At 41.1% G+C, this 72089-nt stretch overlaps 1 protein-coding gene across 1 annotated transcript; it reads left to right on the forward strand.

The window, feature by feature from the left end:
* The first annotated feature begins 2557 nt into the window (after window positions 1–2557).
* FZD6 (frizzled class receptor 6) lies at window positions 2558–46446 on the forward strand. Its single transcript, XM_043601521.1, has 7 exons — window positions 2558–2738; window positions 3775–4080; window positions 37392–37588; window positions 40300–41317; window positions 42255–42403; window positions 43552–43980; window positions 44978–46446. Exons 2-7 carry the CDS (start codon window positions 3904–3906, stop codon window positions 45144–45146), a joined length of 2139 nt encoding a protein of 712 aa, XP_043457456.1. The 5' UTR covers window positions 2558–2738; window positions 3775–3903; the 3' UTR covers window positions 45147–46446.
* Window positions 46447–72089: the final 25643 nt, after the last annotated feature.

The following is a 72089-nucleotide window of genomic DNA, read 5'->3' on the forward strand; positions in this document are numbered from 1 at the left end:
ACCCTGCCCAGTGCTGGAAGCCTGGATAGAGTGTGTGTGTGTGTGTGTGTGTGTGTGTTGGAGGGTACAGTTATTTGTGATTCAGGGCCCACAGCCTTTCTCCTCTAGACATTCTGTTACCCTCCTGGTCCAGCTTTGTTCGTTATGAACAGAAATAGAGAGTCCAGAAATAGCAACTCATTTTTGACAAAGGAGCAAAGACAACACCTGGAGCAAAGATCATCTTTTATTTTTTTATGTTTTATTTATTTTGAGAGAGAGAGAAAGAGAGCATGAGCAGGGGAGGGGCAGAGAGAGATGGGGAGAGACAATCACAAGCAGGCTCCAAGCTGTCAGTGTGAAGCCTGGTGCAGGGCTCAATCTTATGAACTGTGAGATCATGACCTGAACCAAAACCAAAAGTTGGATGCTTAACCAGCTGAGCCACCCAGGTGCCCGCAAAGATCACCTTTTCTTTCTTCTTTTTTTTCAGTATATGAAGTTTATGGTCAGATTGGTTTCCATACAACACCCAGTGCTCATCCCAAAAGGTGCCCTCCTCAATACCCATCACCCACCCTCCCCTCCCTCCCACCCCCCATCAACCCCGGTTTGTTCTCCGTTTTTAAGAGTCAAAGATCACCTTTTCAATGAACAGTGTGGGGGCAACTGGACATCCACCTGGGAAACAATGAATCTGGTCACAAATCTTACACAAAATCTTCACAAAAATTAACACCAAGTGGATATAGACCTAAACGTAAAACACAAAGCTATAAAGCTCCTAGAAGATAACATAGGAGAAAATCTGGAAGCCCTTGGGTTTGGTGATGACTTTTTCTGTACACCAAAGGCACGATCCATGGAAGAAATAATTGATAAGCTGGACTTCATTAAAATCAAAACCTTCTGCTCTGCAAAAGGCGGTGTCTACAGAATTAGAAGATAAGCCACAGACTGGGAGAAAATATTTGCAGAAGATGTATCTGATGAAGGATTGTTATCCAAAATATACAAAGGACTCTTAAAAGCCAACCATAAGAAAACAGACAACTCAATTAAAAAAAAAAAACAGGACAAAGACCTGAACAGAAACCTCATCAAAGAAGATACACAGATGACAAACAAGTGCATGAAGAGATGTTCACATCATATGTCATCAGGGAAGTGCAGATCAAGACAACAATGAGATACCACTCTGATCCTATTAGAATGGCCAAGATCTGGAACACTGACAACACCAAATGCTGTGGAGGATATGGAGCAACAGGAACTGTCAAACTTCGCTAGGGGTGATGCAAGATGGAATAGACACTCCGGAAGACAGTTTGGCAGTTTCTTATAAAACTCAACATACTCTTACCTTATGATTCAGCAGTTGGGCTCCTTGGTATTTTCCCACAAGAGTTAAAAACTTAACATTGACACAAAAACCTGAATACAATTGGGGTTTATAGCATCTTTATTCACAATTGCCAAAACTCGGAATCCACCAAGACCTCCTTCCAGTAGGTGAATCGTGGTACGTCCAGACAATGGCAAATTTACTCAGCACTAGTAAGAAATGAGCTATCAAGCCGTGAGAAGAGTTGAAGAATCTTACTAAGTGAAAGAGGCCAATTTGAAAAGGCTACATATTATACAATTCCAACTACATGCCACTCTAGAAAAGGCACAACTATGGAGATGGTAAAAAAACAAAACAAAACAAAACAAAAAGACAAACAAACAAAAAACCAAAAACCCAGCTTGTTAGGTCTTCGGAAGAAAGGAGAGATGAAGAAGTGAAGCACATGAGAGTGTGGCATAGTTGGTACTAAAAACTAGGCTGACTTTTTTTTTTTAATTTTTAACATTTATTTATTTTTGAGACAGAGAGAGACAGAGCATGAACAGGGGAGGGGCAGAGAGAGAGGGAGACACAGAATCCGAAGCAGGCTCCAGGCTCTGAGCTGTCAGCACAGAGCCTGACGCGGGGCTTGAACTCACGGACCGTGAGATCATGACCTGAGCGAAGTCGGCCGCTCAACCGACTGAGCCACCCAGGTGCCCCTAGGCTGACTTTTAAAGTGGTTCAACTTTCTATTACCGTTTTGCGTCAATACAACGGTGGCACCTGCCAAGGCTGAAATCCCATTGCCACCTGTACCTCAGAATGAATAAAAGATTTTTTTTTTTTAAAGGACAGTTATCCAGGAAGTTACCCACTTTCCAGCTAAGGTCCCTTGGACAATTGACCTTACAGAGCACATCAGTATACTCTGGTTTCTCTTCAGATCGTATACATCTTTCGCCTTTTACAGAGCACATCAGCCCCCTTTGAGAAATCTTGTGTCCTGAAATCCTTAATGCAGTGGGTTCTCGTAAAGGAAGCTTTATTTAGGGGATCACCAAGAGCTTCAAAAAACCCTTCCAGGCTGAACCCCTCTGGACCCGAGGAATAGTCGTGTGCTGAGGGTACCGGAACAGGGGGCAAGGTGGAGGGGACTTGCCGGCCGCACAGCGGGACCCGCAGCCCGACACCGGTCACTGGGGCGCCTCCCGGGCCCGCAGGGCAGGCGGGGTCGGGCGGAGGGCCAGGTCCGCCGCAGCCGCCGCCGCCGCCGCCGCCGCCACCAGCACCACGAGCCCAGACCTGCCCGCCCGACCTGACCGCGCAGTCTCGCGGGATCGCTCAGCTCTCGCTCCCGGTGCCGCTCCGGAGGCAGCTGGAGTTCCGGACGCTTCCCGGAGCCGTCTCAGGTCGCGGTGCGCGGACGGTAGGCTGGACGAGGACTGGAGAGAGGGCTGCCTCCGACCGCCGGCCGAGCTGAGGCTCCTCGGGCCGGCCGGACGGGGGGCCGGGGCCGAGTGGGTCCCGGGGAGAGCGAGGCGGGCCTCGGGGGCGCGCGCGGCGGGCTGGGAGCCACAGGTGCGGGGCAGGCGGCGGCGGGACAGGCCGCTCGGGCCAGAGTTTCCGCACGAGTTGAGGCCAGTTCCTGAAGGGCGCCGCCGGGTCCCCGCGCTACCGAGCGGGGCCGGGACGCTGCTGCCCGACTCTAGGCCTGGGGCAGGTGCAGGGGTGTGGGGCGAGTTAGTCTGCCCGGCGCTGGAAGCCTGGGCACCCGGGGAGGGGGCGGACGGGGGCGTTGGGCTGGGCGTGCGGTTATTCGCGATTCAGGGCCCAGACACTCCGTGGCCCTCCCGGTCCGGCTTGGCTCCTTTTCCCTTTCGCTCGCCCCTGCCCGGGAGAACGAATTTCGCTCCTCCGGGAGGAATCCTAGACGTCTCCCCCTCGTTGGCCTTTTGAAAAACAGAAAAGCATATTCCCCCAGAGACCGCCACAAAAACTGGCTCTTTGGAGTCCTTAAAGAAGTTTAAGAATTCATCAGATCTTAAGAAATTACCCTGGGACAGAATTTTCCTGTGCGTAGTAAGATATCCAACAGGGGCCTTAGATTTCACGATTTTATTAATACGTTGAACTTATTCCCAACCCCAGCATGACTTTTTTTTTCCCTCCATCTCACTCATCCTCTGCCCCCCCCCCCCCTTTCCCGGGTGTTCTAGACAGCGTAAATGTTCTATCATCAGTTCCCTAGAGATGAGACTTGCTCAACAAATTACATATTCTGTGCCAAAGCAGGTGGAAGGTGTCTCCAAAGGACCGAATTTTCCATCATTTTTCCAGTGTTAGTTATCCAGGGTCAAAATCTTAACTCTGCACTTTAATGTCCCTCTTTGAGTTTATGACAAATGTTGCAGATACACTCCCTCGGTTGTTTTTACAGTAATTGACCCAGAACTCATTTTCAGGAAAAGAACTTCCTTCAAAATGGTAAAATAACGAAAGAGGAATTTGAACATTTTATTTTCGGATGGAAATCAGAGAATGAAAAGAAAGATTAATCCGAGCCATGTGGTAAAACCAGGAATTTGAAGAAAATGGAAATGTTTCCATTTTTGTGGACGTGTATTTTTCTACCCTTCATACGAGGACACAGTCTTTTCACCTGTGAACCAATTACTGTTCCCAGATGTATGAAAATGGCCTACAACATGACATTTTTCCCTAATTTAATGGGTCATTATGACCAGAGTACAGCTGCTGTGAAAATGGAGGTGAGTATTTCTTCGTATGTTTATAGAGAAATAGTTTATGCTCTGCTCTGGAATAAACTATAAATGTTGACTTTTTTTTTTTTTTTTTTAAACACCGTAAGGGATTTCTTCAAATTGTGCACAAGTCATATTTTGAATACATCCTTTTGAAAGTTAATTCCTCCTACTAACTTAAATTTTGTGTAGATTTGTGGCCTTTGATAGTGGATTTGCTTAAGATAGGGTTTCTTTTACATGAAATGTAGTTATGATTTTGAAGTACCTTGCACCTGGCAAATATTTTGCTTTCCTGAGTCAATTATGGTAGTTCCTCTAGAAATGTGAATTCTGAATTTTTCCTAATTAATTGAACATATAATCTATATTGCCTGGACTAAAAGTGCCTGAACTACATACATACCTTGTCGTAAGTAGTTGTTAATGTTCACTTGGCACAGTTTTTCTGTGGTAAATCAGTTGCTGGAAGATTTGGGGGCTGTAGATAGTGTTTTGCTGAAAAGTGACCTTTTTTTTTTTTTTTTTTTTTTTCCCAGCAGAACACTTAAGTATTCTTTGTAAGATACCAGTTAAAAGAAACCACAAGTCTGGGGAGAGGCAAGTGACACTTAAGATTGCCTTAGGTGCCTTAGTTACCTGCCCCTGGTTTAGAGATATGCAGATTGCTAGGGAAGTGTGGGAAGAGAGTTACCTGTAGAGACAGGAACCTGCCCTCCCATACAGATCTGTTAGGTTGATAAGTCTCCTGAAAGAACATCCCTTTAGAGTGTTGCTAAGAAATGAAACCCTTACAGTTTTAATATAGACACTATAAAATCGATTAGTTTTGTTTTTGCACATTCAAGTCTTCCATTGTTGTTTCGTTGAATAGGGTTTCGACTACCTCATTGTAGATTCAGATCTAAAATAACAGAGCTTTTAAAGCTAAGTAGATGTACTTTAAAAGGATTTACAAATTACCTTATGGTAATCTTTCAGTGGTTTTTCAAACCAACGCAGAATATCCTTTTGAACACTGAACAGATGATGCAGTGATCGTTTCATTGATTAATCAGAACCATTTTGATAGTTTAATCTGATTAAAATAAAGTATGTTGTAGGAGTACGTTCAAAGAGTAATTATATAATTCATTCATGTTTTCTCTGATATGTTTTATAGCTCATGCCTTACCAAGTTCTTAAATATTTTTAAAATATTTATTTATTTTTGAGAGAGAGCATAAGCGGGGGAGGGGCAGAGAGAGAGACAGACAGACAGACACACACACACAGAATCCCAATCAGGCTCCAGGCTCTGAGCTGTTAGCTCAGAGCCCAATGCTGGGCTCCAGCTCAGGAACCACAAGATCATGACCTGAGCCAAAGTCGTTGGCTGCTCAACTGACTAAGCCACCTAGGTGCCCCCACAAAAAATTAAGAAATATATGTAAATAAAATGAGTAACATTACAAAAGAAACCAATTATGGTTAAGAACCCCTGAACCCTGCATCATATAGGTTGAAGAAACTGAAGCTCAGAGAAGTTAGGATTTGTCCAAAGTCTAAGCCTGTAATCTGACAGTCTTCTCTGTCAACATGGACCATAATGTCATCTTTTTTTTTTTAATGTTTATTTCATTTTGAGAGATTGACAGAGTGTGAGCCGGGGAAGGGCAGAGAGAGAGGGAGACACAGAATCTGAAGCAGTCTCCAGGCTCGGAGCTGTCAGCACAGAGCCCAATGTGGGGCTCGAACCCACCAACTCTGAGATCATAACCTGAGCTGAAGTTGGATGCTCAACAGACTGAGCCACCCAGCCGCTCCCGTAATGTCATCTTTAATGTTTATTTATTTTTGACAGAAAGAGAGAGAGCGCGAGCGAGCATGAGTGGGGGAGGGACAGAGAGAGAGGGAGACCCAGAATTGGAAGCAGTCTCCAGGCTCTGAGCCATAATGTTATCTTTAGATGTTTTTTTAGCCTTTGACCTTATTGGATAAAAAAAGACAATATGCCCTAACATTCAGAATGTGATGTATTAATATTAGTCTTTGCTGCTGCTTCGCAAACTTAATTTCTATAAAAATTAAACTGGGAATTTTGGTGTTTTTCTTAAACTGCTATTCAGACCAGACCTACCTCCCTTTCTCCTCCCTATCTGTGCCATGAATACAGAGTCTCAGTTTTCACCAGTCTCTCCCCCTGGTGTCGTCAAAGTGATTTTATTATAAAACACATATCCAGGTGGCTCAGTCAAGTTGAACGTTGGACTTTGGCTCTGGTCGTGATCTCACAGTTTGTGAGTTTGAGCCCTGCCTGGGGCTCTGTGCTGACAGTATGGAGCCTGTTTGGGATTCTGTCTCCTTCTCTCTCTGCCTCTGTCCGGCTCACTCTCTGTCTCTCAAAATAAATAAATACACTTAAACATAAAATAAAACGTATATCCATAGTCCACTTTGGGGTTAAAATTCTTCACCATTTCCTTAAAGCTGGAAGAATAAAGACCTGACTGTAGCGTAGTATGCAAGGCTCTTCATATGTGACCCTGCTCTCCTGTCCAGCTTCTTGTCTTGTCTCTTCTCATATTACATGATCTCCATCAGCCAAACTGACCTGTTTGTAGAACTCACATCCACATTACTCCCTCTCACTTCTCTGCCTTTGCACACATTGTATTGGTTGCTTCCCAGGCTCTCTACCTATCCTTCACCTGCTCAGTTTCTGCAGGTCTCAGTTAAAGCAGTAACTCTGTGCTCAGTGAAGCCTTCTTTCATCTTTCTCCCAAGCATATGTAATCTGCTTACTTTCTACACTCTGATAGTACTTAATATACAGTGGTTCTTAAATACTTAACTATGCTGTATTGTAGTTATATGTGTGGTTCTCACTGGATTGCAAGTGTTGAGAGTAGGGATGGTATTTATTCATTTTTTTCCCCTAATGCCTAGTACAGTGCCTCAGAGCATGATAGATACACAGTAAAAGCTGAGTAAGTAAAAAGGTGGTGTTTCCTGCTCTAAAAAATCAACAAAGAGAATTTTACCTACAAATTTTTACCTTCCACCTCTGTCGTCTGCAGTGTCCAGGTGAAAGAAATTCTGAAATTTTTAGGTGGTTTCATATCACCCACTTTGGTTCTACCTGAGCCTAGTTCTGATAAAATGTATCAGTTGACATCCTCTGTTTCCTCTAATATTTCCCATTTTAGCATGACACATGTTTCTTAGGATTCATTTAAAGAATTTTATTGTTAACCATTTATATTTATTTGTATGGAGTGCAAGAATTCATCTTTTGATTGGCCCACTGTATTATAAATCATGTAACAAATTTTTTGCAAACATTGTACTGTAAACAAAACAAAAACACTGTATTACAATTCAGTCAAATACTAAATTATAACTGCATATAGCTCAGCTTTTACTAAAAAAAAGGCATTTTACAGCTTCTTTAAAGAACAGATTGGGTTTTATACCTCCAACACAACTGTCCTCGATTATTGCTCGTCCCTGTTGAATTTCCTGTGTTCCATATGAATTAATGTTAGGATGAGGGGCTGAAGAATTATCAGCTGATTATGGCAACCAGTTGTGTCTTCTTAGCCACCAAGAATTCCTTATGTCAAATGATCTATCGTCTCTTAGTTTTCATTTTGTATGAGGGCTGTCCTGTTTTATAGAATTCGTAGCATCTGCTATCAGTGCTCATCTGTGATTGTATGAGATGGGTTTAGAGCAGTGGTTCTCAAAGTTCACTTCATAGACCAGCAACTTGTGAGCTTGTTAGAAATGCAGTTCATGGACCCCATCTCACCCAGTGAACCATGATCTGTGAAGATGGAGCCCAGGAAACTGTGTTTCTTATGCATGTTAAAATTTGAGACCCATTGGTTTAGAGCAAGGAGTGCAAACTTGTAAAATAGTAAATATTTTTGGCTTTGCAAACCATACAGACTCTGTCACAGCTATTCAACTCTGCAATTGCAGGAAAAAAAAAAAGCAGCCATAAACAATATGTAAACAAATGAATGTGGATGTGCTTCAGTGAAACTATTTACAAAAACAGGCAGTGGACTGGTTTTGGCCCACAGCCTGTAGTTTGCTGAACCTAGTTTAAGGTATTTGAAAGTGTTCTTAAGGATTATAAACACAGAGCATGTACTAAGTAAACATTATTATGCATTCTTGTTAATATGTTACCTGAGCTATATGTAATTTACTTTCCGCATAAATTTTTCTTAGGCCAAATTTATCACAGACCACTGACTGGGATATTCTGGTTCTTTGCTTTTGTTTCAGAGATTGCTTGAAATAAGGGACTTAAGTTTTTTTTCCTTATTTTGTTATCTGAAGCTGAAGTCATTTGTATTGCAAAGAGTTAATTTACAATTCTGAATAGTAACTTGGCTTGGTAATGAAAAGGATGTTGTACAGCCTAACTCTCCCCAGTAGAAAAACAAGTGGCTGCTGATTTTCCATTGTGTTCCTTTTTGTTTCATATCTAGAGCATTGTTTCCCAAATTGTGAGGTTGATGTCCCTTGAGAGACTGATTTCATCCAGAAAGAGCTGAGGCTGATCTAGGGAAAATGGAAACAGGAATATTGTATTTTTCTTTTTGAATTGCCTTCATTGAGCTCTAAGCAAAAGCAAAGTCATGTATTGTGTTTGGAACAGCATGTGGTCGTTCCACTTTTGAAAGGTCTAAAGGGAAGTGAGCCAAAAAAACCTCTTTCCTTTTCCACTTGTTAATATGCACTCCTAAAATGTCTCTATTCAATTAAAAATAAAGGGATGAAGAAAACCTGTATAAACAGACTTCTAAGGAAAAAAAAAAACTATTTCTGTTGGGCAGTGGTTTTTAAACATTTTCACTTTCCTGCTTTTAGAGTCTAGTGGACCCCTTCGTTTCCTCTTTATTCTCTACTCTTCTATCCCCACACACAAGGAAAGAAAATGTTTAGTGTAACTAACTTTTGTTTTCAGGGAAGACTTTCTGAAAATAGCTGTGACGATTCTGAAAGTGAGTTGTTGAGTCATTCAAAATGAAATAGATATTGAAAAGTGTTGCAAGTCAGGTGTGTGTATAGTGGCTACTATTGTGTTTTAAATGTAGAAGTCGCAAGCTTAACCAAGCTTAACTTCCTTTGTGATGTTGTGTTGCAGTAGTAGAAAGTGTTATGACTGTTTTCCAAGTCTGCAGAATCAGGATTAGACCTGTAGGTAACCAGAGAACAGTAGTTCTCCCGGGAGGCTCTGCTGATAGGCACCAGGTTCCTGCAGGGCTGTTCCTTGCTATCCCACAGTCTAGGATATTACTGGTTACGCCTTCGGGAGAGCCTATCCATACAGGAACATGGTTCTTTCAGACTCTGGGAAGACTGTTATGTTGTGGTTATTTCCTTTCCTTGAGAATGTGGCATGTAGATAATGAAGCTTTATTACTCTAGTTTGTGTATTTGTCATGTAGTCATTCATTAATATTTGTTGAATGTGTACCTGAATGCGTAGTTTCCCTGGAATTAGAATTTTTCCAAGTTACAAGTTTTAAATTAAAAAATTGACTCTTTATTGGACAGATTCTTTTGTAGTGCCAATCAGTTACTATGTATATTTGTCTAATTTCCAAAACAAACACTCTTTTGGAGAAATAATTTAAAATTTATACTGCTGCCTGCTAAGAACTGCCATGAAAGTAACAAGTATTCCCATTATGGAAATAATGCAAATTCCTGCTTTTAATTCTTGTATTCCAGGCTCCACTTTGTATTTTTTAAAGAAGCTCACTTTCCTGGCATTGGTCACATTCATGAAAATAATTGAAAAAGTTTGCATCACTTTATTATATAGTAGTCTGTTGACATTCTCAAAGAATTTACTTGAGATCTCTGTAACCACTTTAACAGTACTCTCTGAAATGTAAACTTAATTTAAGGACCTCTGTAGATCTTTAGTGACTCTGTTGTCTAGCCAAGGCCTATCACTTTCTTTAGTTGTTTTTTAGATTTCTTCACTTTCCCTCAATTTTCATTACCATTATTAGAAGTTGGCTTTATTTTGATGCCTTTTCAAGTAAGGAATAAAGGAATAAATAATATTTTAAAATGAATAAATATACTCATAAAATAAAAATAAATAAATAGGGAATAAATAAGACATTTATCACTCCTTGAGAATTACTTGTGTAAGTCACTGTGGGTAGAAAGCACAGATCCTGAGCTGAGAATCAGATGCCTTGTGGTGCCTGGTCTCATTTAGTAGTAAAGTGGCTTGCTTGCTTGCTTCCATGTGGGATTCATGTTCCAGCAAAGAGACAAATGTTTATGTATCTCTGTCTTTAGTACTAAGGGAGTCAAGGCATAGCTAAGATACTGCCACAGGAGCAGTCTGCTTATATATATATGTATATACATATATATATATTTTTTTAATTTTTTTAATGCTGCTTTCTGAGACAGAGAGAGACAGAGAGTGAGTGGGGGAGGGGCAGAGAGAGAGAGGGAGACAGAATCGGAAGCGGCTCCGGGCTCTGAGCTGTCAGCACAGAGCCCGACGTGGGGCTCGAACTCACAAATCACGAGACCATGACCTGAGCCGAAGTCGGTCACTTAACTGACTGAGCCACCCAGGCGCCCCTGCTTATATATTTTTTTAAAAATAAAAATGTTTTTCTTCTTTTGATCCCTCTCTAGTAGAATGCTAACCCAAACTTTCTCTTTGGGTTAGAATGCCACCAACTCCAGGCTTGTGATTCCTTCCATTGCCATGTCATAGCATGGGGAGCTAGCTGGTGTGTTTCAAGGAAAAGATGGTAGCATGGCAGAAGCAGGCATTGTGAGAGTGTAAGCAGTAAGTTCATGCTGCTTTCCCATGTCTTTAATATCTGCTCTGCCCAGGCCACTTGAAGATGGAATGCTGTTGGGTATACCTGATGTCATGAGTAGGTGAGTTAGATAGTACCCAATGTATAAGAGGTAACTAGGCATGTTATCTCTAGATGTCCCATAGTCATGTCCAGTTTCTATCAGGAACTATTAGCAAAACCAAGGTGGAAGGTCCTTTTATTTATTTAGGGCTAATATTGGAATCCTCATTGGATGTATATCTATGGCCTTATCAGCTTTTATGTCCTAAATATAATGGGCCAGTGTGATGTCCTAGGAAATAGCAATATGGTTAGAGTCTCTGACAGTGAAATTGAGGCACAGAACTGAAGAGCTGATGTTATTCTAAGGTGGTGCTTCTAAAACTTTGGTGTGCATGAGAATCATCTGAAGGGCTTGGTAAAACACAGATTGCTGCTCCCACCCTCTTCCTGAAACTGTAGGTCCTTGGTGGGATGGAGAATGTGCATTTCTTTTTTTTTTTTTTTTAATTTTTTTTTTGACATTTATTTAACCTTGAGAGACAGAGACAGAGCATGAGCAGGGGAAGGGCAGAGAAAGGGAGACACAAAATCCAAAGCAAGCTCCAGGCTCTGAGCTGTCAGTGCAGAGCCTGATGCAGGGCTCGAACCCATGAACTGTGAGATCATGACCTGAGCCATAGTCAGCCGCTTAACCCACTGAGCCACCCAGGTGCCCCGAGAATTTGCATTTCTAACAAATGCCTTTGGGATGCTGCTGCTGTTTTTTCAGGGACCACTCTTCGAGCACCACTGCTCTAAGGCAAGTTGGTAAAGATGTGTTGTCATCCTTCCTAGATAAAAGTAAATGGCTTTTGGAGGAAAAAAGCATTGGCCAGGTTAGCATTGGCCTGCATACGAAGTGCCAAGGTGGTACTGATTTGCTGCAGTAAAGAGACCACATCTGGAAAAGCATCTGAGCCCTTTGATTAAGGTTTAAGACAATCTGTTAATAATATATTCAGTTGTACTGGAAAGTTACAATGGACAGGTGCTAAGAATTACATCCCTAAATATGTTTTTGATGATGTTACTAGTCTCTGGAAACCCTCTCTGGCTTGCATTACTGCTTTCGATTTTCTCTCATGGTAGAGGGAGACCTCTCATTTGACCTCTTCTGCCGTAATAATGTTTATCCAAGAAGCCAGTTTTGTGATTGTGCTATTGATAAATACAGCAATTTGAAGTATACATGCGTGGACTTGGGAAATTACAATGGGTTGAGTTTGGGCTCCCACTAAGCTTCTGTCATAAGCCCATTTGTCATCTGACCTTCAGAAGCCTAGTTTATGAAACTAGCACATTGAATCTAGAATGAATACAGCCATATCAGTGTGTCTTAGCACTGTCTGAAATTATGTTCTTTCCTCCTTAATCCAGCACACTCAGAAACCAATGTAAGTGAACAATGTCTTACAAGTAATGTATGCTCCTGTTTTCCAGATTTGCTTTTGACTTGACCCTCCCAGGGCATGCTAGGGTAGAACTCTGCTTATGGGTTGAGACATTGAAGAACAGTAGGGATGGGTATGAAGCTATTTATTTTCCTCTTACAAAGTAAATCTTTCAGGTGAGGAGCATCTGCCTCGACAGACCGGGGATGAGGGTCTGCTTTGAGGTCTTCAGGTTTAGAGCATCGTGTGAATCTCTGAACCTTGTCTTGTATCCCCACTTCAGATCGGGGGCTCCCACGGCTTTCAGATCACAATAACTCTTGATTTCTTGTGTGAAAGGGTAGCAAATTTAACTAATGTAATTTGGCAACATGCAGGATCAAACTGTGCATTTGGTTTTCAACGTCTTAAACCTTAAGTCTTTTTAATCCTTGTATTTCACTCCACACCTCCAGCCAAGAATTTAGGGATGTCAGTTTGTCACTCTTTTCTTTTCCTAAGCTAAACACTGCCATTAGAGGCACTAGAGGCACTCACCTCAGCCCACCATCCTTGAATACTTCGTGCTTTTCATACTATTTTCTGCCTCTCTGGCAGTAGCCACTCAGCCTTAACCTTTACTGGGCATATCATTCTAAGACATTCTGGGAATCCAAGTGATTACAAGGATAATGCAACTAGCTGGTTTTCTGCCATATACCCTGGGTTGCCAGACTTCCATTTCCAAATGCTGGTAGAATGGTTCACTGCTTTTGGCCCCAATTAAGTCAGAAAACCAGTTCTAGAATTCCTCCCATTTCCCTGAGGTCACTTACATCCCATTCCTTATGTAATTGCTGTACCAGTCAGTCTTTTTGGTTGCAAACAATAGAAACCAGCTTTGACTAACTTAAGCAGAAAATGGATGGATATTAGATAGCTTCTTCAATCACAGGGGAGACTGGAGAACCAGGTTCAGAATATAGAGAGGAGCAAAGGGAACCAGGACACAGCTAAGATCATGCCATATGATCTTAGTCTGTCACCAATGCCAATGCCATTGGACACTTCCTGAGCCATTGCCCCTGGATACTTATTTCGGCACTGTGGGCATTATTAAACCCACTGCAGTTGCCTCAGATGACCTATCAGTTCATTTGTACAGCACTCTCCCCACGAATCACAATACCTGGAATATCCAAATGGTCACGTTTAGATTATGTGCCTATGTGTTTATTAGAAGATTGCACCCGTGCATCCCTTCTTCAGTTTCTGTAGCATCTCACCTACTTTGGGACTCCCCAAAATAGGGCTGCTGCGCAGATGGAAATGATAAGCATTCACCCGAGAGCTCAGTGCAAGACAGTATTACTGATCAAGGAGAAAAGGTCATTGTAGTACCTACAGTTGTTTTGAAATTTATGTCCAGCTCTGCTACCCAAGACTTTGTTACCTTCTCCATAAACTTTTTGAGTCATGAAATGTCCTTAGAGATCATCCATCAGTTCATCACTCTCATCTTACTGATGGATGGTCTGAGACTGAACACGGAAAATGATCTGCTGAAGGTGGCACTAGTAGTTAATGGCAAAGCTGGAACCAGAATTAGGATGCTGGCATTATACCAGGCAAAGGATTATATAAACTACTTTGCATATTTTGGTTCTTATTGTCTATTTATCATAGTTAGATTGGTTATATTTCAGAATGGAGGCATCAGTTGCCTTCTTAATTGCCCTCTTCTTCCTCATCTCTGTTAGTACTAACAGTATCTACCACAGGATTTCTGCCAGGGACCATTTCCTTAAAGGAGCCTACCTTTTATTTCTCTGAATGTTAAAACTATAATCAACTGGACTATTTGAGTTACTATTCAATAGTTATTATTGAATTGATATTTTATGTTGTGGTTAGTCACTCGATGAGTTTCTGAGCCTTTGAAAATGAAATATGAAAAAGAGAAATTCATGAGTGAGACCATGAAGGCCCTGAGTTACCTACTGAGAGATTTGAAGGAGGTGTGTCACTAAGGGGGGAAGGAAGAGCAGACCGATCAGACTAGGAAATTTAAATCTTTGCTCAGTTCACATATTTAAATAGCACTTGTCCTGCTGTATATAAATACCAGTTTAATAATATGATGGAATTCTGATTATAAGATTATGGACATAAGAAATGTCATAGTCAAGGGGCATCTGGGTGGCTTGGTTAAGTGTCCAACTTTGGCTCAGGTCATGATCTCATGGTCTGTGATTTTGAGCCCCACGTCAGGCTCTGTGCTGAGAGTTCAGAGCCTGGAGCCTGTTTTGGATTCTGTGTGTGTCTCTCTCTCTGCTCTCTTGCTGCTTATGCTCATGCTCTGTCTCTCAAAAATAAATAAACATTAGAAAATTAAAAAAAAAAAAGAAATGTCATAGTCAAGTTAGTAGTTTTTCCATCTCTGGGGGTTTGGTTTCTGAGAAGCCCAGGACATTTTGTGGAAAACCATAAATGATTCCTATTGAGGTTTTTTTAGTTCAAAGGATCAGGGAAATACATTCGTTCCACTTATTCTGTTTTCAGTTGATTGGGATGAGTGCAATAATAGGCCGACTACCCATTATTTGAAGTGCTCTTATTTGTTCCATAATGATTTGTTTAAAAAAATTACCTGCATCAGGAGGTACTTGCACCATCTATAATGTGATAAATGTAGTTCGAGGTTTTGTACTCTTTGATTATTTGTCCTGGGAACATTTATTTTTTTCAAACTGAAGACTTTCGTTTCAGATAGAAGGTTACCTGTCCTCTTTTGGTATCTTTTGTTTACCCTTCGTCTTCATTGGTCTTCTTGCCCATCTTGTGAGGGGTAGTTTTCAGTTAGAGCTGGGTAGTAGTGGAGTGTCAGAGTTCGAAGAGGATGCACTCTCGCGTCTTACGGGCCCAGGCTCACATCCTGGTTGCTACTTAGGACACTTGATGAAAGTTGTTCTTAGAGGCTCTTTCATCATCTGCAAGGTAGAGATAAGAACATCTCTCTCATAGGATTGTTGTAAAAAGAATTGGGGTAGGAAAAGCACAGTGCCCAGTTAATGGCAAGTGCTGAATAAATCAAAATTCTAATTTACTATCAGTACCTATAGAATTGGTAAAAGTAGCATTAGATAAGAATATGGGCACTTAAATTCTAATTCAGGCTAGATTTGGGGATTTCAACAACAACTTCAATAAGCAGTTGGATTCTGTTTTCTCACTTATAATATGAGGGTCTGGATCAGGTTACTGGTTTTCAGACTGTGATCTCTGGAAGTGCTTTGAGGTCACTGGCAGGGAAGGGGAGCAGTGAGAGGTATCTCAGAGGGAGGGCTTCCTTTTCAGCCAGAGCAGCTGCGCTTTTATTTATTTAATATATTGGGCTTCTTTGTAATCTCTTATTTAAAGAAAATCTTACTTGGCAAAATACACACGCGCACACACACACTTTTTGAAAATAATAGACTTAAAAGTCCACTAAAGTCCCTTCCAAGTTTAAATTCTTTGTGTCTATTAGTTTGCAACAACTTGAAAGTGGTCCAAGCTGGATCCGACCCAAAGTGTCTTATTTTGTCCTGTATGGTATTTTAAATATTTATATTAAAGTGACAAAATTTTAAATTTGGAGATTTTAACATAAAAATCTAGATTCTGGCTCTCTTATGAAAAATTGATATATCTGACAATTCTGTGTCCCCATTTTCAAATAACAGTCTGTTAGAATTGAATGGCAGCTGCTACCAACTACTCCTGCTATCTTCTGCCCCTCCAAATTTACCTGCCTAGCCCCTGCAGGTATTTGAGTTTTCAGCGTCTGATTTATTCTCTGCACATTGCATGCACACAAACTAGTATTATTGGATTAATCAGTGTTGACATTCTAGAAGAATTAAACAAAGGATGCGACTTGTAAGGAAATGACTTGCCCTGTGAGGAAATTATTTTAATACAGCAGAAGTACATGTGTCACTTTTATTCTGCCTGCCCTTAAACTGGATGATAAATAGTTCTTACGTGCTGACCATCAATTTATCCTGGCTGTTGCAGCATGACTCCTGAGTTAGGAGAATTAAACATAGTATATTTTAATTCTTTCCAGTATAGGGTCTGATTAACAGACACTCAAAAATTTTAGGAACCAGGCAATTTGGGAATAAATAAGGAAGTAAGTGTTACCAGTTGCCCATGCTTCTTCTTCCAACTCTGTCCCAGAATGGATACTCAACACAGTCTGGGCATTCTCCCTCTTGGGATACAGAAACTTGAGAAAAGTCTTCTGCTGTTCTCTAACAACTTCCTCTTAGGCAGCAAAGGGTCAATCTCAGCATCATTCATACAAGGGAGATGTGGAACACCACCTGTGGTGGCCCTGTCTTTGCTCAGTCACTTTGCCCCATCAGGACAGGGTGGATTCTCCACTGGTCCAAAGTCCTTTAAAGCTCTTGTTCCCTAATTGTTGGGTGTGGGTTCTATATGTGCCCTTTAAATCAGACGTGTTAATTGTAGTGTTGTAATCACATCTCATATTTATTTATTAATTTTTTTGTATGTCCTTTCACTTACTGAGAAATATGCATTGAAATTTCTCATTAAGATCATGGAATTCTCCATTTATCCTTATAGTTTTGTTGCTTTTCACTTTACATATCTTGTGCTATTTTATTAGGTGTATACAGTGCTCAGCAATATATTGTAAAGTGTATTTGTTGCATTTTATCCAGAATCTGAATGTTTTGTGGCAGGAGATATTTAGTTGGTCACACTGCCAGAAAGTAGAAGTCCTCATTGTCCTAATTTTTTTTTCATTCCCTCAGTTGCTCAGTATCATGTCACATTTTATATATTATTTGGTTAATTTTAATTCCAGTGTAGTTATCATACAGTGCCATATTCCTGTGTACAATATAGCGATTCAGCAATTCAGTATATTACTCTGTGCTTATCAAAATAAGTATACTCCTGAATCCCCATCACCTGTTTCACCCATCCCCCCAACTGACCTCCCTCTAGTAACTATCTGCTGTTCTCTGTAGTTAAGAATGTGTTTTTTTGGTTTGTCTCTTCTTTTTTCCTTTGTTCCTTTGTTTTGTTTCCTAAATACCATATATGAGTGAAACCATATTTGTGGTTTATGACTGGCTTATTTCATTTAGCATTATACTCTCTAGAGCCATCCACAGTGTTGTAAGTGGCAAGATTTCATTTATTTTTATGGCTGAATAATATTCCACCACACATACATACATACATACATACATACATACATACCACATCTTTGTTATCCGTCCATCTACTGATGGACACTCAGGCTCCTTCCATAATTTGGCTATTGTAAATATTGCTGTAGTAAACAAAGGGGTACATATATCCTTTCAAATTAGTGTTTTTGTATTCCTTGGGTAAATACCTACTGGGGCATTTCTGGATCATAAGGTAGTTCTGTTATTTATTTTTTTTCCATACTGTCTTCCATAGTGGCTGTACCAGCTTGCATTCCCACCAACAGTGCAAAAGCGTTCCCCTTTCCCCACATCTTCACCAACAGTTGTTTTTCCTGGAATTTTTTTTTATTTTAGCTATTCTAACAGATATCATTATGGTTTTGATTTGTATTTCCCTGATGATGAATGATGTTGAACAACTTTTCATGTGTCTGTTGGCCATCTGTATGTCTTCTTTGGAGGAATGTCTGTTCATGTCTTCTGCCCATTTTTCACTTGGATTATTTGGTTTTTTTTGGTGTTGAGTTATATTGGTTCTTTTATATATTTTTGATACTAATCCTTTATTAGATATATCATTTGCAAATATACACTCCAATTCAGTAAGTTGTCTTTTAGTTTTGATAGTTTCCTTTGCTGTGTAGAAGCTTGCTTGCTTGCTTGCTTGCTTGCTTTCTTTCTTTCTTTATAGGAACATATATTTTTTTAATGTTTATTTTTGATAGAGAAAGAGAGCACAAGTGGGGGAGGTGCAGAGAGAGAGGGGGTGACAGAGGATTTGAAGCAGGCTCCTGCTGGCTGCAGAGAGCCCAACGCGGGGCTCAAACTCATGAACAGTGAGATCATGACCTGAGCCGAAGTCAGATGCTTAACTGACTGAGCCACCCAGGTGCCTCATTTTTTATTTTGACGTACTCCCAATAGTTTATTTTTGTTTTTATTTCTTTTACCTTAGGAGATATAGCTAGAAAGATGTTGTTATGGCTGATGTCAGAGAAATTACTGCTTGTGCTCTCTTTTAGGATTTTTATGGTTTCAGGTCTCACATTTAGGTCTTTAATCCACTTGAGTTTGTTTGTTTGTTTGTTTGTTTATTTATTATTATATGAAATTTATTGTCGAATTAGTTTCCATACAACATCCAGTGCTCATCCCAAAAGGTGCCCTCCTCAATACCCATCACCCACCCTCCCCTCCCTCCCACCCCCCATCAACCCTCAGTTTGTTCTCAGTTTTTAACAGTCTCTTATGCTTTGGCTCTCTCCCACTCTAACCTCTTTTTTTTCTTTTTTTTCCTTCCCGTCCCCCATGGGTTTCTGTTAAGTTTCTCAGGATCCACATAAGAGTGAAAACATATGATATCTGTCTTTCTCTGTATGGCTTATTTCACTTAGCATCACACTCTCCAGTTCCATCCACATTGCTACAAAAGGCCATATTTCATTCTTTCTCATTGCCACGTAGTACTCCATTGTGTATATAAACCACAATTTCTTTATCCATTCATCAGTTGATGGACATTTAGGCTTTTTCCATAATTTGGCTATTGTTGAGAGTGCTGCTATAAACATTGGGGTGCAAGTGTCCCTATGCATCAGTACTCCTGTATCCCTTGGGTAAATTCCTAGCAGTGCTACTGCTGGGTCATAAGGTAGGTCTATTTTTAATTTTTTGAGGAACCTCCACACTGTTTTCCAGAGTGGCTGCACCAGTTTGCATTCCCACCAACAGTGCAAGAGGGTTCCCATTTCTCCACATCCTCTCCAGCATCTATAGTCTCCTGATTTGTTCATTTTGGCCACTCTGACTGGCGTGAGGTGATAGCTGAGTGTGGTTTTGATTTGTATTTCCCTGATGAGGAGCGACGTTGAGCATCTTTTCATGTGCCTGTTGGCCATCCGGATGTCTTCTTTAGAGAAGTGTCTCTTCATGTTTTCTGCCCATTTCTTCACTGGGTTATTTGTTTTTTGGGTGTGGAGTTTGGTGAGCTCTTTATAGATTTTGGATACCAGCCCGTTGTCCAATATGTCATTTGCAAATATCTTTTCCCATTCCGTTGGTTGCCTTTTAGTTTTGTTGATTGTTTCCTTTGCTGTGCAGAAGCTTTTTATCTTCATGAGGTCCCAATAGTTCATTTTTGCTTTTAATTCCCTTGCCTTTGGGGATGTGTCAAGTAAGAAATTGCTACGGCTGAGGTCAGAGAGTCTTTTCCTGCTTTCTCCTCTAGTGTTTTGATGGTTTCCTGTCTCACATTCAGGTCCTTTATCCATTTTGAGTTTATTTTTGTGAATGGTGTGAGAAAGTGGTCTAGTTTCAACCTTCTGCATGTTGCTGTCCAGTTCTCCCAGCACCATTTGTTAAAGGGACTGTCTTTTTTCCATTGGATGTTCTTTCCTGCTTTGTCAAAGATGAGTTGGCCATACGTTTGTGGGTCTAGTTCTGGGGTTTCTATTCTATTCCATTGGTCTCCGTGTCTGTTTTTGTGCCAATACCATGCTGTCTTGATGATGACAGCTTTGTAGTAGAGGCTAAAGTCTGCGATTGTGATGCCTCCTGCTTTGGTCTTCTTCTTCAAAATTACTTTGGCTATTCGAGGCCTTTTGTGGTTCCATATGAACTTTAGGATTGCTTGTTCTAGTTTCGAGAAGAATGCTGGTGCAATTTTGATTGGGATTGCATTGAATGTGTAGATAGCTTTGGGTAGTATTGACATTTTGACAATATTTATTCTTCCAATCCATGAGCACGGAAGGTTTTTCCATTTCTTTTTATCTTCTTCAATTTCCTTCATAAGCTTTCTATAGTTTTCAGCATACAGATCTTTTACATCTTTGGTTAGATTTATTCCTAGATATTTGATGCTTCTTGGTGCAATTGTGAATGGGATCAGTTTCTTTATTTGTCTTTCTGTTGCTTCATTATTAGTGTATAAGAATGCAATTGATTTCTGTACATTGATTTTGTATCCTGCGACTTTGCTAAATTCATGTATTAGTTCTAGCAGACTTTTGGTGGAGTCTATCGGATTTTCCCTGTAAAATATCATGTCATCTGCAAAAAGTGAAAGCTTGACTTCATCTTTGCCCATTTTGATGCCTTTGATTTCCTTTTGTTGTCTGATTGCTGGTGCTAGCACTTCCAACACTATGTTAAACAACAGTGGTGAGAGTGGACATCCCTGTCGTGTTCCTGATCTCAGGGGGAAAGCTCTCAGTTTTTCCCCATTGAGGATGCTGTTAGCTGTGGGCTTTTCATAAATGGGTTTTATGATGTTTACGTATATTCCTTCTACCCCGACTTTCTCGAGGGTTTTTATTAAGAACGGATGCTGAATTTTGTCAAATGCTTTTTCTGCATCGATTGACAGGATCATATGGTTCTTTTCTTTTATTAATGTGATGTATCACGTTGATTGATTTGTGAATGTTGAACCAGCCTTTCATCCCAGGAATGAATCCCACTTGATCATGGTGAATAATTCTTTTTATAAGCTGTTGAATTCGATTTGCTAGTATCTTATTGATAATTTTTGCATCCATATTCATCAGGGATATTGGCCTGTAGTTCTCTTTTTTTACTGGGTCTCTGTCTGGTTTAGGAATCAAAGTAATACTGGCTTCATAGAATGAGTCTGGAAGTTTTCCTTCCCTTTCTATTTTTTGGAATAGCTTGAGAAGGATAGGTATTATCTCTGCTTTAAACGTCTGGTAGAACCCTACTCCCTTGGGTAGAGTCCCCTGGACTCTTATTTGTTGGGAGATTTTTGATGACTGATTCAATTTCTTCACTGGTTATGGGTCTGTTCAAACTTTCTATTTCCTCCTGATTGAGTTTTGGAAGCATGTGGGTGTTTAGGAATTTGTCTACTTCTTCCATGTTGTCCAGTTTGTTGGCATATAATTTTTCATAGTATTCCCTGATAATTGCTTGAATCTCTGAGGGGTTGGTTGTAACAATTCCATTTTCATTCATGATTTTATCTATTTGGGTCATCTCCCTTTTCTTTTTGAGAAGCCTGGCTAGAGGTTTATCAATTTTGTTTATTTTTTCCAAAAACCAACTCTTGGTTTCATTGATCTGCTCTACAGTTTTTTAGATTCTATATTGTTTATTTCTGCTCTGATCTTTATTATTTCTCTTCTTCTGCTGGGTTTATGCTGTCTTTGCTGTTCTGCTTCTGTTTCCTTTAGGTGTGCTGTTAGATTTTGTATTTGGGATTTTTCTTGTTTCTTGAGATAGGCCTGGATTGCAATGTATTTTCCTCTCAGGACTGCCTTCGCTGCATCCCACAGCATTTGGATTGTTGTATTTTCATTGTCGTTTGTTTCCATATATTTTTTAATTTCTTTAATTGCCTGGTTGACCCACTCATTCTTTAGTACGGTGTTCTTTAACCTCCATGCTTTTGAAGGTTTTCCAGACTTTTTCCTGTGGTTGATTTCAAGCTTCATAGCATTGTGGTCTGAAAGTATGCATGGTATAATCTCAATTCTTGTATACTTATGAAGGGCTGTTTTGTGATCCAGTATGTGATCTATCTTGGAGAATGTTCCATGTGCACTTGAGAAGAAAGTATATTCTGTTGCTTTGGGATGCAGAGTCCTAAATATATCTGTCAAGTCCATCTGATCCAATGTATCATTCAGGGCCCTTGTTTCTTTATTGACCGTGTGTCTAAATGATCTATCCATTTCTGTAAGTGGAGTGTTAAAGTCCCCTGCAATTATCACATTCTTATCGATAAGGTTGCTTATGTTTGTGAGTAATTGTTTTATATATTTGGGGGCTCCTGTATTCGGCGCATAGACATTTATAATTGTTAGCTCTTCCTGATGGATAGACCCTGTGATTATTATATAATGCCCTTCTTCATCTCTTGTTACAGCCTTTAATTTAAAGTCTAGTTTGTCTGATATAAGCATGGCTACTCCAGCTTTCTTTTGACTTCCAGTGGCATGATAAATAGTTCTCCATGCCCTCACTTTCAATCTGAAGGTGTCCAGGTCTAAAATGAGTCTCTTGTAGACAGCAAATAGATGGGTCTTGTTTTTTTATCCATTCTGATACCCTATGTCTTTTGGTTGGTGCATTTAGTCCATTTACATTCAGTGTTATTATAGAAATATACGGGTTTAGAGTCATTGTGATGTCCGTAGGTTTCATGCTTGTAGCGATGTCTCTGGTACTTTGTCTCACAGGATCCCCCTTAGGATCTCTTGTAGGGCTGGTTTAGTGGTGACGAATTCCTTCAGTTTTTGTTTGTTTGGGAAGACCTTTATCTCTCCTTCTATTCTAAATGACAGACTTGCTGGATAAAGGATTCTCGGCTGCATATTTTTTCTGTTCATCACATTGAAGATCTCCTGCCATTCCTTTCTGGCCTGCCAAGTTTCAGTAGAGAGATCAGTCACAAGTCTTATAGGTCTCCCTTTATATGTTAGAGCACGTTTATCCCTCGCTGCTTTCAGAATTTTCTCTTTATCCTTGTATTTTGCCAGTTTCACTATGATATGTCGTGCAGAAGATCGATTCAAGTTATGTCTGAAGGGAGTTCTCTGTGCCTCTTGGATTTCAATGCCTTTTTCCTTCCCCAGATCAAGGAAGTTCTCAGCTATTATTTCTTCAAGTACACCTTCAGCACCTTTCCCTCTCTCTTCCTCCTCTGGAATACCAATTATGCGTAGATTATTTCTCTTTAGTGCATCACTTGGTTCTCTAATTTTCCCCTCATACTCCTGGATTTTTTTTGTCTTTTTCTCAGCTTCTTTTTCCATAATTTTATCTTCTAGTTCACCTATTCTCTCCTCTGCCTCTTCAATCTGAGCCGTGGTTGTCTCCATTTTATTTTGCAGCTCATTAATAGCATTTTTTAGCTCCTCCTGGCTGTTCCTTAGTCCCTTGTTCTCTGTAGCAATAGATTCTCTGCTGTCCTTTATACTGTTTTCAAGCCCAGTGATTAATTTTATGACTATTATTCTAAATTCACTTTCTGTTATATTTAAATCGTTTTTGATCAGTTCTTTAGCTGTCGTTATTTCTTGGAGGTGTTTTTGAGGGGAATTCTTCCGTTTCATCATTTTGGATAGTCCCTGGATTGGTGCGGAACTGCAGGGCACTTCCCCTGTGCTGTCTTGAATAACTTGTGTTGGTGGGTGGGGCTGCAGTCAGACCTGATATCTGCCCCCAGCCCACTGCTGGGGCCACAGTCAGACTGGTGTGTGCCTTCTCTTCCCCTCTCCTAGGAGCGGGATTCACTGTGGGGTGGTGTGGCCCGTCTGTGTTCCCTACTTGTACACTGCTAGGCTTGTGGTGCTGGGGATCTGGTGTATTAGCTGGGGTGGATAGGCATGGTGCACAGGGGCGGGAGGGGCAGGCTCAGCTCGCTTTTCCTTAGGAGGTCCGCTTTGGGAGGGGCCCTGTGGCACCAGGAGGGAGTCAGACCTGCCGGAGGGATGGATCTGCAGAAGCACAGCGTTGGTTTTTGGGTGTTTTCGAGGTGCAAGCAAGGTTCCTGGCAGGAACTGGTTCCCTTTGGGATTTTGGCTGGGGGATGGGCCAGGGAGATGGTGCTGGTGAGCGCCTTGTTCACCGCCAACCTGCGCTCTGTTGTCCGGGGCTCAACAACTCTCCCTCCTGGCTCTCTGAGTAGAGCTGTTAACTTACAACCTTCCGGATTTTAAGTCCCGCTTGCTGTCCGAACACACTCCATCTGGCCCCTCTGCTTTTGCAAGCCAGACTCGGGGGCTCTGCTTTGCCGGCGGGCCGCCCCTCCGCCCCGGCTCCCTCCTGCCAGTCCGTGTAGCACGCACCTCCTCTCCGCCCTTCCTACCCTCTTCCGTGGACCTCTTGTCTACGCTTGGCTCCAGAGAATCCATTCTGCTAGTCTCACGATTTTCTGGGTTATTTAGGCAGGTGTGGGTGGAATCTAAGTGATCCACAGGACGCGGTGAGCTCAGCGTCTTCCTATGCCGCCATCTTCCCACTGCTTCTGCTTCTGTGTCTCTCCACTTGAGTTTATTTTTATGTTTGGTGTAAGAAAATGGTCAAGTTTTATTCTTTTGCATGTAGCCGTCCAGTTTTCCCAACACCCATTTGTTGAAGAGACTTTTTCCCCATTTTATATTCTTGCCTCCTTTGTCAAAGATCAATTGACTATATAATTATGGGTTTTTTTTCTGGGCTTTCTGTTCTGTTCCATTGACTTATGTGTCAGTTTTTGTGGCAGTACCATACTATTTTGATTACTATACTTTTGTAATATAACTTGAAGTCTGGAATTGTGATACCTCTAGTTTTTGTTTGTTTTTTTTCAAGATTGCTTTAGCTCTCCAGGGTCTTCTGTGGTTCCATACAAATTTTAGGATTGTTTATTTTAGTTCTGTGAAACATGCTGTTGGTATTTTGATAGAGATTGCATTAAATGTGTAGATTGCTTTAGGTAGTATAGATATTTTAACAATATTTATTCTTCCAATCCATGAACATGGAATATCGTTTTGTTGTGTCATCTTCGGTGTCTTTCATCAGTGTTTTACAGTTTTCAGAGTACAGTTCTTTGACCTCTTTGGTGAAGTTTATTCCTATGTATTTATTATTTTTGGTGAAATTGTAAATGGAATTGTTTTCTTGATTTCTCTTTCTGCTGTTTCATTAATAGTGTATAGAAATACAACAGGTTTCTGTACATTGATTTTGTATCCTACAACCTTACTGAATTCATTTATCAGTTCTAGTAGTTTCTTAGTCAGTCTTTAGGATTTTCTATATATAATATCATGTCATCTGCAAATAGTGAAAATTTTACTTCTTCCTTACCAATTTGAATGCCTTTTATTTCCTTGTGTTGTCTGATTACTGTGGCTAGGACTTGCAGTTCTATGTTGAATGGAAGTGGTGAGAGTGGACATCCTTGTCTTATTCCTGACCTTAGAGGAAAAGTGCTCAGTTTTTCCTCCTTGAATATGATGTTAGCTTTGAGTTTTTAATATAAGGCCTTTATTGTGTTGAGGTATGTTCCCTCTAACCCTACTTTGTTGAGGGTTTTTATCATGAATGGATGTTGTACTTTGTCAAGTGCTTTTTCTGCATCTATTAAAATGATCATGTAGTTTTTATCCTTTATCTTATTGATGTGATATATCATGTTGATTGATTTGCAAATGTTGAACCACCTTTGCATCCCATGAATAAATCCCAGCATCATGATAAATGATCTTTTTCTTTTCTTTTTTTTTTTTTTTCAACATTTATTTATTTTGGGGACAGAGAGAGACAGAGCATGAACGGGGGAGGGGCAGAGAGAGAGGGAGACACAGAATCGGAAACAGGCTCCAGGCTCTGAGCCATCAGCCCAGAGCCCGACGCGGGGCTCGAACCCACGGACCGCGAGATCGTGACCTGGCTGAAGTCGGACGCTTAACCGACTGCGCCACCCAGGCGCCCCGATAAATGATCTTTTTAATGCATTGTTGAATTTGGTTTTCTAATATTTTGTTGAGGACTTTTGCATTTATGTTCAACAGAAATGAACTCTTTTTTTTTTTTTTTTTTGTGGTGTCTTTATCTGGTTTTGGCATCAGGGTAATTCTGGCCTCATAGAATGAATTTGAAGGTTTTCCTTCCTTTCTGTTTTTTAGAAAAGTTCGGGAAAAAAATAGGTATTAACTCTTCTTTAAATGTTTGGTAGAATTTACCTGTGAAGCTGTCTGGTCCTGGACTTTGGTTTGTTAGGAGTTTTTTGATTACTGATTCAGTTTTATTGCTGGTACTTAGTCTGTTCAAATTTTCTTTTTCTCTTTTTTCTTTTTTTTTTTTTTCAAATTTTCTATTTCTTCCCGATTCAGTTTTGGGAGGTTATATGTTTCTGGGAATTGGTCCATTTCTTCTAGGTTGTCCAGGTTGTTGGCATATAATTTTTCATAATATTTTCTTACAGTCCTTTGTATTTCTGTGGTGTTGGTTGTTATTTCTCCTCCCATTTCTGATTTGGTTATTTGAGTCCTCCCTCCCTGTCTTTTTATGAGTCTGGCTAGAGTTTTGTTGATCTTTTCAAAGAACTAGCTCCTGATTCCATCAGTCTATTCTGTTGGTTTTTTAAATTTATCTATTTCTGCTTTAATCTTTATTATTTTCTTCCTTCTGCTTTTGGGTTTTGTTCTTCTTTTTCTAGCTCCTTTAGATGTAAGGTTAAGTTGTTTATTTGAGATTTTTCTTGCTTTTGATGTAGGCCTGTATTACTATAAACTAATCCCCACCCCCACCCCCCTACCGCCACCACCACCAGAACCTCTTTTGCGGCATCTCAAAGATTTTGGGCCATTGTGTTTTCATTTTCACTTCTGTCCATGTAATTTTTTATTTCTTCTTTGATTTCTCGGTTGACCCATTCATTGTTTAGTAGCATATTATTTAACATCAGTGTGTGTGTGTCCTCTCCAGGGTTTTTCTTGTGGTTGATTTCTAGTTCATAGCATTGTGGTCAGAAAAGACACATCTTATGACTTTGATCTTTTTGAATTTGTTGAAATTTGTTTTGATGCCTAATATATGATCTATTCTGGAGAATGTTCCATGTGCACTTGAAAAGAATGTGTATTCTGCTTATTTTAGGAAGGAATGTTCTGAATATATCTGGTAAGTCCATCTGAAACCGTGTGTCATTCAAAACCACTGTCCTTATTGATTTTTCTGTTTGGGTGATCTGTCCATTGATACAAGTGGGATGTTAAAGTTCCCTACCATTATTGTATTGCTATCAGTTAGTTCCTTTGTGTTTGTTATTAACTGTTTTATGTATTTGAATGCTTCCATATTGGGTGCATAAATACTTTACAGTTATTACATCTTCTTGTTGGATTGTCCCCCTTATGATGATAAAGTGTCCTTCTTTGTCTCTTGTAACAGTCTTTGTTTTAAAGTCTATTTTGTCCAATATAAGTGTTGTTATACCCCAGCTTTCTTTTCACATCCATTTGCATGGTCAGTGCTTTTCCATTCCTTCACTTTCAATCTGCCTGTGTCTTTAGGTCAGAAACGAGTCTCTTATAGGCAGCATATAGATGAGTCTTGGTTTTTTTATCCATACCATTACTCTGTTTCTTTTTAATTTTTTTAATGTCTATTTATTTTTGAGAGAGAGAGAGAGAGAGAGACAGAGACAGCATGAGCAGGGGAGGGGCAGAGAGAGAAGGAGACACAGAATCTGAAGCAGGCTCCAGGCTCTGAGCTGTCAGCATGGAGCCCGATGCAGGGCTTAAACTCATGGACTGTGAGATCATGACCTGAGCCGAAGTCAGATGCTTAACTGACTGAGCCACCCAGGTGCCCCTACTCTGTGTCTTTTAATTGGAGTGTTTAGTCCATTTATATTCAAAGTAATTATTGATAGATACGTTTTTTATTGCTATTTTGTTACTTGTGGTTGTTTTTATAGTTCTTCTCAGTTCCTTTCCTTTCTTGCTCTCTTCTGTCATGTTTGCTGGCTTTCTTTAGAAATATACTTGGATTCCTTTTCTTTATTTTTTGTATATCTGTAACTGGTTTTTGACTTATGGTTACCATTAGGTATGTATATAACACCTGGAGATATCAGTTTATATTAAATTGCTGGTCACTTAAGTTTGAACCCATTCTTTACAACTCTTCCCAACTGTGTTTTAGGTATATGGTGTCATACTTTACATTCTTTCAGTTTGTGATTTGACTGATTTTTACAGATATACATAATTTTACTGCTTTCGTGCTTCCTACTTAAGAAATTTTTTTTAATGTTTTTATTTTTGAGAGAGCAAGTGAGCGAGCAGGGGAAGGGGGGGGGGGTGGAGACAGAGAATATGAAGCAGGCTCCACGCTCTGAGCTGTCAGCACAGAGCCCAACGCAGGGCTTGAACTCACAGACTGTGAGATCATGACCTGAGCCAAAGTTGGACACTCACCTGACTGAGCCACCCAGGTGCCCCTTACTTTTCTTACTCTTACATATGGCCTTTCTTTTCCACTCACAGAGTCCCCTTTACTATTTCTTATTGTGTAATGGTCATGAACTCCCTTCACTTTTGTTGTCTGGGAAACTATCTCTCCTTCTATTCTGAATGATAGACTTGCTGGATAGATTATTCTTGGTTACAGATTTTTTTTTTCTTTCAGTACTTTGAATATATCATGTCACTGTCTTCTGCCCTGCAAAGTTTCCACTGAAAAGTCTGCTGATAGCCTTATGGGGTTTCCCCTTGTATGTAACTGTGTTCTTTTCTCTTGATGCTTTTAAATTTTTCTCTTTACCACTACTTTTTGCCATTTTAATTACTATGTGTTTTGGTGTGGAGCTCCTAGAGTAGCTTCATTGTGAAATCTCTGTGCTTCCTGTATCTGGATATCTGTTTTTTTCGCCCAGATTAGGGAAGTTTTCAGCTGTTATTTCTTCAAATAAATTTTCTGCCCCCTTTTTTTCTCTTCTTTTCTGGGATCCCTATAATGAGAATGTTAATATGCTTGATGAAGTTGCTGAGTTCCCTAAATGTGTTATCATTTTGTATGATTTTTTTTCCTCTCACCTGCTCAGCTTGGTTACCTTTCATTAATCTGTCCAACACGTTGCTAATTCATTTTTCTGCTTCCTCTAGCCTGCTATTTATTCCATCTAGTGTATTTTTTTTTTAAATTTTTTTTTTCAACATTTATTTATTTTGGGGACAGAGAGAGACAGAGCATGAACAGGGGAGGGGCAGAGAGAGAGGGAGACACAGAATCAGAAACAGGCTCCAGGCTCCGAGCCATCAGCCCAGAGCCTGATGCGGGGCTCGAACTCACGGACCGCGAGATCGTGACCTGGCTGAAGTCGGACGCTTAACCGACTGCGCCACCCAGGCGCCCCCATCTAGTGTATTTTTAATTTTATTTACTGTGTTCTTCATCTTTGGTTCTTTTTTTTTATCTCTTTGTTAAGAGTCTCACTGATGTTCTCCACTCTTTACTCAAATCCAGTGAGTGTCTTTATGATCATTACTTTAAATTCTCTAGCAGACATATTACTCATCTCTGTCACATCTAGGTCTCTTGCTGTGGTTTTGTTCTCTTCTTTTATTTGGTACATATTCCTCTCTCTTCATTCTGTCTAACTTTCTGTGTCTGTTTCTGTGTGTTAGGAAAGTCAGCTACCTCTTCTGGTCTTGAAAGTAACGGCCTTATGAAGAAGAGGTCCTATGGTGCCCTGCAGTGCAGTGTCCCCCATTCACCGGAATCTGGTGCTTCAGGGGTATCTTCTAGGTGTGTTGTGTGCACCCTGCTGTCGTATGTTGGGCACTTTTGCCTTTAGTCCAGTCTTCTGCGGTGGCTCTCTTTGCCTGTTGTGGGCAGTGTTTGGTCCCTGTGTTGTTAGTGGGCCAGTCTAGGGCCACCGTGAGCTTGAGTTTAGTCAGACCAGGTGTTTGTCCAAGATGCAGTAGCACCAAACTGAAGGATGCTTTCCCTGTGTTGTCCCCAGAGAGGCTTTTATTGGTTGGTGGGGACTGCAGTCAGACCAACTGTCTGCCTCCAGCCCACTCTTGGGACTTTCTGCCTGGTGTGTTTGGTTATCTTGCCCTCACCCAAGGGCAGGAGTCACTTTGGAGTGGTGCTTACACACTGCCAGGCTTGTGGCTCCAGTTTGAATAGGCTGCAAAAAAGAGCTATTGGAGGGGGCAGGGCCCACGTTGTTTACAGGGTTTATGCCGGCAGAGGGTACCTGCTGCCAACGCAGGGTGCAGCTGGTGTGACCACTGGGGTAGGGCCCACGGTTTTGTTCTGCTCTTTGGTGGGGCCCACCACCACCGGCGGATCAAAGCTTTACAAAGTGTGGGGTTGGGAGATAGGTGTTGGCAAAGTGCCACCAGTCTTCTGGGGAAGGGGACCTCCAGTGCTGGGACTGAGGCAGGTGCGGCTGGAAGAGGCAGATCCCCTAAGCAGGCAGGTGGCGGTGCAAGCAAGTTAGGTAGTGTGTATCAGGCATCGGGCTGGTTCCTGAAGGTGGGCCATGTGTTTATGCTGGGGGGCAGGAAAGGGAAATGGTGTTTTCCAGCCCCTTTGTTCTTGGGGGAGTCTCCCAGTGATCTCTACCCCTTGAGGACCCACTTTGAAATCAGTAAATAGCCCTCCTGTGTGCCGCAGGCTGCTGCATCTATGTTGTATCTCCACAGACTATTCGTAGTGCTGTCTTTTTAAGGGTGGGGACTCAGCTGGCTCTTCCAGAACCCAGCCTGCTGATTTTTTAAATTCCAGACTTTAAGTCCCACGGATTGTGAGAACTCGTGAAATTCAGCACCTCTAGTTTTCAAAGCCAAATGTTATGGGGATTCATATTCCCCATGCAGGTTCCCCTGTGTGATAGTCTCTCTCCCCTCTCCATGCCCATGGCTCCCTCCTTCCCAGGGACCACCGGGGTTTGGTTAGCTCTGACCATGTCTCTGCCTGTCCTACCCTCTTCAGTGTGGCCTCTTCTCTTCCTTTCATTGTGGAGTTCTGTTGTGCCAGTCTTTGGGTTGTTTTCTGGGTCATTTACACTGATACGAGCATTATCTGTGGGCCGAGGTGAGCTTAGGGTGCTCCTGCTCCACCATCTTCCCAGATACTCACCTCCATTCCTTTCTATCTTTCAGAAATGTCTCCAAATGTCTATAGTTCATTGATAGACCTTTCCCTGTTTTTGTACAGTTAAGTTATAGATTTTCTGTTTTGTCCTTAACCCTTTTTTCCCATTTAAATGGCATTTGGAGAAGAGAATGTTATTATATAAGTTCAGTGCATTTCTCTTAAATCCAAATTTTCATCTTCTCTTACTCTACATGTTCTCTTTGGGTAATTTCATTCACATATTTCAATTACCATTTTTATAATGATGACTTCAAATCTACATCCTTTACCTAAAGTCTCTTACCTGCAAACTCTATTTATTTAACTGCCTACTAGTAGATATCCACACTCACATGTCCCATGGGCACTTCAAACTGTCCATGCAAATGAATGGATAAACAAATTATGATGTACCTACACAATGGAATACTACTTAGCAATTAAAAAGAATGAACTATTGGTACACGGAACAACATGGATGAATCTCAAAATAATGATGCCAAGTGAAAGAAGCCAGACCAAAAAAAATATATGCTGTATGATTCTATTTATATAAAATTCTAGAAAATGCCGCTTTATAATGACAGAAAGCATTATCAGTGGTTGCTAGGGGATGTTATTGGCTTAGTGTGGGGGTAGGGGGTGAGAGGGGAGATAGGAGAGGGGAGAGGGGTTACAAAGAGGCAAGAGGAAACTTTTTGTGGTGATGGATATTTCCTTGATTGTGATAATGCTTTCAAAACCTGTCAAAGCACACACTTTATACATGTTCAATTTATCATATATCAATATACCTAAATAAAGCTAGAAGAAAACCCTCAGTGTTAAAGGCTTTTTAACAGAAAAACTGCGGTTCCTGCCCACTCTTTTCTATCCTCATCACAATCCTCCTCCCCAAAGACAGCTAATTTGAGGTCTTTCAGGAACTTTTCTTATACACAAGCCATGTTCTAATATGCTTAGTCTGTTATTTTTTAAAGTTTATTTATTTTGAGAGAGAATGTGTGAGAATGTGTGGGGGAGGGGCAGAGAGAGAGGGAGAATCCCATGCAGTCTCTTTGCTGACAGATGTGGGGCTTGATCTCACAAATAGGGAGATCATGACCTGAGCTGAAATCAAGAGTCGGATGTTCAACTGACTGAGCCGCACATGTGCCCCTCTTCGTCTGTTACTTATTGATTCATCCCTTTAGAACTTCAGGCAGTATCTGTTTATTCTTTCCTATATGGTAGTTGGTAATATATTTCTCTTACTCTACCATTTTTACTTATCCTCCCTACCTTCTATAATACAATTTTTGGTTAAATCAATCATCAGTTCTAGCATTACTAGGAACATTAAATATTGTACCTTACTGAGTCAGATGCTTTGATTGCATCTATTTCTTTAATATCTTCCCTCTTGGTTAATGCAGCAAATGCATTTTTCCCCATTTGCTTTGTTTTCTATGTACCTGTAGCTAATTTTTTTCAGATGTCCCAACAGACTTTTAGACATCTAACAGCAATTTTTTTCAGATGCTCAGTATATCACATAACCCATCATTTCCAGTACCCCATTCCTATTCCTTTGGAGACATTCCTCCTTCAGCTGGCTGTCCATCAATATGCCCCGACTGCTTTCTGAACTAGAATCATAGCTATCATGCTAAGGCTTCCTCTTGCCATTCTCCAATGTTGGATCAACTAATTCTTGAGTCCTATGTCATTTTCCTTTCTGGTTTATATTCCATCCATTGGTTTTAGGAATAGTACATCCTCTAGTTGTTTCCTAAAAGGGGATACTTGAAAGTTAACATTTTTTTATTTCTTAGAGGGCCAAAAAGGTCATTATTTTACTCTCACCTAAATGTTCCATTGGGTATAGAATTCTAGGTTAAATAATATTGTTTCAGAATATTAAAATTATTTTTGAACTGTCTCCTAGTATCTGAATTATTAGATACTCAGAATTAAATTCTTTTTTATGTGGCCTGTTCTCTTCTATCTAGAAGCTTTTATGATTGCTTTATCTTGATGCTCTGAAATTTTTTATTGACATGCCTTGTTCATTCATTGCTCTGATTGATTTAACAAATATTGATAGAGAAATAATTACACACACACACACACATACACACACACTGTTCTAAGCATGAGGGATATAGCCGTGAAAAAAAATAGACAAAATCCCTTCCCTTCATGAAATTTACATTCTAGTGGTGAAGGCAGAAATTAAGAAATAAACTAATATTTAATGAAATGTCAGATAGTGAAAAGGACTATAAGGAAATACAAAACAATAATGGAACAGAGAATGGCAGGATCATTTTTTACAAAGGGTGGGCAGAGAATGGTGCTCTGAGGTGACAGTTATGCAGAAAATCAAATGAGGACACGAGTCATGGGACTTTGTGGAGGAAGAGTGCTCTATGTGAGGGGAACAGCAAATATAAAGATTCTTAAGCATAAGTGTACATGGAATGATGAGAAGCAAAAGGCCAATTTGGTGACAATGGAGTGAATAAGAGAAAGAGTGGTAGGAAATGAGGAAAAGAATGGTAGGAAGGTGGATTTGTAGCCAGGAGTCAGGCTACAAATTTATATTTGCTCTTCTCTTCACCTAGAAGACTCTTCCTCCACAGTGTCCCGTGAAATTTAAGGCCTCACAGGACTTGATAAAGATTCTCGAATTTATTCTGATAGAGTCTTTTGAACAAGGACAAACTTACATTTTAAAAAATCACATGGGGGGCGCCTGGGTGGCGCAGTCGGTTAAGCGTCCGACTTCAGCCAGGTCACGATCTCGCGGTCCGGGAGTTCGAGCCCCGCGTCAGGCTCTGGGCTGATGGCTCAGAGCCTGGAGCCTGTTTCCGATTCTGTGTCTCCCTCTCTCTCTGCCCCTCCCCCGTTCATGCTCTGTCTCTCTCTGTCCCAAAAATAAATAAACATTGAAAAAAAATTTAAAAAAAAAAAAAAAAAATCACATGGGTTGGAGTGTGGATCTGAATGGAAATTAACTGTGAGATTTGTAAGAATGTTAAGTAGTGAGACTATTAGGAAAATATTTCAGTAGCTTAGGTGCAAGATATAGTGGTTTAGACATAGTAACTTAGTAATAGTGAGAAATGGTCAGATTTGAAATAGATCTTGTAGGGAGAACCAATAGGATTTGCTGCTGGATTGCATATGGGGTGAGAGAAAGAGAGGAGTAAAGGATGAATCTTTAGATCCTTGGCCAGAGCAACTTGGTGAATGGTGGCACCACCTTACTGAGGCAGGGAAGACTGAGGTGAGGGATTGTTTAGGGTTGAGTTATATTTTGGACATGGTGGGTTTGAGATGCGGATTGACAGCTGAGTGAAATTCTCCAGGAGGCAGATGGCCATCAACTCAAGGGTTCACAGGAGAGATGGCTCTGGAGATAACTGTGGCAGTCCTTCATGCATAGTTGGTAATGAACACCATGGTTCAGGATGAGTTTCCCCTGAGGAGTGAGTATAGATAAGATAGAGGTCTGAGGATTGAGCTCTGGAGCACTTCAGTATTTAGAATTGGGAAATGGAAGATCAGAAAAAGAACAGCAATAAATAGGTAGGAATCCAGGAGAATTCGTATTCTAGAAGCCAGTTGAGAAAAGTATCTCAGGAGGAGGGCAGGATCCACTATGTAAAACTCTCTTGAGAGCTGAGTAGGATGAGGACTCAGAATTGACTATTGGATTTGACAACATGGAGTTTATTGGTGGCCATGACAAGCAGTTTCACTGAAGCATGAGGATGGTTGGAGAGAGGGCTCAAGAGGGAATGGGAAGAGCAGAATTGGAGAAAGTAAAGACAACTATTTTGAGGAGTTTTTCTATAAAGGAGAACAGAAAAATGGAATAATGAGTGGATGGGGATTGGGATGTGGAGTCAAGGAAAGATATTGTTTTGTTGTGTTGTGTTTATGGTGGGAAATAATAGAACAAATTTGTGTGATGGGATAATCACTGAAGCATAGGTTTGGAATTGGGATGTTGAAAGAGAGGAGAATGTGAGAGAGATCTCTGTAAAAGAAAGTTAATTGACTGAAGTTTTGGTCCAGAAATGTTTTAGTAGTGAGATTGCAGTGTGATGCCAGCTTTTTCAGTTTGGGAGCTAGTACCCTTCTGTTCTGAGAAATGGTCTCATATTCTTCATTTGATTATCATCTACACTCCCCCTTTCCCTGTTGTTCTTTCTAGAACTCCTGTGGTAATGTGTTGGACACTTGGACCGATCCTCTGATTGGGAGGATTTTCTCTCCGATTGTCCATCTCTTCCCTCAGCTTAACTTCTAGTCCTTCTGTAGAGTTTTTTTATTTGAGCTGTCTTATTTTAATTTTCCATAGCATGCTATTCTTTTTAAATGGATGCAATAACTTCTCAGTTAAGATACTTAGGTTTTTGTTTTGTAATTTATTTTCCTTTGTTCCCTGCATAATCTCTCTTTCCTCCAAATATTCAATGATCTGCTTGCTTGTTTTGGTCTGTTTTTGATACGGGAGGCTTTCTTCAATTGCCTGATGATCCTTGGCTGCCCAGTTGTACGTGTGTGGGACACTAAAAAGGTCCGTGTGCATGAATGGTGGGCTTCATAGTAGGGTGAGCTCAAAGTTGACTGGCTTCTTGTTATTTTGTAGAGCTCTTCAAAATTGTTGAGTTTTTTCAAAGAATGGGGATGATGGGTATGTGCCTGAACAGAACAGGAACAAGATGACGGCTCCATGTTTCTGTAGATAGTTATTCAGTCCCCCTCTTGTCACCTTGTGCCATATCCCTGCCCGGCTCTGTGTCTGAAACCCCAAGTTAGAACATCTCTAGCTCCATTTCTCCTGGTAGAATGCAGTAGTCATCTGGCTTCTGGGGTAGGGGTTGGAGTTGGGATGGCATGGAGAGAAATTGATTAGTAAACAGTCCTACGATATTGGCCTTTTGTGCTACTTGCTACTTCAAAGAACTGAGACTCTCAGAATCTTCAGGGCACATCCACTCATTGTCATCTGAATCCCTCCACTCCTATTTTGTAGTCCACCCCGAATCCCATTAAATCACTTTTCACTCCTATAATAGCTTTCTGTCTTGGAAGGTTGGGGCTTTCTTTTTTGTTTTGCTTTTATTCTTTGGAAAAGTCAGATCTGCTAGTGTAGTCTCTCCTGTTCATGTACTAATGGGTTAGAACCTTTTATTCTTCATTATAATTTTAGTGAGGAACCATGAGGAGAGAAAGGAGGCAAACATAATGTGGTTAATGTGCAGGTTTATCCAGAACCCATCTGCATTCTTATAAAGTGTAATCTTCACAGTAACTAATGTTTATTGAGTGCTCACTATATGCCAGACACTGTTCGAAATGCTTTATTAACTCAGTACTCATAACAATCTTACGTGACAGGTACTATTATTATTGCCATTTTACAGGTGAAGAAACTAAGACACAGAAAAGTTACATAATTTGACAAAGTTACACAGCCAGTAAGTGAGGAACTAGCATTCCAACTCAGCTATCAGACTCTAGAGATACTCCCTGCTTAAAACTCTCCGATACGATTTCATTCCTGGATTTGAAAATCCAGGCAATTTAGCAGGCTATTTGTGCTTTCCAGGATCAGGCCCAGTGTACCTCTCCAACCTCACTCTCTACACTTAATGCCACTGTTTTGACCTTATGTTCTAGCCACACTGAGCTTCTTGCCCTGCATGTGCACACTCTAGTGATCCTCATGCCTTTTTCATGCTCCGCCCCAAACATTCCTTCATTTTCTAGAGTGCTCAGTACAGTGTTCGGATATTCAGCATATGCTTATAAATTGAATATTGTAGTTTATTTCACGTAGCAATCAACTCATGCTTTTGATTTGTTTTGACTTAGCATGTCTTCCTGAAAAATGTATAATTGAATAAAGTAATATTCCATTGTATATGAAGGATTCATAAGTCTAACAGACTAACTTGAAATTATCTCCTTAAAATTTGATTATATTGAGGGGTGCCTGGCTAGTTCAGTTGGTTCACTCTTTATCTCGGGTCGTGAATTGGAACCCCATATTGGGCACAAAGATTACTTTAAATAAATAAAAGTGAAAAAAGTTGTACTGTATTGAGAGTGAGGCAAAGATTCTTTTGGAGTATAAGTGAAAAGGTATATACTTTAAATAGTAAATGAATTCCATTCACTGGCTCTTAAAATGTTTTCTAACCTTATCTTGTTGTTTTCCTTAATAGCTTTTTCTTCCTCTTGCAAATTTGGAATGTTCACCAAATGTTGAAACTTTCCTTTGCAAAGCTTTTGTACCAACCTGTACAGAACAAATTCGTGTGGTTCCGCCTTGTCGTAAATCTTGTGAGAAAGTATATTCTGATTGCAAAAAGTTAATTGACACTTTTGGTATCCGATGGCCTGAAGAACTTGAATGTGACAGGTAAGTCATGTTTTCAACTGAAAGCTTCCAATGATATTTTAATGTTGGTGTTTGTTTGTGACAGGCTTTCATTATTTATTTCAAAAATGTATATTGCACACTTAATGGGTGATAAGTGTTTTGGACACAATGGTGAGCAAAAACGGACAGTGGGAACTTTGGGGTGGAAGGAACAGATAATCAAATAATTACAGTATTAAGTATAAAATTATAACCATGCTAGATACAATAGAGAAGTACACAGTTGTATGAGAACATGTAATGGTGCCTTTGACCCCAACTGGGAGGGAATGAACTTATTATCAATTCAGTGACCTTTTTACTCATTGACCTTCATTAATTACTTTGGTCTCTTATTCTGTAGACATTGGGGGATCATTAATTTGAAATATTCTATGGATACAATGAGACTTGGCATTATAAAGCTGGGGAGGCAGCTGTGTCTACATTTTTGTTTCTTTATCTGTAGAATAAAGTATAGAACCTTTGTGGAAGTCATATACTTCCAGTAGATGCATAATTGTTTTTAAGAACACTTGATAATACAAAGTTGAGGATGTTCATACCTTACACTGTAGGTGGTCCCCTTCTATAGAAACGTTTACAGAAACAAGGAATCATACACAAGAATATTGATTACCACATTATTCCTAATTTTTTAAAAAATGGAAAAAATGAAAGTCCATTGTAGAAGAATGTGTAATAAATGTAAACTGTGGCATACGTACACATTAAACTACGATACAGTTGACAAAATTAATGGTTGATCCATATCTGTAAACACAGATAAATCTAAAAATTAGTGTTCAGTAAAAAAAGGATGCTAAGGTAGGATATTTACAGCATGATATCATTTATATAAAATTCAAACCTGCCAAATAATACTATGTAACATTATGGCTAGAAAATAACATAGTAAAAAATTTTTTTTAATTCATAAAGAGAATGAAAACTGAACTTGTGGTGATGAGTATTTCTGGGAAGAAAGAATAGGACCAGAAAGGGGTCCCACCCGATCTCTAATGTTATATTGTTTTATTTTAAAAGATATAAAGCAAAATTGACATAATAAGTTTTGAAATGCTGGTAGATTTATGTGTTCTTTTTATGGGCATACATATTATTTTCTACTTTTATCTAAAGAGTATTTTAAATGTTTTCTTGTTTAACACTGGCTCAGCCAGTGGAGTGCGCAACTCTTGATCTTGGGGTTGTGAATTCAAGCCCCACGTTGGGTATAGAGATTACTTAAAATCTTTTAAAAAGTAAAGTAAAATAAAATACATAAATTGTTTCCTTGTTAAAAACTCCCACTCATTTTTAAACCATATAGATCCTCCCAATTAATACTGGTGTGTAGATACTCTACTGAGTGATAAAGTGTTACACAAAATAGAAATATACCTGTGTATCACTCTGGTCTGCCCATAAACAAGGGAGGCAAGGAGTACAAACGTCCAGTTAGAAAATAAACATGTCATGGGGATAGAATGTACAGCATGGGGAATATAGTAACATTGTGTTAACTTTATAAGGTGACAGATGGTAACTAGACTTATTGTGGTGACCATTTCTCAATGGATACAAATGTCGAATCAATGGGTTATACATCTGCAACTCATAATATTGTATGTCAGCTATACTTCAATTAAAAAAAAGCCAGGTGCCTGGGTGGCTCAGCTGGTTAAGCAAGCCCCACATCAGGCTATGTGCTGACAGCTCAGAGCCTAGAGCCTGCTTCAGATTCTGTGTCTCCCTCTGTCTCTCTGCCTGTACCCCACTTGCACTCTGTCTCTCTCTCAAAAATAAACAAACATTAAAAAAACAAAAACAAAAACAGCCAAACTGAAAACAGTGATGTGAGAGAACTCCACCCTGTCAGTCCTGGAAACAGAAGGAGCTCGTTTCAGCCAGTTTTAGCTGCTATCCCCTTAGTTCCATGGCTGATCTACTTTACCTGTAGGCACTAAAAAAAAGTGACTTTCCCCAAGACTTATACTCCAAATGCCGTACACAGACAAGCCAGCACTTTTTTTTTTTTTAAGGTTATTTGAGAAAGAGAGTACGCACAAGCAGGAAAGGGGCGGAAAGAGAGGGGGAGAGAGAACCCCAAGCAGGCTCCATGCTGTCGGTGCAGAACCTAACATGGGCTCAAACTCACAAATCGTCACATCATGTCCTGAGCCAACATCCAGAGTTGGACACTTAACCGACTGAGCTACCCAGGTGCCCCAGCACTTTTCTGTCTTGAGGCTGCTAATTAAGATAAATTCCTTGTTTTTAGGATAAATGCTTTCTTAAATATTTAGTCTTAGAAACAGAAATTACTTAAAAATTACTAGTTAGAGGCACCTGCCTGGCTCAGTTGGTGGAGTATGCAGCTCTTGATCTCAGGTTGTGAGTTCATGCCCAACCTTGGGTGTAGAGCTTCCTTTAAAATAAAGTTTAAAAAATAAAAATTGTTTTTTGAGTAAGGGAATTTTAATGTTCACATGCCTTGTATTAAGTATATGTGAGTGCACTGGGGCCTCACTAACAACCACAAGTTTTTAGTTAACTTCAAAGCTCTAACCTATGATCTGTTCAGGTTGTGTGTCTTCCCATCAATTATGAATGCATGAGGAAATATTTTATAGTTGGAAAGCATACATTAAAATAGTGAATCGGTCAAAATGTTGACTCTATATATTTGATTTTTATAATTTTTACAGATTGCAATACTGTGATGAGACTGTTCCTGTAACTTTTGATCCACACACACAGTTTCTTGGTCCTCAGAAGAAAACAGAGCAAGTCCAAAGAGACATTGGATTTTGGTGTCCCAGGCATCTTAAGACTTCTGGGGGACAAGGCTATAAGTTTCTGGGAATTGACCAGTGTGCACCTCCATGCCCTAACATGTATTTTAAAAGCGATGAGCTAGAGTTCGCAAAAAGTTTTATCGGAATAGTTTCAATATTTTGTCTTTGTGCAACCCTGTTCACATTCCTTACTTTCTTAATTGATGTTAAAAGATTCAGATACCCAGAGAGACCAATTATCTATTACTCTGTCTGTTACAGCATTGTCTCTCTGATGTACTTTATAGGATTCTTGCTAGGCAATCGCACAGCTTGCAATAAGGCAGATGAGAAGCTAGAACTCGGTGACACAGTAGTTCTAGGATCTCAGAATAAGGCTTGCACTGTTCTCTTTATGTTTTTGTATTTTTTCACAATGGCTGGCACCGTGTGGTGGGTGATACTTACCATTACTTGGTTCTTAGCTGCAGGAAGGAAATGGAGTTGTGAAGCCATTGAACAAAAAGCGGTGTGGTTTCATGCTGTTGCATGGGGAATACCAGGTTTTCTGACTGTTATGCTTCTTGCTATGAACAAAGTTGAAGGAGACAACATTAGTGGCGTTTGCTTTGTCGGCCTATATGACCTGGATGCTTCTCGCTACTTTGTGCTCTTGCCATTGTGCTTTTGTGTGTTTGTTGGGCTGTCTCTTCTTTTAGCTGGCATTATTTCCTTAAATCATGTTCGACAAGTTATACAACATGATGGCCGGAACCAAGAGAAACTAAAGAAATTTATGATTCGAATTGGAGTCTTTAGTGGCCTCTATCTTGTACCATTAGTGACACTTCTCGGATGTTATGTCTATGAGCAAGTGAACAGGATGACCTGGGAGATAACTTGGGTCTCTGACCACTGTCGTCAGTACCACATCCCGTGTCCTTATCAGGTAAGAGAGCATTTGTATTAGTTCACTGTTTAATTTTAACATAGAGAATGTTCCCTGGAAATACACTCGAACTAATCATGAACATGACATTAGATTTCAGATAAGAAAATCCAGTAGACAGAGGGGATGATTCCCTGTGCATCAGTTGAAACTGGGGTCAGTGTCTCAAGAGTTCTTTCCTCAAGTTTAGGCTTTGTTTACAGTAGTAAAGTGCCTCCTCTAGCTACTCTTCTAAAAAGTAAATTTGGTTGCAAAGGCAGATTAATAATAATGAGGAACAGAAACAGAAGACCGAGTCTGTCACAGGGAAAAAAGGAGAAATAACTTCTGATTTGGGAGTTGTTTTCATTCTTCAGTGGTGGGAACCTTATTTGGGTATATTTAATTTGATCATATTATCGTATCATTTTTTGTTTAGTTTACGCTTACAAAAACAGAACTTATTTTACTGTATTATATGGATACTTATTTCACTCCAACCAACCAAATTTTTATAACAAACATCAACAATGCATACTCTATAATAGTATGTTGTTCCAATGGTTTAAGTATAATTTTTTGGTACACTATAATAAAAGAAAGTAGATAAATACTTAAAGCCACATATTTTGACAATTACAAGAGGCTGCTATAGTTAGAGGTGGAAAATGCTGGGAAATCAAACCAAGATTTCGGATATTCTTCCTAAATATATTTAGGTGTTTTTTTCCTTTCTAGCTATATATTTTGATACCCAGATGAAAGTTCTATATTCAGAACTTCAGTGAAGAATGTATTATACTTAAAGTAGCACTATTCATTATATTATGCTATGTCAAATATTCTATACTAAAACAGACCGAAGATTTATATTTTGTTCAAGTTTTACATTGACTATATACACTGCTCTCCACTCTGAATGAATCACTGACATTTTTATTATTCACTTTTTTTGTAGGCCAAAACAGAAACTCGACCAGAATTGGCTTTATTTATGATAAAATATCTGATGACATTAATTGTTGGCATCTCTGCAGTCTTCTGGGTTGGAAGCAAAAAGACATGCACGGAGTGGGCAGGGTTTTTTAGACGAAATCGCAAGAGAGAGTAAGAACCTATTGAATTATCTGTTGTTGTTTTAAGTAGAACAAATACCAAGGGACTATTCAAGTCCTCATCGTACTGGCGTTTCATTATATTAACTGTTGTTTCAAGTTTAGAAATCTTTTTCGTGGAGAGCTCTACTTTATTTTGGCACTCGTTATAATAGTCTTTGGCCTGTAGTATTCTGTTGAAGTATGAAAGATGTGTAAACTGTGCGTTTTCTTTCCCTGGCTTATATTTAATATCATAACTGTTATCACTGGATTATTTTGGGTGCAGCATTTTAAGTAATTTTTTAAAATCAGTGATAAAAGGCTAAGTGGGATCAAATATATGTAAGGAAATCTATAAAGTATGATTCAAATATATGATCATTATTTACTACTTTTAAATTTTATTATACACAGTATTGCCTTAAAATGTCACTTATTTGCCTCAAGATGGTAAAATTTTAAACTTACATAGTATAACAGGATAGTAGACTTACATTTATGAATTCGTTTTAGTTATATACAATGTACACTCTCCTGTCAACAATGTACTAGAGAGTTTTTTAAACTGTTCCCCGTTGGTTTGATTAATAAACTTTTTTTGTGGTAAAATTTTCAGAACTATCAATCTTTTCTAAGTTTTGAAGTCTGAAAATTGCATTTAACTGGACTTAATTTTTTTGCACTGTTATGACACATCTATCCTATATTTATATACTCACACTCACGTCATTATAACTTGCTAGCTTTATTGTTAGAAAGCAAATCATTGAATTTAACAATGACCATTAATTATATTCTACGTCCTTTCTCCTCTGGTTTACTTTTATATTTGATGTATTTATATGTGATACACAGATAGTCTCCTACTTTATGCCGCTATAAGTTTCCTGGCCCTCATCCTTTGATTTTGCCTAATTCCTTGCCAGTCTATTTATGCTGACAAAGGCAGCTAACAATGTATGCACAAAAGAGTTCACTTCATGACAATCTACTTCTATCTCCTAGTATTTATAATCCCAGATTTTACAAGTATAAATCATTTAGAATTCTTAACCTGACCGATTAAGGTTTTTTGGCACAAGATAGGATACGCTTTTTGGTTTCTACTATGTAACACTTAACACTTACCAACTCAACCCTCTCCTTGGTTTCTCTCAGTCCAATCAGTGAAAGTCGAAGAGTACTACAGGAGTCGTGTGAGTTCTTCTTAAAGCACAATTCTAAAGTTAAACACAAAAAGAAGCACTACAAACCAAGTTCACACAAGCTGAAGGTCATTTCCAAATCCATGGGAACGAGCACAGGTGCCACGGCCAATCACGGCACTTCCGCAGTAGCGATCACGGACCACGATTACTTAGGACAAGAAACTTTGACAGAAATACAAACCTCCCCGGAAACATCAGTGAGGGAGGTGAGAGCAGATGGAGCGAGCACCCCCAGATCAAGAGAACAGGACTGTGGGGATCCTGCCTCCCCAGCAGCATCCAGCTCCAAACTCTGTGGAGAACAGGCTGACGGGAAAGGCCGGGCAGGCCACGGGAATGATAAGATCAGTGTATCCGAAAGTACGCGGAGTGAAGGAAGGTGAGCTTTGATTTTGCAATCTTCAATCAGGACTGTTTTGAATACTGCATTATATATGTTTTTATTAAAGCATAGCGCATCTGGAAAGAAGATGGTGCGTCCATACACTTCATCCAAGGAAGTTTGGGTTCGGCCTATAAACGTGCTGTTTGATACTTTAATTCTCAGCTTTGAAAAGAGCCTTCGTGAATGTTGTTCAAGTAGGAATGTTCATTTCTGTGGTAAATTGTTAAGGATCGCATGTATATGTAGGTAAATGTTTACCATCCTTCTGAAATACAGGCTATTAAGTTTTAATTAGTACTGTATGATAGTACTAAAAGGCATTTGTCATTTTATGTGAAGATGATTATAAAAGGTTTTGTATTTTCTGGACATGAAAGCACGTTGACATTATCTTTAATGAATTTTTCCAAACGGTCACTGGTGATCCAAACACAGGTAAATATCAAATTAGCCAGAATGCTGACAGCTAAGTACTTTTAGGTCTCCAGGTTTCTTACCTCACCCTCCCAAACTAGACCAAATGTGCCTTCTTTGTGTTCCTGTGACAGCTTTTGCATGCTGGAAATAGACATGTGCCTTTAAAACTCCACTCGATTTGTAAATTCCTCGAAGGCAGAGCTGAGGTCCAGTTCATCTTTGTGTTGGAATTACACAACATCTCACCCATGGTGGGAAATGAGGAAGATATTGCTGAACGGAGAGCAGGATCCTGTCTTATGAGTTGTATTCCCCACGATACGCCATGTCCGGCCCGTGCCCGGGTGGTCCTTAATGCAGTTTCTGAAGTTGGCGAAAATTGTATTTGAAAATGAAGTAGACATGTTTTGAGGTGTTAGAGTGCACACACAGAGTTGTAGTTAACTGTCCTCTGATCAAGGTGGATCCTGGTTGCGAATAAAACTCGTGGAAAGTGGGTAGCAGCTGTAAGGACATCTGGCATCACAGTTGTGCTCTGGTCTGTGTGTGTGTCAGCTTTCGTCTTTTTACCTAGGGTGACTCCAAAAAGTGATGTCCCCGAGACCGGCCCGGTGCAGAGCAGCGGCTCGCAGGTCCCAGGTTCTTCGGAGCCAGGCAGCCTGAAAGGCTCCACGTCCCTGCTCGTTCACTCAGCTTCGGGAGGTGGAAAAGAGCAGGCCGCTGGCGGTCACTCCGATACTTGAAAAACAGGCGATCCCATCGCTGAGAAGTGGATTCATGTGACACTGGAGCGGACAGCACGCTGTCTTATCAACACCACTCTTCTGTTCTCTTGCACTGACAGCTGCCTTGCCTACTGTTACACTGGAAACGATGGATTCCGAGAATTAGGGGATTTGTTTCGCACAGAGGTTAACGATGGCAATATACCCAGAAAGCGGAAATGGGCAGGTTAATAATATTTTTTTAAGTTGTGTGGGAGGAGGGAGTTAGAGGAATCTTCTTTTTCTATTTATGAAGATTCTCCTCTTGCTAAACGTATTTTAAGATGTACTATATGCTATTTTACTTTTATGGTATGAAATCAAGATATTTCTTTGCTGAAGTATTTAAAACTTATCTTTGTATCTTTTTTATATATTTGAAAATAAGTTTATATGTATTTGAACTTTTCTTAGAAATCCTGGAACAGCTATTCAAATATTTTTATGTTATTCGATACTTTAACACTGCTTTGGTAGCCTTTACACTGAGTTTCTAAGAAAATTGAAAAATAGTATTCTTTTACAGTATAAAAAATATTTGACACACCAGAAGGTGTTGTCATGGGAATTCGCCTTTCAAAGTCCGCTTATCCCACCTTATCTTCCCTGTGTGAATTTTATAGAGTCTTGCTCTAGGAATTTCGTACATCTGCTGTGCCTCTAAAACAAGGTGCTTGACATCCACCGTTGATTATGTTATGCTGCTCACTGATCCTTCTACAGTTTTAAACATGTTCTAAAGGATTAGATGAAATGTTACTCTTTTAGAATTTAAGCCAAGTGCAATTGATTTTCTTAAAAAAAAAAAATTTTATGCCCACTCAAGATTGTATATTTATGACCATTTACAGTTGCTTATACTTTTTTTTAACTTTTTTTTTTAACTTTTAGAATACTAAAGTTTATATAGTATCTTTCTCAGACATTACGTAGATGTCATTTCTGCACTTACATAGGATTTTGCCGAACATTTAAAAGTGTGTTTAGCAATATTAGTGCCAATCAAATGGGGGAAAAAATGTAGTCCTGAGAAACAAAATGTATGTTATATTACATACTTTAAAATTTTAAATATTTTTCCTAATTTGTTTTCAATTAAGTGTTATACCTTAAGGTTTTCTGATGCTTCTGGGTTTTTTCTATTTAGCATTCTATTAAAGCATAAAAAGATTATCATGTACTGTATGGAAAATGTAAATACTAACTTTTCCACATTTTTGAACTTTGTATACAAAAACATTGTATGTCTTTCCAGCAATAAAATTTTCTTTGTGTGAGAGATTATGGAGTATTGTGTGATTAGTTTTGGTGATCCTGACCCTGAAAGTGGTAGAATTTTTCCGCTCAGTGGCCCCATGATTAATAACTTGGAAGCTTTTTTTTCTTTAAAAACTGGAAGAGAAGACAGGACTATTTTTCATCTGTTACAATTTCTTTCCAGAATATACATTATACAGCCATATTTACCATAACCTTTTAAAGCCAGTGTGAGATCCGAAGGATGGGGTAAAGCAAAGGGAACCCAGGACCCTGCTTTCACTCCTGGCAGTGGGGAATAAAACAGTATCATGCTTAAAACATTTTAAAAAATGAGTAAGTGAGGAGTCGCCAGGCTAAGATGTGGTAGAAGGAGATTCACAGTGCCAACCCCAACCATTGGAGCCTCTTTCACCCAGGGAACATTTACTGATTGGATGGTTATTACCAGCCCCAGCGCGCTGGGGTCCAAGGGAAAGGGTGTCTGCACACCACACTGCATTTAGAACTGTGACTTCAGCGGGCTATTTCCTAGAAGGAAGTGTGAAGGAAAGCAGCCCTGCTTCAAGTTACCTGGGTGGACTAGATGGCCCTGGATTTAGAATAAGTAGTTCCGGGTTAGCAGTCCCCTCAGGCACCAGGCAGAAGCAAATAGAAACCTTGCCTGGAGGAAGAAACGCCATTCTATGTGCTCTACAAATACTTTTTCAAATACAATATTCATCGTGTCATCAAACATAAGTAGGCATACAACAACAACACATGAGTAAGAATTGGCACGGGCATCAGGCAAGAGAAGAAGACCCAGAGGTACCCCAGAATTACCAGGCATGGATTTGTTAATCTCACATAATTTAAAAATATCAGTAAGGAGGGGAGCTGGGTGCCTCAGTCAGCTGAGCGTCTGACTCTTGATTTCAGCTGAGGTCATGATCTCATGGTTCGCACTGACAGCACAGGGCCTGCTTGTGATTCTCTCTCTCTCTGCCCCTCCCCCCTTTCTCTCTAAATTGTATCAGCAAGGAAGAACAAGACCCCATTACACACCTACTAGAATGGTTGGAAAAAATTGACAATATCAATTTTTGGTAAGGATACAGAGCGACGAGGAACTCTCATTCATTGCTACTGGGAATGCAAAATGGTACAGCCACGTTGGAAAACAGTTTCTCCACACAGCCAAACTGGTCTTATATGATCCGGGAATCATGTTCCTAAGTACTTATCAAACTGATTTATGTAGATACTCCATCCATGGGGTGCCATATAAATCTCCCCTCCTTAAGCCTGGGCAGCATGTAGTGACTTCCTTCCAAAGAACACAGCAGGAAATGGGGCTGGGGAAGACTAACTTTCACAGAGAAACTTGACAAAACACCTCAGCCACGTAACAGAAGTCAACATCCGTCGTCGGGCATGTTGAGAGTAGGTACCCTTCATACAACGTGATGGAAATGGCACCTGACCTCTGTGATCTTCCTCCCCTAAACCCGTAACTTCAGTCTCGTGAGAAGAGCAAACAAGTCCCAGCAGATGGACATTTTACAAAATACCTGACCAGCACTCAAAGCTATTGTCAAAAACAAAGTCAGAAACCGTCACGGTCAAGAGATGCCTAAGGAGACATGGTGACTAAATGTAATGTGATATCCAAGAAAAAGGATTTTAGATAAAAACTAAGGGGATCTGAATAAAGCACAGGCTTTAGTTAACACATTCAATTCAGTGAAATGTTCTTTGTGGGGGGGGGCGTGTGTGAGAGTGTGAGAGTGAGAGTGTGAGAAAGTGTGAGAGAGAGAGAGAGAGAGAGAGAGAGAGACAGGGGCAGAGAGAGAGGCAAAGAGAGGCAGAGAGAGGGAGAGAGAATCCCAAGCAGGCTCCATGCTGTCAGCACAGAGCCCAATGCAGGGCTTGATCTCACGAACCGTGAGATCATGACTTGGGCTGAAATCAAGAGTTGGATGCTTAGCCTACTGAGCCATCTGGGTGCCCCTATCTGCTATTTTAAAATAGGACCTTCCTATTTTATGATTCTTTTGTGTATATTTGCAGATAGAGAATTTAATTTTTAAAGATCATATAAAAACATGAATTTTTAATATTGATTGTGTAATGGGTGACCATTAGTATCTTAGTCACTCTAAAAATTTTGTAGTTGATTTTTCCTGGGTTTTCAATGTAGATGATTTTTCATCTCAACGGTAATTTTATTCCTCATCTATTAGCTTGAACTGGGATCCTGTTATTGTTAATAGCGGTAGCAGCAGGCATCCTTGTCTTATTTTAATGAAAATGTCTACAGTATCTCATCATTAAGAACAGTGTTGGCTGGGGCACCTGGGTGGCTCAGTCGGTTAAGCGTCCGCCTCTTGGTTTCGGTTCAGGTCACGATCTCGCTATCTGGGAGTCTGCGCCCCGTGTCAGACTCTGCGTTGACAGCATGGAGCCTGCTTGGCATTCTCTCTCTGCCCCTCCCCCCGCTGTCTCTCTCTCTCCAAATAAATAAAATTAAAAAACCAATGTTGGCATTTGGGAGAAGTTAGATCTTTTTTAATGAGTTAATAATGAATCCTATTCTGACAATTTTTTCAAATCAGCAGTAGGTGCTGAATTTTATTGAATGCTTTTTGCTGTCGGTGTTAGGCAAGGTAGCCTAACTGCTGTAACAATCCTCAAAATCTTAGTAGCTCAAGAAACTGTTATTCAGGGGCGCCTGGGTGGCTCAGTCACTTAAGTGTCCGACTTCGGCTCAGGTCATGATCTCACAGTTTGTGGGCTCGAACCCCATGTCGGGCTCTGTGCTGACAGCTCAGAGCCTGGAGCCTGCTTCGGATCCTGCGTCTCCCTCTCTCTCTGCCCCTCCCCTGCTTGTGCTCTGTCTCTCTCGCTCTCTCTCAAAAATAAATGTTAAAAAAACTTTTTTAAACCGTTATTCATGTGACCGGCGCAAATGTTCTTGAGGTAGCCTTCCAACTGATTGTTCAAGGACCGACCACTTCCATCTTGTGACACAGCCATCGGTTAGGGCTGCAGATGCTTTGCAGGACTGTCTGCACCCAGCCAGTAGGTGGAGGAAGAGAGAGTAACTGGTTGCACAAGAAAATTGTTATGGATCAGAGCGGAAAGCGGCACGTATCATTTCCAGCTGCATTCCATTTGCCAGAACTCAGGCACGGATGCACACCGACCTGCAAGGGAGGCTGAGAAAGACAGTCTAAAAAGCGTGAGCCCGGGAGGCGGCAGAAACACCTTTAGTCAGTACCTGGCCAGCAATGTTTCCAGGTACAAAACTAATGTAGTAAAACAAATTTCCTAATGTAATTTCATTCTTTGGATAACCCAAAGGGATCATGGTGTAGCATTTAATATACTGCTAGATTTGATTTGCTAGTGATTGAAGATAAAAATGTACAGCTGTACCTACCTACATTCTAAATGACTTCCCAACCATGAACGTATTTGTAATCGGTAAGCTTAAACGTTTTAATCATTCTTTTCTAACAGCCAACTTCAAGACCATCATCTAATTCAAAAGAAAACAGCAGTTTCTCTTTTTCATGAGACCCGCCTGTGGCTTCAGAAGCCGTGATATTCGTTTTATACGAACACGAATTACATGGTGTTTTTTGACCGAGAAAATTGACCTAAATTCCATAGTTTACTCGTACTTAGAGTTACAATATTGGCACGGGCAATGTGCAGCTAACCTCAACGGCAGAAAAGACACGAGAAAGCAGCATTTCACCTTGACTATCAGCCACCAATCCTCAGTAGGATTTTATGGAATGCTGTCTTTCAGAAAGACAGTGCATCTATTGGGATCTGTCTGCTGGGCTATTTATGGCAGTGAAGGAATCTTTCCTAGACTTTCCTCGAAAAACGAGACCAAAAACAGCTTGTAATTGCCACCTATCATCAAAATCCCAGTTTTAGTGCTTCCTTACTTCTCAGAAATATGCCGCTAGTGGGCTCTTCCAGGTACTGCTGGAAAGTTCTAATGTTGCCAAGGCAGGCACTGACGGGTACTCTCAAGAAAGGAAAGATAGAATTTTTAACAACCCCCAGATGCCTTGCTGTTACTTATGGAAAGCATAATCTTTAAAACCTCACTGCCCCCAGCAGGAGTCAAAAGACTTAAAGTTCCAGATGCTCAAGGTTTTTAACGGTGGCCCCTGTGATCGGTATGTGCAGAAGAATCAGCCTTTCATTAACTCCTAGTAGCCTCGCGTCAATGCAGAGAGCAGACGAGAAAAGATGGAAAGGTTGATCCAAACTTCTCCAAAGACATTGGCACCCGCGACTCAGCAGTAGGGGGAAGTGGCCTAGGAGTCTTGTGGACACCGCAAGGGGCAGGGGAGCAAGAGGGGGCCGTAGGAAAGGAAGTAGGATGAGAGGGAAAGGAGAAAGGACCGGGAGTGGTAAATACTAGTTAGAAATGAGAATATGATGCTAAGATGCATACATTTTAGCAGCCAAATCTGAGACTTTTATTTCCCATCCCTAAAAGGAGAAGAGAGACCACCAGAAAACACTTCTAAGAACGGGTTTTTCTAATTGTCCGCCAGAGAAGGAGGGGTGAGGGAGAGAGAATCTACTTAAGTTTTTGACAGAAACATCTCAAAGGAAGTTTTCCAGGTACATCATTTACTCCACACTCGTGCCGTGGTTCGTCTTCACTTACGTTGTCATTATCACAAATACTCCCCACTTACTTGGTTCACTTATACTAGGTTTTGACATTAAGTGCCAAGAGTCCATTAAACTGGACAGTTAATACCTATGTGTATAAATTTACATATGAATTACACTTAGAATATGTTGAGAGAAGAGGCACAAAAATCAACAGATTCAGAAAAGTTCCTAAACCCAAAAGAAAATAATAGATCTTAGTATTTTCTTCATCTTATTTTCCAAGGGGCTAACTAAGGTAAAACCGGCTAGTTTGTGGGTTTATTTTCTTGGGGGCCTATTCTAAGATCTAATTCGTTTCACTGCCAGGAAATATGGAAATTTGAATACATAGATGTTAGACGTTATCTGGAGAACTTCAGCAGTAAAGTACAAGCTCCCCTAGTGGTTTCATTCCTTCCAAATGGCCAGTTCAGTGGTCCCCGTGAAGACTTTCATAAACCAGAAACCTCCAGAGGCGGTAAACAAAGTTGACCACTGGCAAAAACCCTTGCTGGCACTTGCAGCCCCGTTCAGGCACCTCTTTTAGCACAGGCTCCAAGTGGAGGAGAATGGACCGCTGTGTTTCTAGAGCTGACCTTGCTGGCAGGCTGCGGGCAAATAAAAACTACAGTAAAACAAAACAGGAGGACTGTGTTTCCTCGACCGACAGTCATCACTGCCTCTTTGTCACTGGTCCTCAGACTCTGGGCAAGGCTCTCCAGGCCCGCCGTGCAGACCCTGAGAGGTCCAACTGCCTTCTTGATGAAGCAAAGACCAGGAAATGGGTGCGGGACACATCCCAAACTGGGAGGAGGGAGCCTTGGGGACTTGGGCGGCAGGGCAGAGTCTGGCTACCCTGGAAGGACGCCTTGAAGACAGCTGGAAAACATAAAAACCTGTTCTTAAGGGCACCTGGGTGGTTCGGTCAGTTAAGCATCCATCCAGCTCTTGATTTCAGCTCAGGTCGTGATCTCACAGTAGTGACGTTGAACCCTGCACTGGGCTTCGTGCTGAGCATGGTGTCTCCTCGGGATTCCCGCTCTTCCTCTCTCTGCCCCTCCCCTGCTTGCCTGTGTGCCCTCTCTCTCAAAACGAAACAAAACCTGTTCTCGCTACTGAGCAAGTGTAAAGAGTGATGGAGGAGGGGCGCCTGGGTGGCTCAGTCGGTTAAGCGTCCGACTTCAGCTCAGGTCATGATCTTGCGGTCTATGAGTTCGAGCCCCACGTCGGACTCTGTGCTGACAGCTCAGAGCCTGGAGCCTGTTTCAGATTCTGTGTCTCCCTCTCTCTCTGACCTCCCCCATTCATGCTGTCTCTCCCTGTCTCAAAAATAAATAAACGTTAAAAAAAAAAAAGAGTGATGGAGGAGAATCAATCTATGTGGAAGAGAATGAATCCACGTGTGTAAGAGGCAAGAACACGTTAAGAATTAGCAGTTAAAAGGAATGAAATCCAAACACCTGGACATGGAAGCCTTTAAAGGCATTGTTATGCCCAAAAAGGATGTCTCAGAACTATACTTACAGAATAATACCATATATGTAAACATCCCAGACCCCACAGGACAGTCCTATGTTTTCTACTGTTACATATACATGTATCTAAATGCATAATGATACCATGCGTGTAAACAACCCCACCACACAGAAAAACCCTATAAATGCTACATATACACATATATGTAAATACATCAGAGAAGACTCCAGAAAATGCTGTAAAGGAGTCAGCTCTAGGAAAGGGATCAGCATTGCAGGTGATGATCAGAGCAGACTTGAGCCTGGTCTGTAATGTTTATATTTTTATAAAGAGAATCTATTAATACATCATGTCGTATAATTACAAACTAATTTTTTTTTTCAGGAAAATTTACTGAGGGCACCTGGGTGGCTCTGTTGGTTAAGCGCCCGATTCTTGATTTCAGCTGGGGTCATGATCCCCTGGTTTGTGAGGTTGAGCACTGAGCCTGCTTGGGATGGTCTCTCTCTCTGCCCCTCCCCCAGCTCTCTCTTTTTTTTTTTTTAAGTCTTTATTTTTATTAATTTTTGAGAGAGAGAGAGACAGACAGACAGAGGACAGCGAGCAATGGAGGAATAGAGAGAGAGAGAATCCCCAGCAGGCTTTGCACTGTCAGCGTAGAACCGGACACAGGGCTCGAACCCATGAAACCGTGAGACCAAGACTCGAGCCGAAATCAAGAGTCGGACGCTCAACTGAGCACCCCAGGTGCCCCCAGTCTCTCTTGCTAAAAATAAACTTTTTTTAATTAAAAAAACATTTACTGAGCACAAATCTAGCTAATGGTAGATGCAGTAGGTCCAGCCAATCTGCCTGAGGGGGTCGGAGCCCGAAGGCAGTCAGGGCCTCACTAATGTGAGCTGCACACCCACAGTCCAGGGAGGGGCAGCCCGCTCCGGTGAGACCCACGAAGGCCGCCAGTTCGGCTACTTCAAACTTCCTTTGGTTCCTCCCTGCTGGGCTTCTCTGTATCCCCCAAACCACTTTCTCCTCAGCGGGCAGTCCCCCGTGTGTTTTGAGAACCCGCGTGCCTACTTTTTGGCCTGAGTCCCTTCCCCAGGTTCTACTCTACTCCCACGAATAAAGCCTCGGCCTGCTTACTTGATCCCAGCACTGGGAGATGGAAGAGGCCAGAGGACTACCCACCCCCCAGCTGTGATATGGGGGGGCACAAGGGAAGGCCGAAGTCAGCAGAATAACCACCACAGCAAATTCTTGCCATCCACCACTCCTCCACCTCCCCCAGCCCAAATAGACCGCTACCATTTTAAGTGCCCCCGGTGGTGGATAATTCATCACTACAGTTTGCTTCTGTACTCACCAACTTCAAAAGTGATTGCAAGAGTCTGAGGTCTGACGGTCAGGGATAGTCCGGGGCGCTGGCGGCTTTCAGCAGGAAGTAGACCTTGTCCTTCTCTAGAGACGCCCCCCGGTGTGTTCACCCACACCCCTGAGAGCGAGGCAGTTGGCCCAGGCTCCTCCTGAGTTCTGGACTGAGGGATGGGAGAGGGATGTTGGCTGTTTGTAATTGGCTCCGTTCTTGCAGCCACGATGAGGTAGTCTGTGGAACAACCCAGTTTGGATCAGCAGCTCCTTCCTGGCTGGGTAGTTCCAAACTTAGGCTGATCAGTGAAGGGAATACGTCTCTTGTCTGTACCTGCCTGCTGCCTACACTACTAAAAGATTAGGTCTTGAGTTTAGGAAGTGCCCTAGTCCTTTCTCTCCAGAGCACGAGTCAACTTTTCCTCTTACTGTGTTTGCCCAGAGCAAAACTAAAGTTGCTACCCACGTGACACTTAAGCCAGAGATTTGTTATTTTTAATCAAGAGGGCATCAGCCAAAGATAAGGCCCAGCTGTATCCTGGGAGACGACGGAAACTTTCCGAGCGATTCCTTTCTCGCTACCGAATCTACCACTAGATCTACCACTTCTAGAATACAGCCAAGAACATGTGAGCTGTATTTTGACAAGATTACATACACACTATAGATCCTGAACTCAGTGACTCTCGAGAGCTATTTTATTTCTGTATTTTGGGTAGTTTTACGGTTTCTGCAGAACAAGAAGCTGGTGTCCATATCGAATTGTGTTCCTCTTATGAGTTGAAGTATGTGTTGCCGTCCCCCGCCCCCTCCCCGCCATCATTTCCTGTGGGATGCAGGCTGATAAAGTCAGCTGTTTGTACTTCAGGCTGCAGGCAAGGTCCTCATGGGGTGGAACTCGAGATATAACAACAAGTTAAAATCATGTGTCTCGTATAAAGAACAAGGGCCCATGACAATACAACCTTAAACTTATTTTCACATTTTACTGAGATGCCTATTCCATATTGCTCTGGATTTGGAAACAGGGACATTTTCTGGTTCTAGGTTTTATTTTAATTTTTAAATATTTTTTAAATTTATTTGAGAGTGAGAGTGAATGGGGGAGGGGCAGAGGGTGAAGGAGAGAGAGAATCCCAAGCAGGCTCCCCACTGTCAGCACAAAGCCTGATGTGGGGCCTGAACCCACGAACCATGAGATCATGACCTGAGCTGAAACCAAGAGTTGGTTGCTCAACCGACTAAGTAACCTGGGTGCCCCAGCATTCTAGGTTTTAAAATCAATATCAAATGTGCGTGTTTGGGAGGGTAGTAGGTGTAAGCTGTTTTCCCTTAGGTGGTCTGTTTTAAGGTCTAAACTCGGTAGGGTTAGAAGGCCAGGAGCCCAAGAAAGCCCATGTGACTCATAATAAGGCACTAGGTGCAAGCTTAACATGAACAAAAGTAGGGTTGTTGTTTTCACCTGCCTGACTCTTGTCAACTTCTTAATTGCTTTTAAACAAGGTATCATTTATGCAGGACCCTCAAACACAAAAATTGGCATACAGTCTCAAAACTTAGGGGAGGTAAAACTCAATGAGGAACAACCCAGAGAAACCATAGAGATTTTTGGTAAATCTATTGATAAATCAAATGGAAAAGGATAAGTTATGCTTTCTTCTCAGTTCTGTGTTTCTAATCACAGTTGGTTGGGAAAGAAATAAAGATTGAAAAAACTCACTCCAACAAATGCAAAAAAAACTCACTCCATTTACATGCAAAAAAAAAAAATGAGTCTACACAAGACCTTAGACCCTTCACAAAAAGTAACTCAAAATGGATCCTAGACCTAAATATAAAACACAAAACTACAAAACTCCTAGGAGTTTTAACATTGGAGAAAACCTGGATGACCGTGGGTTTGGTGATGACTTTTTAGATACAAGACCAAAGGCACGATCCATCAAAGAAACAATTGATGAGCTGGACTTCATTAAAATTAAAAACTTCTGTTCTGTGAAAAACACTATCAAGAGTATTAAAAAACAAGCCACAGTCTGGGAAACAATATTTGCAAAAATACTTCTGATAAAGGATTGTTATCCAAAATCTACAAAGAGCTCGTAAAACTCAACAACAAAAAGACAGACAACCCAAGCTAAAAAATGGGCAAAAAACCTTAACAGACACCTCACCAAAGAAGATATACAGATGGGTGGTGAATTAGCTATAGGATCCTACCAAGAGCAAAGGGGTCAAAGGTTATGAGTGATGGAATGTGTCCTTGCTCCCCACCGACCTCATACAGTCAGATGAGTTGCCAAGAGGAAAGGAGCCTCTTGGCAGTGGAATTTCTGAGATCTGAATGGGTTCCTAATTTTCAAACTGTGAATATTTCAAGATTTTAGAGAAACAGAATCTCCACAAGGGCACTGCGTAGGCGGGAAGGAGTTGTTACTGGCTAAGCCAGGCAACTAGGTAGGGAGACGGCCAGAAGTGGCCACCTTATTTCTGGGTTGCCCTCGGATCATGGAAAGGATCTAGAAATATCAATATGCTCCCAGTGATAACAACAACTGATATTATCTGTCAGGGACTGTCTCAGGTGCTAAGGATATAATTGGGAACAAGGGACAAGGCATTCACAGAGCTTGTATTCCTGGGGTGGTCAGACAATGAGCAAGGAACTCAATATTCAAATAGATAAATTCAGATAGGAATTAGCATTGAGCCTATTTTTCAATGATATTAATTGAAGCATCATTTCAAACTGAAACTTAAGTCTCTATAAATATGCAACTAGTTATAAAATTTATTCCATTCATTAGAATGCTATGAAAATATTATAAAGCATAATGAGGGACTATAAATGTTCAGAGGGAAAGATGTCCAGGAAGTATCATTAGTGAAAAAAGCAGGTTGTAATATGATGTGTTCCACTGTATGTGTGCTTTTTCAACACCATCCAGCATTTCACACAGTTCTGACACCACCTGCCTAGAGATCCCACTGTAAGGATTCAGTCCTAGAAGACTGCCCCCACCTCAGATGCTTGTCACCTGGGCTTCTGACCCACTGCTACAGTTGGAGGTTTCCACAACTACCTCCATAGTTTCCATTAATTTGCTAGAACCACTTACAGAACTCAGAGAAACACTTCCCTGTGTTTACCAGTCCATGACCAAGAGTAGTATAAAGGATACAGATGAACTGCCAGATGAAGAGGTACATAGGGCAAGGCTTGGGGGAAATGGGCATAAAGCTTCCATGCTCTCTGAGGGACACTCAGCACCTCCATGAGTATACCAACCGGGAAGCTCTCCAGACACCATCTTTTGGGTTTTTTATTGAGGCTTAATTACATAGGCATGCTTGATTAAATCACTGGCCGTTGGTGACCAATTCAACTTCCAGACCCTCTTCTCTCCTTGGAGGGCAGGGGGTAGGACTGAAAGGTCCAACCCTCTAATCACGTGGTCGCTTCCCTGGCAACCAGCATCCATCTTTAGGTGCTTTCCAAAAGTCATCTCCTACGGGAGGGAGAATTGTTGAGCCCCGGACGACAGAGCGCAACTTGGCGGGGAACAAAGGCACTCGCCAGCGCCATCTCCCTCGCCCATCCCCCAGCCAAAATCCCAAAGGGAACCAGTTCCTGACAGGGAACTTGCCTGCACCTCGCAAACACCCAACACTGTGCTTCTGCGAATCCATCCCTCCAGCGGGTCTGACTCCCTCCTGGTGCCACAGGGCCCCTCCTGAAGCGGACCTCCCAAGGAAAAGCAAGCTGAGCCTGCCCCTCCTGCCCCTGTGCACCTTGCCAATCCACCCCAGCTAATACGCCAGATCCCCAGCACCACAAGTGTGGCAGCGTGCAAGTAGCCCAGATGGGCCACGCCACCCCACAGTGAATCCCGCCCCTAAGAGAGGGGAAGAGAAGGCACACACCAGTCTGACTGTGGCCCCAGCGGTGGGCTGGGGGCAGATATCAGGTCTGACTGCGGCCCCGCCCACCAACCCAAGTTATTCAAGACAGCACAGGGGAAGTGCCCCGCAGTTCTATCCAAAATGATGAAATGGAAGAATTCCCCTCAAAAGAATCTCCAGGAAATAACAACAGCTAATGAACTGATCAAAAACGATTTAAACAATATAACAGAAAGTGAATTTACAATAATAGTCATATAATTAATCGCTGGGCTTGAAAACAGTATAAAGGACAGCAGAGAATCTACTGCTACAGAGATCAAGGGACTAAGGAACAGCCAGGAGGAGCTAAAAAATGGTATTAATGAGCTGCAAAATAAAATGGAGACAACCACGGCTCGGATTGAAGAGGCAGAGGAGAGAATAGGTGAACTAGAGGATAAGATTATGGAAAAAGAAGAAGCTGAGAAAAAGAGAGATAAAAAAATCCGGAAGTATGAGGGGAAAATTAGAGAACTAAGTAATGCACTAAAGAGAAATAATCTACGCATAATTGGTATTCCAGAGGAGGAAGAGAGAGGGAAAGGTGCTGAAGGTGTACTTGAAGAAATAATAGCTGAGAACTTCCTTGATCTGGGGAAGGAAAAAGGCACTGAAATCCAAGAGGCACAGAGAACTCCCTTCAGACGTAACTTGAATCGATCTTCTGCACGACATATCATAGTGAAACTGGCAAAATACAAGGATAAAGAGAAAATTTTGAGAGCAGCGAGGGATAAACGTGCTCTAACATATAAAGGGAGACCTATAAGACTCGTGACCGATCTCTCTTCTGAAACTTGGCAGGCCAGAAAGGAATGGCAGGAGATCTTCAATGTGATGAACAGAAAAAATATGCAGCCAAGAATCCTTTATCCAGCAAGTCTGTCATTTAGAATAGAAGGAGAGATAAAGGTCTTCCCAAACAAACAAAAACTGAAGGAATTCGTCACCACTAAACCAGCCCTACAAGAGATCCTAAGGGGGATCCTGTGAGACAAAATACCAGAGACATCGCTACAAGCATGAAACCTACGGACATCACAATGACTCTAAACCCATATGTCTCTATAATAACACTGAATGTAAACGGATTAAATGCGCCAACCAAAAGACATAGGGTATCAGAATGGATAAAAAAACAAGACCCATCTATTTGCGGTCTACAAGAGACTCATTTTAGACCTGAGGACACCTTCAGATTGAAAGTGAGGGCATGGAGAACTATTTATCATGCCACTGGAAGTCAAAAGAAAGCTGGAGTAGCCATGCTTATATCAGACAAACTAGACTTTAAATTAAAGGCTGTAACAAGAGATGAAGAAGGGCATTATATAATAATCACAGGGTCTATCCATCAGGAAGGTCTAACAATTATAAATGTCTATGCGCCGAATACGGGAGCCCCCAAATATATAAAACAATTACTCACAAACATAAGCAACCTTATCGATAAGAATGTGGTAATTGCAGGGGACTTCAACACTCCACTTACAGCAAGGGATAGATCATCTAGACACATGGTCAATAAAGACACAAGGGCCCTGAATGATACATTGGATCAGATGGACTTGACAGATATATTTAGGACTCTGCATCCCAAAGCAACAGAATATACTTTCTTCTCAAGTGCACATGGAACATTCTCCAAGATAGATCACATACTGGATCACACAACAGCCCTTCATAAGTGTACAAGAATTGAAATCATACCGTGCATAGTTTCAGACCACAAAGCTATGAAGCTTGAAATCAACCACAGGAAAAAGTCTGGAAAACCTCCAAAAGCATGGAGGTTAAAGAACACCCTACTAAAGAATGAGTGGGTCAACCAGACAATTACAGAAGAAATTTAAAAATATATGGAAACAAACGACAATGAAAATACAACAATCCAAATGCTGTGGGATGCAGCGAAGGCAGTCCTGAAGGGAAAATACATTGCAATCCAGGCCTATCTCAAGAAACAAGAAAAATCCCAAATACAAAATCTAACAGCACACCTAAAGGAAATAGAAGCAGAACAGCAAAGACAGCATAAACCCAGCAGAAGAAGAGTAATAATAAAGATCAGAGCAGAAATAAAAAATATAGAATCTAAAAAAACTAGAGCAGATCAACAAAACCAAGAGTTGGTTTTTTGAAAAAATAAACAAAATTGATAAACCTCTAGCCAGGCTTCTCAAAAAGAAAAGGGAGAGGACCCAAATAGATAAAATCATGAATGAAAATGGAATTGTTACAACCAATCCCTCAGAGATACAAGTAATTATCAGGGAATATTATGAAAAATTATATGCCAACAAACTGGACAACCTGGAAGAAATGGACAAATTCCTAAACACCCACAAGCTTCCAAAACTCAATCAGGAGGAAATAGAAAGCTTGACAGACCCATAACCAGTGAAGAAATTGAATCAGTCATCAAAAATCTCCCAACAAATAAGAGTCCAGGACCAGATGGCTTCCCAGGGGAGTTCTACCAGACGTTTAAAGCAGAGATAATACCTATCCTTCTCAAGCTATTCCAAAAAAATAGAAAGGGAAGGAAAACTTCCAGACTCATTCTATGAAGCCAGTATTACTTTGATTCCCAAACCAGACAGAGACCCAGTAAAAAAAGAGAACTACAGGCCAATATCCCTGATGAATATGGATGCAAAAATTCTCAATAAGATACTAGGAAATCGAATTCAACAGCATATAAAAAGAATTAGTCACCATGATCAAATGGAATTCATTCCTGGGATGCAGGGCTGGTTCAATATTCGCAAATCAATCAACGTGATACATCACATTAATAAAAGAAAAGAACCATATGATCCTGTCAATCGATGCAGAAAAGGCATTTGACAAAATTCAGCATCCGTTCTTAATAAAAACCCTCGAGAAAGTCGGGGTAGAAGGAACATACTTAAACATCATAAAAGCCATTTATGAAAAGCCCACAGCTAACATCATCCTCAACGGGGAAAAACTGAGAGCTTTTTCCCTGAGATCAGGAACACGACAGGGATGTCCACTCTCACCGCTGTTGTTTAACATAGTGTTGGAAGTGCTAGCATCAGCAATCAGACAACAAAAGGAAATCAAAGGCATCAAAATGGGCAAAGATGAAGTCAAGCTTTCACTTTTTGCAGATGACATGATATTATACATGGAAAATACGACAGACTCCACCAAAAGTCTGCTAGAACTGATACAGGAATTTAGCAAAGTCGCAGGATACAAAATCAATGTACAGAAATCAGTTGCATTCTTATACACTAATAATGAAGCAACTGAAAGACAAATAAAGAAACTGATCTCATTCACAATTGCAACAAGAAGCATAAAATACCTAGGGATAAATCTAACCAAAGATGTAAAAGATCTGTACGCTGAAAACTATAGAAAGCTTGTGAAGGAAATTGAAGAAGATAAAAAGAAATGGAAAAACATTCTGTGCTCATGGGTTGGAAGAATAAATATTGTCAAAATGTCAATACTACCCAAAGCTATCTACACATTCAATGCAATCCCAATCAAAATTGCACCAGCATTCTTCTCAAAGGTAGAACAAGCAATCCTAAAATTCATATGGAATCACAAAAGGCCCCGAATAGCCAAAGTAATTTTGAAGAAGAAGACCAAAGCAGGAGGCATCACAATCGCAGACTTTAGCCTCTACTACAAAGCTGTCATCATCAAGACAGCATGGTATTGGCACAAAAACAGACACGGAGACCAATGGAATAGAATAGAAACCCCAGAACTAGACCCACAAACGTATGGCCAACTCATCTTTGACAAAGCAGGAAAGAACATCCAATGGAAAAAAGACAGTCCCTTTAACAAATGGTGCTGGGAGAACTGGACAGCAACATGCAGAAGAATGAAACTAGACCACTTTCTTACACCATTCACAAAAATAAACTCAAAATGGATAAAGGACCTGAATGTGAGACAGGAAACATCAAAACACTAGAGGAGAAAGCAGGAAAAGACCTCTCTGACCTCAGCCGTAGCAATTTCTTACTTGACACATCCCCAAAGGCAAGGGAATTAAAAGCAAAAACGAATTACTGGGACCTTATGAAGTAAAAAGCTTCTGCACAGCAAAGGAAACAACCAACAAAACTAAAAGGCAACCAACGGAATGGGAAAAGATATTTGCAAATGACATATCGGACAAAGGGCTAATATCCAAAATCTATAAAGAGCTCACCAAACTCCACACCCGAAAAACAAATAACCCAGTGAAGAAATGGGCAGAAAACATGAAGAGACACTTCTCTAAAGAAGACATCCAGATGGCCAGCAGGCACATGAAAAGATGCTCAACGTCGCTCCTCATCAGGGAAATACAAATCAAAACCACACTCAGCTATCACCTCACGCCAGTCAGAGTGGCCAAAATGAACAAATCAGGAGACTATAGATGCTGGAGAGGATGTGGAGAAACGGGAACCCTCTTGCACTGTTGGTGGGAATGCAAACTGGTGCAGCCACTCTGGAAAACAGTGTGGAGGTTCCTCAAAAAATTAAAAATAGACCTACTCTATGACCCAGCAATAGCACTGCTAGGAATTTACCCAAGGGATATAGGAGTACTGATGCATAGGGACACTTGTACCCCAATGTTTATAGCAGCACTCTCAACAATAGCCAAAGTATGGAAAGAGCCTAAATGTCCATCAGCTGATGAATGGATAAAGAAATTGTGGTTTACATACACAATGGAGTACTACATGGCAATGAGAAAGAATGAAATATGGCCCTTTTAGCAACGTGGATGGAACTGGAGAGTGTGATGCTAAGTGAAATAAGCCATACAGAGAAAGACAGATACCATATGTTTTCACTCTTATGTGGATCCTGAGAAATTTAACAGAAACCCATGGGGGAGGGGAAGAAAAAAAAAAAAGAGGTTAGAGTGGGAGAGAGCCAAAGCATAAGAGACTGTTAAAAACTGAGAACAAACTGAGGGTTGATGGGGGGTGGGAGGGAGGGGAGGGTGGGTGATGGGTATTGAGGAGGGCACCTTTTGGGATGAGCACTGGGTGTTGTATGGAAACCAATTTGACAATAAATTTCATATATTGAAAAACAAACAACAACAACAACAAAAACAAAAGTCATCTCATTAACATAAACTTGGGTGTGGTTGAAAGGGATTTGTTATGAATATCAAGACACATTTAAAACTCTTATTATGGGGCACCTGGGTGGCTCAGTTAGTTGAGAGTCTGACTTCAGCCCAGGTCGTGATCTCGCAGTTCTTGAGGCTGAGCCATGCATCTGGCTGTCTGCTGTCATCACAGAACCTGCCTGGGATCCTCTGTCCCCCTCTCTTAATTCTTATCACTGCAGAAGTTCCAAAGGTTTTAGAAACTCTGTGCCAAAATGGGGACCAAGACCAAATAGAGATTTTTTATTATAAGTCACAATATCACACATGTGTACAATAATCCTATTTAACTTGTATTCAAACACTATCTCATGTATATATTTGATGACCAGAGACATGCACTAAGCCATATACAATAGCTCTTTTAAGGAGTGAGATCATGGTGAAGGTTAATAACAAGGAAACCCTGTACTTTCAGATTTATACATTTCAATATTGGTTGACTTCAAAATGAGCATATGCTACCATCCACCTCCAAAATTGGGGGCCATGGGGCATGCTCAAAGTGGTAAGAAAGAACAGCCTTTTGTGCAAACTTCCATTACTTGTTTTATTTCACACTTCAGATAAATGAAGGTATATTGCAGTTCAAGATATACATCAATATGAAGATAAGCGGCTTCGTGCATTTTGTCGTTATCAATATTACTCTAGAATTTTCAAAATTATTGCTCACCAGATAAATATTTCCTTTTTTTTTCAGTTTTGTAAAAGACACAGTACGCTTGTTTTTACACGCATACAAATGTCTACATGACATGTAAAATATCATTCATTCCATAGATGATATTAACGTATAAAATACATAGTTGGTTTTACCTCCTACTGTAACTTGGTTTGGAGCTTAACTGTGATGAAGGATCTGTATCTCTGGGTGGAAATCTTAGAAATGTTTAGCAAGTTTTAGTCCTATACTGAATTCTAAGTTAAATATTTCAAGATGGCTTTGGTCAGTCAAGCCTGACTGCTGGTATGCAGACATGAGCAAATCACTAAGGAAAACAATTAAAACCCTTCCTTTGGATATGCAGCTTGGAAACCAGCATATCTGTTGAACGTATTAACAGTGACTCATAACCACATGAGTTAAATATACTGAGGAATTGAATGTTTAGCTCATAGTCCTGGATGAGCTGAGGTCTAGGATTACCATAATTCCAACAGAAAATTGGAATTGACTTAGATATACTGGGCTTGACTCCTAACTTCAAGGCCAAGAGTTTGCTAATAATGCACCCTGTTGGGCTCAGACAGAAGGGGAACCTCCCTGTCTCCCTCTGCGTTCTGTTTTCCAAAACTCTGTCAAGTAGGAGGAGAAAAATATCTTAGCAGCTGCCCGTGGTATAACTTGAATTCTTGCTTCTGATGCAAAGTTCAAGAACTACAGGAGCCCTGGGGACATGTTATAAGGGGAGGGAAACCTGCCTTATTAGGGAATCCCCAAGAGCCCCCAGGAGAATCCTACTTGAGTCTGGGCCCCCTCCACCAGTGGAAGCAGCAGGGGGTGCTCACTGGCACACTGTCATCTTCTCTCACCATATTCTTGGCTCGGGGGTCATCTCTCTGCAGTAGGAGCACCTCAGAGCCCCCGGCTCCGGAGCTCCAGCAGCCAAACCCTGCTGTCTAGAAAGGAGCTGATATACTTGCTCACTCTCAGCTGTAAATGCTGAAGGGGTATAATCTTCCCAGATGACTGGGGAAACAGACTTTGGAATTTTGCTCAGTGATAAAAAGATACTTGCAGTAATGAATCCACCTAAAAACATGCTCACCAAACGAAGCCGGACACAGAGAAGTACACAACAAGTAAATAGTCTAGAAGTGGCTGAATGATAAGGCTAGGCCTGCTGAGGGGTCAAAAGGCTGTACAGGCACGTCCAGCATCTCGCCATAGCATGTGTGGGTGTTAGCTGCTCAGCTTTATTCAGAGTTCTAAGGAAGAAGGAACAGCCATCTTGAACATCTGGTTATACATATCTGTATCCTCAACCAGAAGCTGTTGGTTACCAACTCAGCATTCATTCCTCCCTTCCTTTTTCATTACAGAACCCCTGTCTACTCAAGTAGCAATTCTCTTCTACATGGTGTTTCTTCTTAATTGGTTATTATGGTCATCTCCTCCTGGTTAAGAAATATTTTAGGGTTGGGTCTGTGACCCCCTTCTGGCCAATGGGATGTGAAAGGGCAGGGGGCTCCTGGGAAATATTCTCTTCCTCGTAACAAGGAGATACCACAAAAGTTGGTCCTCTTCTTCTCTAGATATTACTACCTCCAGCAGGGGCACATGGACCAGCTGTCTCCCCAGGGGGGAATGATGACATGGGGATAAAAGCCAAAAGCCTAAGAGTTGCAGAACATAAATATTAAAAACATTTGAATTCTTGATGATGTGGTTGGGTCCCTGAGTTAACCAACCCTGGAGAAGCCCTCCCTCTGAACATCACGTTAAGTGAGAAAATAAATCTCCTTACTTAAGCTACATTAAGTTGAATTTTCTGTTACTGAGGAAAGCATCTTAACTGATATAACAATCAACTCCTTGGGGGTGGTACATAGCCCCAGTACAGAGTGTCTGTCACATACAAGACACTCAACAAACGTTTGTTGAAATATTATAAGAATGTGTATCTCAGGCTTTTTGAAGACCTCAACTAGAGTTGCATTATTCCATCCAAACCAGCCTAAATACGAGCTTCTTTATACTGTAAAATGAATAGCAAAGTAAGAAGATATTGTAGGATACATGTGGAGTTGTGTACATCTGGGAACCGCTGATGGTCAAGAGTCAGCAGGGAAGGCAACGGTAACCATCTGGCTGGGGAAATGTGATTTATGCCTATAGGGACCTCAACCTTCAGTACAAAATCCTTGAAAATTCTGCTATAAACATGGGAGAATGATGGCAGCACAGGATAATAAGTGATAAGCCGAAAGATTTTCCCAGTCTGGGGTCTGGTAAAGACAATGAAACAGACACTGAGCCTCCAGAACAAAAGGTTTGAAGTTTTTGGTTATGCCCTGAGTTCCTATACTCTTTCGTATTTAAAGAAATGTCACTCCCAGTTGGATTTGCTTTGCACATTGCCACAGCCAAAGTGATTTTTACAATGGGGAAAACGGCAATTCTGGGAAGCCATTGTTCAAACAATGACCCAGAACCATGACTTTATGGGGGTCTTGGTCAACACTGTACTAGTCCATCCAATCATACTCATCTTTTTTTTTTTTTTAACAGACTCAATTTTTAGAGCAGCTTTAAGTTCACAGCAAAACTGAATGGAAAGTACAGAGCTTTTCCACATACCTCCTACCCCACACATGCACAACCTCCTCCATTATCACCATCACTCAGCAGAGTGGTATACTTGTTACAGTTGATGAACTACATGGACACATCATTAGCACCGCAAGTCTATACTGTATATTATAGTTTATTCTTGGTGTTGTACATTCTGTGGGTTGACAAATGTGTAATGACATGTATCTGCCATTATAGTTTCGTACAGAACGGTTTCACTGACCCAAAAATTCTCTGGGTTTTGCCTATTCATCCCTCCCCTATTACCCCTGGCAACCAGTGGTCTTTTTACTATCTCCACAGTTTTGCCCTTCCCAGAACGTCATATAGTTGGAATCATACTATAATATGCAGGCTTTTTGATTGACTTCTGTCATTTAGTAATATCCACTTAATTTTCATCTGTGTCTTTTCATGGCTTGATAACTCATTTCTTTTTAGATCTGAATAATATCCCTTCTCTCAATGTACCACAGTTTATTTATCCATCCTCCTACTAAAGGACATCTTGGTTGCTTCCAAGTTTTGCCAATTGTGTATAAAGCTACTATAAACAGGTTTTTATGTGGACATTTTCAACTTATTTCAACTCATGTTGAAGAGTGTAATAGCTGGATCACATGGAAGAAGTATGTTTGGTTTTGTAAGAAGTGGCCAACTATCTTCCAGAGTGGCTGTACCATTGCATCCCCATCAGCAGTGAATGAGAGTTCCTGTTGCTCCACATCCTCGTCAGCATTTGGTGATGTCAGTGTTCTGGATTTCGGTCATTCTCATACATGTGCCGTGGTATTTCATTGTTGTTTTAATTTGTAATTCCCTAATGACATGTGGTGGAGCACCTTTTCATATGCTTATTTGCTATCTATGTATCTTCAGGTCTGTGGCCCATTTTTTAATCAGGTTGTTCGTTTTCTGAGCCAAAAATTGTAGAGCCAAATTTTTAACTTCATTTTGGTGACCTATTTGAAAGACATTGATCCTTTTCCCAACCTGATTCTATCCATTTATTCTCTGAAACTCATATGAAGGCAAGCTGAGAATTTCAATTCAATGCAATATGCGTTATTTAACATCACTATGTTATGTGCCCAACACATTGTTTTAAGTATTGTGGAAGTTTCAAAGAAATATCAGATACAGTCCCTGGCATCTTGGCAATCTTTGGGGAACTAAAAATATGGCAGTGAAAACAAATTAATTACTAAATGTGTGTATGCTCTCTAGGTACTTCCAATGAAAATCTTTAACCTAATTAAAACTCAACATTTTTAGGGGAGCCTGGGTGGCTCAGTCGGTTGAGCGTCCGACTTCGGCTCAGGTCACGATCTCGTGGTCCGTGAGTTCGAGCCCCGCGTCGGGCTCTGTGCCGACTGCTCAGAGCCTGGAGCCTGTTTCAGATTCTGTGTCTCCCTCTCTCTCTGACCCTTCCCTGTTCATGCTCTGTCTCTCTCTCTGTCTCAAAAATAAATAAACGTAAAAAAAAAATTTTAAGTCAAATTTTCCAAATACATATATTTAAATGTTGTTTTATGAAAGGTGACAACCAATTGGGGAGGTATTTTACTGAGACCCATTAATCTGTAAAGTTATAAACTGCATACACATCTTATTTTTACTGGTGCACTAAGTACAGCAGGCAGAATAGAAGAGGGAATGGAATAATCATCTTACGCTTCTTTAAATAAATAAATTGGTGGAGAACTCTGTAAATGAAGAAATTTACCACAAGGATTCATACTTTTTTCTTTAGTGTGGAAATAAATACCACACCAGTGGAAATAAAAACCAGTGTGGAAACAACCAAGTGAGCTAAAGTGTAATAACAATCATCATAACAGAGGTATGGTAGCAGTCATTGATAGCAGCTTGGAAACCAATGCCTAATAATTCGGCTTCTGCCGATAGACCAACCCTTCAGGAACCCTAAAACTATAGCAAGTCTAGCAGAGAATACAAGCATCATGAGAGAGCCTAAATTTCATTTGAGAAATTATCAAGAGATAACAAAATGCCTGTGGCAAAACGACTAACCTGAAAACCTGGCTTCTCTGTGGTAGTTTCCAGATTTACACAAGGCTCCTCAGTAAGTAGGGCCCCGTGAATGATCACCCCAGGAGGGAAAAAAAGCACATTCCATGGAGATTAGATCCCTGGGGAGGCAGGAAGCAAACATGACAGGCAAGACACTGAGTGAGCCAGAAATGTGTGTAAGCTCCTTGGTCTTTGCATAAAACACTCATGAAAATGGATCCTCTCAGGAACATTCTACTGAAACCACACTGAGATGGGGCTACTTCCCTGAAAAACAGAGCTGGGTTCCCTGATTAGCCTTTCCGTACTAGGAAAACTACCGGAGCCAAGAAGAGAGTAGTATCCTAGGTTGATATCTGTAAATGGAAATTTGCAACACATCCTTTGAACTTAGAGGCTTACTTTCCCCGGTGTTGTATCCTAAGCCCGTTTCCTAGAGGTCTCCCGTTTCCAAAAGGTACCCAGAGCTGAAATCAAGGACAGTAGATTGTATAAACAAACCAAGGGCTTTCCTGTGGGTGACAAGATTGGGAAAACGGTAAGATTATCACCCTCAGGGAGACTGTATTCTGGCCGACACTCTCAGCGGTCTGCTGAATAGTCAGCAGGGCCACTGGCCCTTCTTCTTTGCTAATAGAACCCAAATGTTGCTCACTGTCCTCCAAGCAGCCACGTCCTTCAGGGAAGGCATAGTCTTTTTCTAGCCTCGTGAGCCCAATGTCTCTTGCCAAGTGATTTGTTTTAGGCAACAGGCATGTGCAACAATCCTGGCCAATGAGACAGCGGGGAAATGTGCCAGAAGGACTCTGGAAAAAATTTTCTCATTCTTGAAAAGGGGACACAGCACAGGGTCATTTCATGTCTCTGCCTCTGGAAGAATGCTAATATTTATTTATTTACTTACTTATTTACTTATTCACTCATTCATTCATTCATTCAAGAACTGTTTATTGCCCAGTGTGTGTCCTGAAATCCAAAATCCACCTATTCTTGGACTGGAAACGGATGGCTTTAAAATTATAGGTGAGTTTCAAAGGCATATTCCCATGAAGTCCCATACTTTAGAGTATAAATGTAAGGGAAATAGCAGACCAGAAGAACTAAGGGCTGGCTAAGCAGTTCTGAAGGTCGAGATTGGTATAGAGGTTGGGGAGAAGGAAATGCATGCTGTGGACAAAGGTTAAAGGCAAGCACATAGGAAAGAAAAGAACAGCACTAGGGCTCCAAGAAACTAAACAAACTCCATTGCCGAGGAGATCCCCAAAGCGTCATAGGAGGATGTTGTGCCAAAGTCCTGGGTTGAGGAGCAGGACCTTACAGTCCAAGAATCTGGAAGCCCAACGTGTGCTTGAACAGAATGAAACTTCGGAACTTCTACTAAAGATGTTTGCTCTCTGCCGTGCTTTTAACTTCTCCACTGCCAAGGCACATGGATGCTCACCCGTGTGCGTGTGGTCAGAGAGACTGAATTCAACCCAGCTGGCTGGATTCTGATCAGAGCACAGACCAACGCTCTTCTCCTGTTACAAGGCCTCCCTTGGATTTCCTCCTATTTCTCTGGCCTCTTCTTTGGGGCTTTTTTTCTTCTGCCCATCCCATAAATCATCTGTTCTCCAAGCGTGGTCCAGAGACCCTTGGGTGTGCTTGGGACACTTTCAGGGAAAGTGTGACATTGAAATGATTTTCATAATAATAAGATGTTATTTGTCTTTTTCACTCTCATTCTGTCACGTGTGCACAGCAGAGTTTTCCAGAGGCCACATGATGCGTGATACGGCCACAGATTGAGTACAGAAGCAAATATGAGAATCTAGCTGCAAAAAGATTTGCAAAGATGCACCGTGGTGCTACTCTCCTTGTTAACTTTTTGTTTTAGAAAATACAGCTATTTTTCAGTAAAATGTTATTTATTCTACCATATAGTGGGGCTAATTATTGCTGTTTGAAAATGAATTGATAAAAATTAAAATCGGACCAAGCAGCCTAAGAGCTTGTTAGAAATGCAGCTTCTCGGGGCGCCTGGGTGGCGCAGTCGGTTAAGCGTCAACTTCAGCCAGGTCACGATCTCGCGGTCCGTGAGTTCGAGCCCCGCGTGGGGCTCTGGGCTGATGGCTCAGAGCCTGGAGCCTGTTTCCGATTCTGTGTCTCCCTCTCTCTCTGCCCCTCCCCCGTTCATGCTCTCTCTCTGTCCCAAAAATAAATAAACGTTGAAAAAAAAAATTAAAAAAAAAAAAAGAAAAAGAAATGCAGCTTCTCGGGCCCCTCCCCAGACTTCTTGACTCAGAAGGTGTGGAGGCGGGCCCGGCAATGGGCTTTGACGAGTTTCAGGTGATGCTCATGTTCACTGAAGCTTGAGAGCCACTGCCCTAGGACATCGGTCCGTCACCATTTCTCCAAAGTGAGGAGAAGCACGTGCTGAGTCTCCTGAAGCTAAGTGTCGAGAGGTCGTGGCCCCGGTGCTGGGTTATGGGCCTTAGTCTGCTTTGGCTACTGTAATAAGATACCAGAGGCGGGGTGGCTTAAACAACAGAAATTTCTTCTCCCACAGCCCCGCAGGATAAAAGTCTGAGACGGAGGCGTCAGCAGCTCTGGGTTCTTCTGAGGCATCTCTCCTTGGCTTGCAGATGGCCTCCTTCTCGCTGTGTGCCCACACGGCCTTTCCTCTGTGCGCCCTGAAAACTGTTTCTTTGGCTGCGCTTATGACTCATCTGGGGGCATCCCAATCCATGAGCTGTCACTAGAAATCCTGGCAGGAGAGGAGATCCCTCCTCACTCTCTCACAGCACCTGCTAGGACCAATTAATCACTAGATCCTCTGATTGCATCTTCTAGATTTTTCTCATCTTCATCATCCCCTCCTCACCAACCCAGCTATCAGTGTGTGCAAATCTGGATCCCTGCATGGGGTACACACAAAATAGGCTTCAGGTCCTGGGCAGTCTCGTGGACCCTCGCGGAGCTCGTTCTCACATCGAATCAGGACGCGGTGCCATCGCCGAGAGCTGCTGGCCTGAATGATCTTTCGCCTACCGGCCGGCTCCCTCAAGTCCAGCCCCCACGTGCAGCCACAAGGTTCTGCCTAAACAATCTAAAACCAGGCCAGTCCTGGTTACAAAGCATCTGAGGCTTCTCACCAGCCACAGAACAAAGCCCGATCTCCTCTGCCAGGAATACAGAGCTCGCTCTAAACCCTGCCGGCCTCTCCAGCTCACGGCGGGTCACTCCCCGCCTGACATCACAAAGTGTGGCAACCCCGTGGCTGTAGTTCCCTGAATCGGGGGCTATTCCTTACCTCTGTGCCAGTCCCCAGGCCGTCACCTTGACCAAAGGCTCTTCCTTTCAGTACTCTCCGTGCCATACTCTCTCAAACAGCCAGACGTCGTCTCCTCCAGGAAGCCTTCCATGGCAGCGCCTCTTCCCTTCCCCCTCCCCATTTCAGGCAACCTGCACTCACCTCTCCCATGGCATTCATCACCCTGTTCTGCATTCTTATGTTTAGAAGCTGTCCTTCTCAGCAGACTCAGACCTCTTTGAGGACAGAAACTGTGCCTTTTTCTTATTTTTCATTCCAAGGGTCTAGCACAGGGTCCTAATTCATAGTAGGTGCTCCATAAACACTAAATGAGTGGCTGAATGACTTCCAGGAATAATGGAGCTCACTCAGGGGGCAGAGTCAATCCAAAGTGAAGGAGAGAGTTGGCAAGTTGTCGGG

Source organism: Prionailurus bengalensis, chromosome F2, assembly GCF_016509475.1.
Source record: "Prionailurus bengalensis isolate Pbe53 chromosome F2, Fcat_Pben_1.1_paternal_pri, whole genome shotgun sequence".
Classification (NCBI taxonomy): domain Eukaryota; kingdom Metazoa; phylum Chordata; class Mammalia; order Carnivora; family Felidae; genus Prionailurus; species Prionailurus bengalensis.

Bases quoted from the DNA above. Each gene is read 5' to 3' on its own strand.
- FZD6 (XM_043601521.1), top strand. From the start codon at position 3,904: ATGGAAATGTTTCCATTTTTGTGGACGTGTATTTTTCTACCCTTCATA. The intron at 42,404-43,551 runs GTAAGAACCTAT...GGTTTCTCTCAG, and splicing joins AGACGAAATCGCAAGAGAGA to TCCAATCAGTGAAAGTCGAA. The intron at 43,981-44,977 runs GTGAGCTTTGAT...CTTTTTACCTAG, and splicing joins AGTACGCGGAGTGAAGGAAG to GGTGACTCCAAAAAGTGATG.